This window comes from Pristiophorus japonicus, chromosome 3 (genome assembly GCF_044704955.1).
Source record: "Pristiophorus japonicus isolate sPriJap1 chromosome 3, sPriJap1.hap1, whole genome shotgun sequence".
Lineage (NCBI taxonomy): Eukaryota > Metazoa > Chordata > Chondrichthyes > Pristiophoridae > Pristiophorus > Pristiophorus japonicus.
The window spans coordinates 156,469,277-156,541,365 of NC_091979.1; the positions used below are offsets into that span (position 1 = coordinate 156,469,277).

At 45.2% G+C, this 72,089-nt stretch overlaps 1 protein-coding gene across 3 annotated transcripts; it reads left to right on the forward strand.

The window, feature by feature from the left end:
* Positions 1-8,545: 8,545 nt before the first annotated feature.
* Positions 8,546-50,097, forward strand: maip1 (matrix AAA peptidase interacting protein 1). Of its 3 annotated transcripts, XM_070875942.1 has the most exons (6): positions 8,547-8,921; positions 21,864-21,935; positions 22,665-22,791; positions 28,375-28,525; positions 46,965-47,062; positions 48,473-50,097. In XM_070875942.1, exons 1-5 carry the CDS (start codon positions 8,568-8,570, stop codon positions 47,041-47,043), a joined length of 783 nt encoding a protein of 260 aa, XP_070732043.1. In that variant the 5' UTR covers positions 8,547-8,567; the 3' UTR covers positions 47,044-47,062; positions 48,473-50,097. The 3 variants fall into 3 exon arrangements, with proteins under 3 accessions (XP_070732045.1, XP_070732043.1, XP_070732046.1); XM_070875944.1 differs by lacking the exons at positions 46,965-47,062; positions 48,473-50,097 and adding an exon at positions 38,846-39,450 and having other exon boundaries at positions 8,546-8,921; XM_070875945.1 differs by lacking the exon at positions 28,375-28,525.
* Positions 50,098-72,089: the final 21,992 nt, after the last annotated feature.

Sequence of the window (72,089 nt, forward strand, 5' to 3'; positions counted from 1 at the left end):
GGGAGAGGAAGGGGGGGGAGGGGAAGGGGGGGAGGGGAGGGGGAAGGGGGGGAGGGGAAGGGGAAGGGGGGGGGGAAGGGGGGGGAGGGGGAGGGGAAGGGGGGGAGAGGGGGAAGGGGGGAAAGAGGGAGAGGGGAAGGGGGGGAGAGGGGGAGGGAAAGGGAAAGGGGGAGGGGAAGGGGGGAGAGGGGGAGGGGAAGGGGGGAGAGGGGGAGGGGGAAGGGGGGAGAGGGGGAGGGGAAGGGGGGGAGAGGGGAAGGGGGGGAGGGGGGGGGGGAGAGGGGGAGGGGAAGGGGGGAGAGGGGGAAGGGGGGGGAGAGGGGGAGGGGGGGAGAGGGGGAGGGGAAGGGGGGAGAGGGGGAGGGGAAGGGGGGGGAGGGGGGGGGAAGGGGGGAGAGGGGGAGGGGAAGGGGGAGAGGGGGAGGGGGGAAAGGGGGAGAGGGGAAAGGGAAGGGGGGAGAGGGGAAGGGGGGGAGAGGGGAAAGGGGGAGAGGGGAAGGGGAAAGGAGAAGGGGGGAGAGGGGAAGGGGAAAGAAGAAGTGGGGGAAAGGAGAGGGGGGAAGGCGGGGGAAAGGAGAGGGTGGAGAGGGGAAGTGGAAGGAGAAGGGGGGGCGGGGGGGGGAAGGAGAAGGGGAGTGGGCTGAACGGGCTAGGCCGCGTGGGCAGGGCCCGTCCCCAGCACCAGATTTACAGGTTGGTGGCGTTGGGTCGGGTAGGGTCGGGTCCGGGGTCGGGAGCGCAGGTCGGGGTCGGGAGCGCGGGTCGGGTCGGGGGGTTGAAGATGGAGGTCGGGTTGGTTCAGGTGGGGGAGGGAGGGAGCGCGGGTCGGTTCGTGTCGGGGGCGGGGGGAGGGAGGTTGGGTCGGGTCCGGTCGGCGGGGGGGGGGGGGTTGGGGGGGTGGTGGGAGGGAGGTCAGTTTGGTTCGAGTCGGGGGAGGGAGAGGGAGGTCAGGTCGGGGGGGGGTAGCACGGGTCGGGTCCAGTCCGGGGGGTCGGGTCAGGTCGGGTCCGGGGGTGGGGGGAAGCAGGAGTCGGGTCGGTGTCGGGGTCGGGTCCGGTCTGGAGGCAGGGGGGGAAGCGGAGGAAGCAGGAGCCGGGCATGGGAGGAGCCTTATGCACGCAGCCCCAGTGAGGCCATTCGGCCAGGGCTAGGGGCTGCGTGCTTCAGGCCCCTCCCACACAGTTTTGGGCGCCTGGAGCTACTGCACATGCGCGCCCACTGTTGCGCGCATGTGCAGAGATCCCAGCACTGTTTTCAGCGCAGGGACCTGGCTCCGCCACCTACAGCTCGTACTGCGCCGTGCCCGACTCAAGAGGACCAGCAGGGAGCCGGAGAATCTGGAAGTTTTTTTTAGGCGCACATTGTGGCACGAAAAACAGTCGTCCAGGTCGGGGCTGCACCGTTCTAGGCGCAGCCCGAAACTTGGGCCCATTAGGAGAGACTGGATCAACTGGGCCTTTATACACTGGAGTTCAGAAGGATGAGAGGGGACCTCATAGAAACTTTTAAGATTCTGACGGAACTGGACAGGTTAGATGCGGGAAGAATGTTCCCGATGATGGGGAAGTCCAGAACCAGGGGATACAGTCTTAGGATAAGGGGTAGGCCATTTAGGACTGAGATGAGAAGAAACTTCTTCACTCAGAGTTGTTAACCTGTGGAATTCCCTACCTGTGGAACTCAGAGAGTTGTTGATGCTAGTTCATTGGATATATTCAAGAGGGAGTTAGATATGACCCTTACGGCTAAAGGGATCAAGGGGTATGGAGAGAAAGCAGGAAAGGGGTACTGAGGGAATGATCGGCCATGATCATCTTGAATGGTGGTGCAGGCTCGAGGGGCCGAATGGCCTACTCCTGCACCTATTTTCTATGTTTCTATGAGAGACAGACAAGTTCCTGGGAGAGGCACAAAAACAGATCCTGGGAGAGAGACACACAGACAGATCCTGGGAGAGAGAGAGACAGGCGGATCCTGGGAGAGAGACAGGCGGATCCTGGGAGAAACAGAGACCGATCCCGCGTGGGACAGACAAGTTCCTGGGAGAGAGACACACAGCCAAGTTCCTGGGGGAGAGACGCAGACAGATCCTGGGAGAGAGACATAGGCGGTTCCTGGGAGAGACATAGACGGATCCTGGGAGAGAAACAGACGGATTCTGGGAAAAACAGAGACCGATCCCGCGAGGGACAGACAAGTTCCTGGGGGAGGGACACAGACAGATCCTGGGGGAGAGACACAGACAGATCCTGGGGGAAAGACACACAGCCATTATCATATTTAATGGTTGTGCAGGCTCGAATGGCCTACTCCTGCACCTATTTTCTATGTTTCACACAGACAGAGCCTGGGAGTGACTGACAGACAGATCCTGGGAGAGAGACAAAAACAGATCCTGGGAGTAAGCCATCGAGACGCAGATCGCTCCTGGGAGAGAGACACAGGCAGATCCCAGTAGAGAGACACAGGCAGATCCGGGGATCAGACAGGTCCAGGGACAGACAGACACAGACAGACGCTGGGGGAGACAGACACAGACAGATCCCGGGAGAGAAACACAGACAAATCGTGGGAGAGAAACACAGACAAATCGCAGGAGAGAAACACAGGCACACAAACAGATGCTGGGAGAGAAACATAGACAAATCCTTGGAGACTGACACATTCAGGTCGCGCGCGCGCGAGAGAGAGAGAGAGAGAGAGAGAGAGAGAGCCAGGCCGACAGGTCGCGCGAGAGGCACAGACATATCCTGGGAGAGGCACACATACAGACAGAATGGGAGCTAAACCCTGGGAAATACAGAGACAGGGGGCTAAATCCTGGGAGATGCACAGACAGATCCTGAGAAAAATCCTGGGAGAAAGACACTATATAAACACTTAAAGCTCAGAGAGCGAGAAAGATACAGACAAGATTAAAATCCAGAGAGTTACACAGATAGAACTAAAACCATGGAGAAATGGGCCAAAATCCAGAGAGAAAGGGACAAAGCTAAAAGCGAGAAAGAGCAACATACGCAGGGTAACCCAGGGTAAAGTAGAGACAGGCTGCCACTAAAATAGTCTCATTTGTAAGAATGGAAAGAATAATCCAATGTGATTCTGTGACGACCAGGAGACAGTTCCAGTAACATAGTGCAGTATAGCTGAAAGATTTTATTGACTTAAAATGTCACTAAGCACATTTAAATCTCCAGAATCATTTCAAACAAACTAATAGACCTAGCGAAATACACACACATTTTAACTTTAGCATCAGCTAAAGTACTTAAAACAGCATGTTAAGATAAATACTCAAAGAAAAGAAAAACATGAAAAGTAATGGAAGAGTTTAATGTATTTGCACACCATCTACAGTACAGATATACAGAAATTGAAAAGAATTCCTGACAAATACTTTGTTACAGTATGTCACATTCACAATCAATGTTGAATATAGAAGCCCTCCAAAGCAAATTTTCTACTCTTAATGTGTTTATTTACACAATAATTCAAAAACCTATAATAATTCATTATCAACGCGTTATCATTAGCACTATTAAACATTATGATGCATTTTACTTTTACTCCGAGTAACCAGACAGTTGATTGGAGGACCCAGGAGCGAGGTCAGGGCCCAGCCGCGAGGACGAGACTGTTTCGATGAGAGCGACCAGGAGATCCAAGAGCGAATAGCTGCAAGCGCAAGGCATTCTTGAACTGGAAACAGCAACACATCGAGAGCAAGAAAGCAGCTCTAGACATCTGAAGGCCGAGGTCCAACTCGCGACCCAATGAACAGATGGTGGGTGGAGAAAGTGCAGGAGATCCAGCAACTACCCGACAACCATGACGTGCATGGATTCTTTAGCGCAGACAAGACTACCTACGGCCCAAGCAACCAAGGTCCTACTCCACTACGGACCAAGAACGGAGAGATATTCATCAAGGACAGAGAGGCAATCAATGCCTGCCGGAAGATGCACTTCGAAGATTTCCTTAAACGAGACTGTCGTAATGAGTGTCCTCAACTCCATCCCACAGCATGCTACCCGCCACCACCTTGGCACAACCCCAGCCCAGCATGAGATTGAAAAGGCCATCCGACAACTGAAGGAAAAACAAGGCCTCAGGAGCAGATGGAATCCCCGCCGAAGCACTAAAGCATGGTGGAGAAGCACTACAGTCACGAATCCATGAACACATTTCTCTTATTTGGAAGGAGGAGCGCAAGCCAGGGGATCTCAGAGACGCCGTAATCATGACCATCTTCAAGAAAGGTGACAAGTCCGGTTGCGGTAATTACAGAGGAGTTTCCCTGCTGTCTGCCACAGGGAAAGTCATTGCAGGAATGCTCCTCAATCAACTTCTCCAAATGGCTGAAGAGCTCCTCCCAGAGTCGCAATGTGGATTCCATCCACTAAGGGGAACAACGGACATGATCTTCACCGCGTGTCAAATTCAAGAGAAATGCAGGGAACAGCACCAACTTCTGTACATGGCCTTCTTTGACCTCACAAAGGCCTTCGACACTGTCAACCGTGAGGGATTATGGAGTGTCTTCCTCAAATTTGGCTGCCCTCAAGGGAGAACCAATGGATGTGGTGTATTTGGACTTTCAAAAGGCTTTTGACAAGGTCCCACACAAGAGATTGGTGTGCAAAATTAAAGCACATGGAATTGGGGGTAATGTACTGACGTGGATAGAGAACTGGTTGGCAGACAGGAAGCAGAAAGTCGGGATAAACGGGTCCTTTTCAGAATGGCAGGCAGTGACTCAGTGCTGGGACCCCAGCTATTTACAGTATACATTAATGATTTAGATGAAGGAATTGAGTGTAATATCTCCAAGTTTGCAGATGACACTAAGCTGGATGGCAGTGTGAGCTGTGAGGAGGATGCTAAGAGGCTGCAGGGTGACTTGGACAGGCTGGGTGAGTGAGCAAATGCATGGCAGATGCAGTATAATGTGGATAAATGTAAGGTTATCCACTTTGGTGGTAAAAACATGAAGGCAGAATATTATCTGAATGGCGGCAGATTAGGAAAAGGGGAGGTGCAATGAGACCTGGGTATCATGGTACATCAGTCATTGAAAGTTGGCATGCAGATACAGCAGGCGGTGAAGGCAGCAAATGGTATGTTGGCCTTCATAGCTCGGGGATTTGAGTATAGGAGCAGGGAGGTCTTATTGCAGTTGTACAGTGCCTTGGTGAAGCCTCACCTGGAATATTGTGTTCAGTTTTGGTCTCCTAATCTGAGGAAGGACATTCTTGCTGTTGAAGGAGTGCAGCGAAGGTTCACCAGACTGATTCCTAGGATGGCAGGACTGACATATGAGGAGAGGCTGGATCGACTGGAGTTTAGAAGGATGAGAGGGGATCTCATAGAAACATATAAAAATCTGACGGGACTGGACAGGTTAGATGCATGTTCCCGATGTTGGGGAAGTCTAGAACCAAGGGACACAGTCTAAGGATAAGGGGTAAGCCATTTAAGACTGAGATGAAGAGAAACTTCTTCACTCAGAGAGTTGTTAACCTGTGGAATTCCCTACTGCAGAGTTATTGATGCCAGTTCATTGGATATATTCAAGAGGGAGTTAGATCTGGCCCTTACGGCTAAAGGGATCAAGGGGTATGGAGAGAAAGCAGGAAAGGGGTATTGAGGTGAATGATCAGACATGATCTTACTGAATGGTGGTGCAGGCCCGAAGGGACGAATGGCCTACTCCTGCACTTATTTTCTATGTTTCTATGTCACCATCCTCCGCCTGCTTCACGATGACATGCAAGCCGTGATCCTGACCAACGGATCCACCGCAAACCCAATTCATGTACGGACCAGGGTCAAGGAAGACTGTGTCATCGCACTAACGCTCTTCTCGATCTTCCTTGCTTTAATGCTCTATCTCACCCTCAGTAAGCTCCCCGCTGAAATGAAGCTAATCTACAGAACAAAAAGGAAATTGTTCAACCTCCATCGCCTCCAGTCCAGATCCAAGGTTGTCCCATCCTCTGTCATTGAATGCTTGTGTCTGCACAAACTCAGAGGTCGAACTCCAAACCATCGTCAACACCTTCATCGAAACATACGGGAGCATGGGACTTACACTAAACATCCGTAAGACAAAGGTCCTCTACCAACCTGCCCTTGCCACACAGTGCTGCCCCCCGATTATCAAAATCCACAACGAGACCTTAGACAATGTGGACCATTTTCCATACCTCGGGAGCCAACTGTCAACAAGGGCAGATGTCGATGACCAAGTCCAACACCGCCTTCATTGTGCCAGTGCAGCCTTCGGTCGCCTGAGGAAGAGAGTGTTTGAAGACCAGGACCTCAAACCTGGCACCAAGCTCAGGGTCTACAGAGCAGTAGTGATACCCGCCCTCCTATAAGCTTCAGAGACATGGACTATGTACAACAGGCACCTCAAAGCACTGGAGAAGTACCACCAACGCTGACTCCGCAAGATCCTGAAAATCCATTGGCAGGATAGGCACACCAACGTCAGTGTTCTCGCTCAGGCCAATATTCAAGCATCGAAGCATTGACCACGCTCGATTAGCTCTGATGAATGGGCAACATTGTCCGCATGCCCGATACTGGACTCCCAAAACAAGCGCTCTATTCGGAGCTCCGACACAGCAATCGAGTCCCAGGTGGGCAGAGGAAACGCTTCAAGGACACCCTCAAAGCCTCCTTGAAAAAGTGCAACATCCCCACCGACACCTGGGAATCCCTGGCCTAAGACCATCAAAGTGGAGGAGAAGCATCCGGAAAGGTACCGAACACCGAGTCTTTTCGCCGGGAGCAAGCGGAAGCCAAGCGCAAAACAGCGGAAGGAGCGCACGACAACCCAAACACCCCATCCACCCGTCCCTTCAATCACCGTCTGCCCCTCATGTGACAGAGACTGTAGGTCCCGCATTGGATTCATCAGTCACCTGAGAACTGATATTAGTGTGGAAGCAAGTCATCCTCGGCTCCGAGGGACTGTCTAAGAAGTGACGATTAGAAGAGCAATAATAATATTTTATAATGAGTTCCAGGTTAAAGCAAAAACAAAAAATGCTGGAAATACTCCACAGGTCAGGTAGCATCTGTGGAGAGAGACAGATCATCAACCTGAAACTTCAACTCTGTTTCTCTCGCCACATATTCTGCATGACCTGCTGAGTGTTTGCAGCATTTTCTGTCTTTATTTCAAATTTCCAGCATCCACAGTATTTTGCTTTTGTATCCAGGTTAAAACAACAATTTAGACATTTTTCAACACATCATGTGCATCTGATAGTGAATCAAAATGGCAGTTCCCCCACCCCAACTCCTCTGTGAGCACGTTACTAATAATGGTTCTCACAAATGTTTTGCTCGTCTTGTGCGCAAGGCTCGGCCGCTCCCCGGTGTAATCCTATCGACAAACGTTCACTATAAGCCCACTGTCTTCCTGGACTGTATTTCCTCCCACCCCGCTTCCTGTAAGGACTCTGTTCTATTCTCCCAGTTTCTCCGTCACATCTGCTATGACGATGCCATCTTCCATACTAGTGCTTCCGATATGTCTTCCTTTTTCCTCAACCAAGGTGCTCTACTGTGGTTGACATGGCCCTCGACCATGTCTGTTCTATATCCCGCACTTCTGCTCTTATCACTTTCCCTCCCTCCCAGAACCACGATAGGGTTCTCCTTGTCCTCACGTTTCACCCCACCAGCCTCCACATTCAACGGATCATCCACCACCATTTCTGCCACCTCCAGCGTGATCCCACCACCAAACACATCTTCCCCTTCCCTCCCCTTTCAGCATTCCGAAGGGACCGTTCCCTCCACGACGCCCTGGTCCACTCCTCAATTACCCCTAACACCCCCTCCCCTTCCCACGGCACCTTCCCCTGCAAGTGCAGGAGATGTAACACCTGCCCTTTTACCTCCTCCCTTCCCACTGTCCAGGGTCCTAAACATTCCTTACAGGTGAAACAGCGATTTACTTGTACTTCTTGCAATTCAGTATACTGTATTCTGGTCTCCTCTACATTGGTGAGACGAATTGCAGATTAGGTGACCGCTTTGCGTAACACCTCTGTTCGCGTGATCCTGAGCTTCCGGTCGCCTGTCACTTTAATTCTCTGCTCAACTCCCACTGACCTCTCTGTCCTCAGCCTCTTACACTGTCCCAATGAAGCTCGAGGAACAGCACCTAATCTTTCATTTAGGCACTTTACAGCCTTCTAGACCCAACATCGAGTTCAACAATTTCAAACCATAACCTCTGCCTCCATGGCAGCAGTTGATGATTCTGCTATACCCATTTACACCTCATCTAGGCTCATCTTTGTTTCTTAACTTGTCCCATTACCATCCCTTTTGCGTTGCATCATTTTGTCTCTTAATCTCTTCTGCCTTCCATTCTATCACAGACCTTTCCTTTTGTTCTTTCCAGTTCTAACGAAGGGTCATCGACCTAAAAGGCTCTCTTACTCACTCCATCTATCTCTCCACAGGTGCTGCCTAACCTTCTGAGCGTTTCCAGCACTTTCTGTCTTTACTCCGGAGTGATTATTACGTAGGAACAGACGCCTCCAATGGGGCGGGGCGGTGACGTGCGCGGGCGAGTGAAGATGGCGCTGTACGCCGGGCGCTGGAGCCTTGCTCGGCTTGCACTCGTCACCCTGCCCTCGGCTCACAGGAACGCCGCCACCGTTTGCACGGGGCAGCGCAGCCTGAGGCCTTCCTCTCAGCTGCGCGCCGTCACGCCGCTTCTCTGGGCCAGACGCTACAGTACCGAGCGCGACCCTCAGCAATCGAGCAAGAAGGTGGTGGTGGTCGGCATCCCCAACCCCTTCACCTGGGCCCGAACCAAGATGTATTTCTTCCTGATAAGAGCTTATTTTGATCAGGACTTCACCTTCGATGAGTTTGCTGCTGGTGCCAAACAAGTGAGTACAGAAGTACAAAAAGGAACATTGAATTCTCACCAGTCAAAGGCACTGATTTTTTGTAAAATAGCAGATTATAGGTTGCAATCTGAAAAACACCAGGGAAAATCTCAGGATTTTGTAGTAAAAACATAGAACCTGGTCGGTCTAAATGTAGGGAGTAGTAACCCATATAGGCAAGGTACCTCATGGAAAAAGAAACTATGATTCCTAAAATGCAAGTAAAATTCTTGGGACTTATATATCCTAAAATAGAATTTGAATTAGTCAGTGAACAAGTGGCCCAGATAAAGAAAATATCCAAAGAAAGGTGCTGCTTGTGTTACGTTATGGTTCAAAGATCAGAGGGAAGTTTTAACATCTGACACATTTTCACTTGGGACAGCTTGAACTGTAAGCTGCCTTTTCATTGTGTTTGTGTTTTTGCTGGTTTGAGAGCCCATTGAATTCCATATAAACAGTGTTCACTCCTTTTTGTCCAAAGTTGATTTTTATATGGTAAACCTGACATGATAATCAGGGGTATTTGACAATTCGGAAGGACAGACAGAAAGAAAAAGGTGGTGGGGTAGCACTGTCAGTAAAGGATGGGATCATTGTGTTAGTGAGCAACTATATTGGCTCAGAGGATCAAAATGTTGTATCAGTTTGGGTGGAAATAAGGAATAATAAAGGGAAAAAGTCACTGGTGGGCATAGTCTATAGACCCCCTAACAGTAGCTTGGATGGAGTATAAATCAAAAAATAATGAAGGCTTGCAAAAAAGGAATGGCAATAATCATGGGTGATTTTAACCTTCCTATTGATTGGACAAAGCAAATTGGCTAGGGTAGCCTAGAGAAGGAGCTCAGAGTATATCCGGGCTAGTTTGCTTGAACAGTACGTTGCGGAACCAACCAGGGAGCAGGCTATCTTAAATCTAGTACTATGTAATGAGGCAGGATTAATAAATGATCTCTCAGTAAAAGGTCCTCCAGGAATGAGTGACCATAATATGGTTGAATTGCAAATTCAGTTGGAGGGAGAGAAAGTTCGATCTCAAACCAGTGTCCTAAGTTTAAATAAAGGGGACTACAAAGGTATGAGGGCAGAGTTGTCTAAAGTAGACTGGGAAAATAGACTAAAGTATGGAACAGTTGATGAGCAGTGACAGGCATTTAAGGAGATATTTCATAACTCACAACAAAAATATAGCCCAATGAGAAGGGATAACCATCCATGGCTAACTAAGGATATAAGGGAGCGTGTCAAATTGAAAACAAAGGCATCCAATGTGGCTAAGACTAGTGGGAAGCCAGAGGATTGGGAATTTTTTTAAAAGCCAGCAAAGTATGACTAAAAATTTGATTTTTAAAAGAGGGAAGATAGATTATGAAAGTAAACTAGCACAAAATATAAAAACAGATAGTAACAGTTTCTACAGGTATATAAAAAGGAAAAGACTGGCTAAATTAAATGTTGGTCCCCTGGAGAATGAATAATGGAGAACAGGGAAATGGCAGAGACATTGAACAAATATTTTGTATCGGTCTTCATGATAGAAGACACTAAAAACATCCCAGTAGTGGATAATCAAGGGGCTATAGGGAGGGAGGAACTTAATACTATCACTATCACTATCACTAATGAAGTAATACTAGGTAAAATAATGGGACTAAAGGTAGACAAGTCCCCTGGATCTGATGGCATACATCCTAGGATCTTAAGAGAAGTGGCAACACAGATAGTGGATGCATTGGTTGTAATCTACCAAAATTCCCTGCATTCTGGGGTGGTCCCAGCGGATTGGAAAACCGCAACTGTAACGCCCCTATTTTAAAAAAGGAAGCTGACAAAAAGCAGGAAATTATACACCAGTTAGAATAACATCTGTCGTTGGGAAATTGCTGGAGTCCATTTTAAGGAAGCAGTCGTGGGACATTGAATCATGCTTTTTCAAATCAAGCAGAGTCAGCATGGTTTTATGAAAGGGAAATCATATTTGACAAATTTGCTGGAGCTCTTTGCGGATGTAACGAGCAGGGTGGATAAGGGGGAACCAGTGGATGTGGTGTATTTGGATTTCCAGAAGGCATTCGATAAGGTGCCACATAAAAGGTTACTGCACAAGATAAAAGCCCACGGGGTTGGGGGTAATATATTATGGATAGAGGATTGGCTAACGAACAGAAAACAGAGAGTTGGGATAAATGGGTCATGGCAAACAGTGACTAGTGGGGTGCTGCAGGGATTGGTGCTGGGGTCCTCAACTATTTACAGTTTATATTGATAACTTGGATGAAGGGACCGAGTGTAATGTAGCCAAGTTTGCTGATGATACAAAGATGGGTGGGAAAGCAAATTGTGAGTAGGACACACACAATCTACAAAGGGATATAGACAGGTTAAGTGAGTGTGCAAAAATTTAGCAGATGGAGTATAATGTGGGAAAATGTGAGGTTATCCACTTTGGGAGAAATAATAGAAAAGTAAATTATAATTTCAATGGAGAAAAATTGCAAAGTGCTACAGTACAGAAACACCTGGGGGTCCTTGTGCATGAAACACAAAAAGCTAATGTGTAGGTACAGCAAGTAATCAGGAAGGCAAATGGAATGTTGGCCTTTATTGCAAGGGGGATAGAGTATAAAAGCAGAGAAGTCATGCTATAACTGGACTGGATATTAGTGAAGCCACACCTGGACTACTGCGTACAGTTTTTATGTATGTAACCCTAGGCAACCTGTATCATACCGCCACCAGAGGGCCTACCTGTTGGAGTCCCAAGGGATCCCAGCATCCTTTGGGAGCACTGTATATAAACAGGCCTCCCATGTTGTACCCACACTCTGGAGTTTAAATAAAGGGGCTAAGATCACACTTACTCACTGTCCACAGTACTCAGTTGCATTACTTTATTATGAACATAACAATTGGCGATGAGATAACGAACAACCACGCGAAAATGCAAAGAACTGTTGGTATCCTGGAGAAATTCTCAGAAGGGGACAATTGGGAGGCGTTCGTGGAGCGACTCGACCAATACTTCGTGGCCAACGAGCTGGAAGGGGACGAGAACGCTGCCAAACGAAGGGTGATCCTCCTTGCTGTCTGTGGGGCAACAACCTATGGCCTCATGAAGAATCTTCTAGCTCCGGTGAAACCAACAACCAAATCCTATGAAGAACTATGCACATAGAAACATAGAAATTAGGTGCAGGAGCAGGCCATTCGGCCCTTTGAGCTAGCACCACCATCCAAAAAGATCATGGCTGATCATCACCTCGGTAGCCCTTTCCTGCTTTCTCTCCATACCCCTTGATCCCTTTAGCCGTAAGGGCCATATCGAACTCCCTCTTGAATATATCCAATGAACTGGCATCAACAACTCTCTGCAGTAAAGAATTCCACAGGTTAACAACTCTGAGTGAAGAAGTTTCTCCTCATCTCGGTCCTAAATGGCTTACCCCTTATCCTTAGACTGTGTCCCCTGATTCTGGACTTCCCCAACATTGAGAACATTCTTCCTGCATCTAATTTGTCCAGTCGAGTCAGTATTTTATGTTTTTCTATGAGATCCCCTCTCATTCTTCTAAACTCCAGTGAATACAGGCCCGGTCGATCCAGTCTCTCCTCATATGTCAGTCCTGTCATCCCAGGAATCAGTCTGGTGAACCTTCGCTGCACTCCCTCAATAGCAAGAACGTCCTTCCTCAGATTAGGAGACCAAAACTGAACCCACTATTCCAGGTGAGGCCTCGCCAAGGCCCTGTACAACTGCAATAAGACCTTCCTGCTCCTATACTCAGATCCCCTAGCTATGAAGGCCAACATGCCATTTGTCTTCTTCACCGCCTGCTGTATCTGCATGCCGACTTTCAGTCACTGATGTACCATGACACCCAGGTCTCGTTGCAACTCCCCTTTTACTAATCTGCCACCATTCAGATAATATTCTGCCCTCGTGTTTTTGCCACCAAAGTGGATAACCTCACATTTATCCACATTATACTGCATCTGCCATGCATTTGCCTGTCACCTAACCTGTCTAAGTCACCCTGCAGCCTCTTCACATCCTCCTTGCTGCTCACACCGCCACCCAACTTAGTGTCATCTGCAAACTTGGAGATATTACACTCAATTTCTTCATCTAAATCATTGATATATTGTAAATAGCTGGGGTCCCAGCACTGAGCCCTGTGGCACCCCACTAGTCACTGCCTGCCATTCTGAAAAGGACCTGTTTATCCCAACTCTCTGCTTCCTGTCTGCCAACCAGTTCTCTCCACATCAATACATTACCCCCAAAACCATGTGCTTTAATTTTGCACACCAATTTCTTGTGTGGGACCTTGTCAAAAGCTTTTTGAAAGTCCAAATGCACCACATCCACTGGTTTTCCCCTTTCCACTCTACTCGTTACATCCTCAAAAAAAATTCCAGAAGATTTGTCAAGCATGATTTCCCTTTCATGAATTCATGCTGACTTAGACCGATCCTGTCACTGCTTTCCAAATGCACTGCTATTTCATCTTTAATAACTGATTCCAACATTTTCCCCACAACTGACTTAGACCGATCCTGTCACTGCTTTCCAAATGCACTGCTATTTCATCTTTAATAACTGATTCCAACATTTTCCCCACAACTGATGTCAGGCTAACCAGTCTATAATTCCCAGTTTTCTCTCTCCCTCCTTTCTTAAAAAGTGGTGTTACGTTAGCTACCCTCCAGTCCATAGGAACTGATCCAGAGTCGATAGACTGCTGGAAAATGATCACCAATGCATCCACTATTTCGAGGGCCACTTCCTTAAGTACTCTGGGATGCAGACTATCAGGCCCTGGGGATTTATCAGCCTTCAATCCCACCTGCTAGTCAGAGTCGGAATTGCAGGATAGCCAAGATGAATACGTGGCTTGAGGAATGGTGCAAGAGGGAGGGATTCAAATTCCTGGGACATTGGAGCTGATTCTGGGGGAGGTGGGACCAGTACAAACTGGACAGTTTGCACCTGGGCAGGACTGGAACCAATGTCCTAGGGGTAAGTGTTTGCTAGTGCTGTTGGGGAGGGGTTAAACTAATACGGCAGGGATATGGGAACCTATGCAGGGAGACAGAGGGAAGTAGAATGGGGGGCAGAAGCAAAAGATAGAAAGAAGAAAAGTAAAAGTGATGGGCAGAGAAACCCAAGGCAAAAATCAAAAAGGGCCACATTGCAGCAAAATTCTAAAGGGGCATAGTGGGTTAAGACAAGCCTGAAGGCTCTGTGCCTCAGTGCAAGGAGTATTTGTAATAAGGTGGACGAATTAACTACGCAGGCAGCTATTAACAAGTATGATATAATTGGCATTACGGAGACATGGCTCCAGGGTGACCAAGGCTGGGAATTCAACATTCAGGAAGGATAGACAGAAAGGAAAAGGAGATGAGGTAGCGTTGCTGGTTAAAGAGGAAAGTAACACAATAGTAAGGAAGGACATTAGCTTGGATGATGTGGAATCTGTATAGGTAGAGCTGCGGAATACCAAAGGACAGAAAACGCTAGTGGGAGTTGTGTACAGACCACCAAACAGTAATAGTGAGGGACAGCATCAAACAAGAAATTAGGGATGCATGCAATAAGGGTACAGCAGTTATCATGGGCGACATTCATCTACATATAGATTGGACTAACCAAACTGGTAACAATACAGTGGAGGAGGATTTCCTGGAGTGTATCAGGGATGGTTATCCATACCACAATGTCGAGAAACCAACTAGAGGGCTGGCCATCCTAGACTGGGTAATGTGCAATGAGAAAAGACTAATTAGCAATCTTGTTGTACGAGGCCCCTTGGGAAAGAGTGACCATAATATGGTAGAATTCTTTACTAAGATGGAGAGTGACACAGTTAATTTAGAGACTAGGGTCCTGAACTTAGGGAAAGGTAAATTCAATGGTATGAGACGTGAACTGGCTAGAATAGACTAACGAATGATACATAAAGGGTTGACGGTGGATATGCAATGGCAAACATTTGAAGATCACATGGATGAACTTCAACAATTGTACATCCTGGTCTGGAGTAAAAATAAAACTGGGAAGGTGGCTCAAAATTGATGCCAGTTCATTGGATATATTCAAGAGGGAGTTAGATATGGCCCTTATGGCTAAGGGGATCAAGGGGTATGGAGAGAAAGCAGGAAAGGGATACTGAGGGAATGATCAGCCATGATCTTCTTGAATGGCGGTGCAGGCTCGCTGGGCCAAATGGCCTACTCTTGCACCTATTTTCTATGTTAACCGTGGCTAACAAGGGAAATTGGGGATAGTGTTAAATCCAAGGAAGAGGCATATGAATTGACCAGAAAAAGCAGCAAACCTGAAGACTGGGAGAAATTTAGAATTCAGCAGAGGAGGACAAAGGGTTTAATTAGGAGGGGGAAAATAGAGTATGAGAGGAAGCTTGCTGGGAACATAAAAACTGACTGCAAAAGCTTCTATAGATATGTGAAGAGAAAAAGATTAGTGAAGACAAACGTAGGACCCTTGCAGTCAGAATCAGGTGAATTTATAATGGGGAACAAAGAAATGGCAGACCAATTGAACAAATACTTTGGTTCTGTCTTCACGAAGGAAGACATAAATAACCTTCCAGAAATACTAGGGGACAGAGGGTCTAGTGAGAAGGAGGAACTGAAGGAAATCCTTATTAGTCAGGAAATTGTGTTCCGGGAGCTCCTACATCCGAAGGAAAGCGTTTGATGGTAAGGTGTCGATTCTGCACGTGTCAACGGTCTGAAGGCCAGGAAGTGGCGAGCTACAACGCCAAACTGAGGCGCCTTGCAGGACATTGCGAATTCAATGAATTCCTGGAGCAAATGTTGAGACTTTTTTGTGCTTGGCATTGGCCATGAGGTTATCCTTTGCAAACTATTAACTGTTGAAACACCGAATCTGAGCAAAGCCATAACGATAGCCCAAGCATTTATGTCCAACAGCAATAACACCAAACAAATTTTGCAGCATAAAGAGGCTTCGTCTAGTACTGTACACACACAACATTTTCAGGCAGGAATGCATATGGCAGAACGTACACTCCGGCAGCTGCACGACCTCAGATGACCGACTCTGCCATCAATCGTTAATGCGAGGCAGAAGTGTACGGGGTACATACCTTCACCACAAAATGTCCACCGATCATACTAAAAGTTGAACTGAACGGAATTTCAGTAGCCATGGATGCGAGTCAGTCTATCATGAGCAAAAAGGCCTTCGACAGGCTGTGGTGCAACAAGGCACATAGGCCCAAGCTTAGCCCCATTCATACCAAGCTAAGAACTTACACCAAAGAGCTGATTCCTGTTATTGGCAGTGCAGAAGTAAAAGTCTCCTATGATGGAGCAGTGCACGAACTCCCACTATGGATTGTACCAGGAGATGGCCCCATACTGTTTGGCAGAAACTGGCTTGGAAAAATCCGCTGGAACTGGGACGACATCCGAGCGCTCTCGTCCATCGACGACGCCTCGTGCCCAGGTTCTGAGCAGGTTCCCGTCGTTGTTTGAGCCAAGCATTGGAAGTTTCTCGGGGCAAAGGTGCAGATCCACTTGGTTCCTGGTACACGACCCATCCACCACAAGGCACGGGCGGTGCCATACCTGATGCGAGGGAAAGTGGAAATTGAGCTGGACAGGCTGTCGCGAGAAGGCGGAGTTCAACGAGTGGGCCAGTCCAATTGTTCCGGTTCTCAAAGGCAACGGCACGGTCAGAATTTGTGGGGTCTATAAAGTCACGAGTAACCGCTTTTCACTATAGGACCAGTACCCGCTACCCAAGGCAGATGACCTATTTGCGACCCTGGCTGAAGGAAAGACGTTCACCAAATTGGACCTGACCTCGGCCTACATGATGCAGGAACTGGAGGAATCGTCAAAAGGTCTCACTTGCATCAACAAGCACAAAGGTCTGTTCATCTACAATGAATCCCAAACGGGCATCTAATCGGCCGAGGCAGTTTTCCAAAGGAACATGGCGAGCCTGCTAGAGTCAGTAACGCGCACCGTGGTTTTCCAGGATGACATACTGGTTACAGGTCGGGACACCATCGAACACTTGCAGAACCGGGAAGACGTTCTAAGTCGGCTAGATCGTGTGGGACTCTGGTTGAAACGCTTGAAGTGTGTTTTCCTGGTGCCAGAGGTAGAATTCTTAGGGAGAAGAATCGCGGCAGACGGCATCAGACCCACCGACGCCAAAACGGAGGCCACCAAGAACACGCCAAAACTACAGAACGTGACACAGCTGCAGTCGTTCCTGGGACTCCTCAACTATTTTGGTAATTTCCTACCCGGATTAAGCATCTTACTAAAACCCCTACAGGTCCAACTACGCAAGGGAGATGATTGGGTATGGAGGAAATCACGAGGCTGCTTTTGAGAGAGCCAGAAATCTGTTCTGTTCCAAGAAACTGCTTGTTCTGTATAACCCATGTTAATGATTAGTGCTTGCTTGCGATACGTCTTCATACGGGTCGGGTGTGTGTTACAACAAGCTCACGAATCGGGAACATTGAAACCGGTCGTCTATGCTGGAGTTGGTCCAAGGCCGAAAGGGCTTCCAGCATGATTGAAAAAGAAGCTCTGGCATGCGTTTACAGGGTGAAAAAAATGCACCAGTATCTGTTTGGTCTCAAGTTTGAACTAGAAACTGACCATAAGCCGCTCATATTGCTATTCTCGGAGAAAACGAAAAGTCACCCGTTACAGCCCGCGAGATCAGGATCTGGACCAGCCAGGATTCTTTACTGTCCCTGGTAAACAAAAACTGTGTCCTACATGGGAGCTGGTCCAGCGTCCTAGCGGAGATGCATGAAGGGATCAAGCCGTTCCAGCGGCGCAAAGACGAAATGTCCATAGAGGTAGACTGTCTTTTGTGGGGTAATCGCATGGTTTTACCCAAGAAAGGCAGGGAAACGTTCATATGCGACCTACGCAGTACCCACCCAGGCATAGTAATGATGAAAGTTATAGCCAGATCCCATGTGTGGTGGCCCGGCATCAACTCAGACTTGGAGTCATGCATGCACCAATGCAACACTTGCTCTCAACTGAGCAATGTACCCAGGGAGGCACCGCTAAGTTTGTGGTCATGGCCCTCCAAACCATGGTCTAGGATCCACGTTGACTTTGTGGGCCCATTTCTAGGCAAAATGTTTTTGGTTGTTGTGGATGCTTATTTAAAATCGATTGAGTGTGTAACAATGTCTGTAAGCACGTCCACTGCCACCATCGAAAGCCTACAAGCCATGTTTGCTACGCACGGTCTGCCTGATGTCCTTGTCAGCGACAATGGGCCGTGCTTCACCAATGCTGAATTCAAGGAATTCATGACCCACAATGGGATCAAGCACGTCACATCTGCCCCGTTCAAGGCCGCATCCAATGGCCAGGCAGAACTGGCAGTTCAAACCATCAAGCAAAGCTTGAAACGTGTGTCAAAATGCTCCCTGCAGATCCGCCTGTCCAGAGTCCTGCTCAGCTACCGCACCAGACCCCACTCGCTCACCGGGGTTCCCCCAGCCGAGCTGCTCATGAAAAGGGCGCTCAAAACAAGGCGCTGTCTTGTCCACCCTGATCTCCATGATCACGTCGTGGGCAGGCGGCATCAACAAAGTATATGTACCATGATCGCGCAAAGTTGTCACGCGATATCGCAGTCAATGACTCTGTATTTGTACTCCACTATGGACATGGTCCCAAATGGCTGACTGGCACTGTCATAGCCAAAGAAGGGAGTAGGGTGTTTCAGGTCAAACTTGCCAATGGACTAACGTGCAGAAAGCATTTGGACCAAACCAAACTGCGATTCACAAACAGCCATGAGCAACCCGAAGAGGACACCACCAACTTCGACCCTTCAACGCACACACAAGTGACAACCAACATCACGGTTGACACGAAGCTGAATTCACCATCCCCAGCAGCCCGGCAAGGCCAGCAGCCCAGCGAAGAACCAACCAACTCACCCACACCTGCATTTGTACCAAGACGATCGACAAGGGAGCGAAAAACCCCAGATCGCCTCATCCTGTAAAGTGTACTATTGACTTTGGGAGGGAGTGATGTTATGTATGTAACCCGAGGCAACCTGTATCATACCGTCACCAGAGGGCCTACCTGTTGGAGTCCCAAGGGATCCCAGCATCCCTTGGGTGCACGATATATAAGCAGGCCACCCACGAGGTACCAGCACTCTGGAGTTTAAATAAGGGAGCTAAGTGATGTGGAGTATGATGATGACACTCAACACAGGTTTGTTGTGGAGAAAAGAATTGTTTAATTGCTTGATCAAGGGAGACACGGCCTACACCAGTTCCTTAACTGGATGCCTTCCTAACTATTCTCGTCTAATACTTCAGGAGCTGCTTCTTTTATACAGAATTCTTTGCAAAGTCATCATTTACATTATCATTGGTCAGTCTTTCTACCGCGTGACAATTTTTTTTGCTTTGTTACAGATTGTTCAATTTTAACTTTGCTAATTGTTTCACATCCTCCTTGGGTATGAACATATGTATCCTGCCTCCTGCCAATAACAGGAATCTATTTCTTAGCTCAGAATAACAACAGAAATCTATTTCTGAATTCTGAATAACAGGAAGCCACTTTGTAATCCTACGACATTAGCTCTGAATAACAGGAATTGCACCATTATCCTACAGTTGCACCTGCCACTTTCGCCACATCAGCAAATTGTGTTTTTGCCTTCCTAATCTAAAACGTGTTTAACTCTTTAATTCCCGCTTCACTAAGGTCACACTTACTCACTGTCTACATTACTCGGTTGCATTACTTTATTATGAGCATAACCGTTTTGGTCTCCGTATTTAAAGAAAAATATACTTGCATTTAAGGCTGTTCAGAGAAGGTTCGCTCAGTTGATTCGGAGATGAGGGGGTTGATTTATGAGGAAAGATTGGGTCTATACACATTGGAGGTCAGAGGAATGAGAGTTGATCTTATTGAAACTTCTAAGATAATGAGGGGGCTCGACAAGGTGGATGCAGAGAGGATATTTCCACAGATAGGGGAAACTAAAACTATGGGACATAGTCTTAAAATAAGGGCCGCCCATTTAAAACTGAGATGAGGAGAAATTTCTTCTGAGGGTTGTAAATCTGGAACTCTCTGACCCAGAGAGCTATGGAGGCTGGGTCATTGAATATATTTAAGGTGGAGATAGACAGATTTTTGAATGATAAGGGAGTTATGGGGAGCGGGCAGGGAAGTGGAGCTGAGTCCATGACCAGATCAGCCATGATCTTATTGCATGGCGGAGCAGGCTCAAGGGGCCAAATGCTCCTATTTCTTGCGTTCGTATTCACAAGTAAAACAATTGTTAACTGATTATTTCCTTAAAATTACTAGGTTGTGAAAACTAATATACAACCAGCAAAAACCAATGAGTAACTTGCATTTATATCATGTGTTTAACATAAGTCTCCCAAAGCAATTCACTAATAAGTCTTATGAAAACACAGATAGTGACTCAGGAAGGAAGAGAGACCGAGAAAACGAGATTGCAGAGTTTTTCAGGAGGCTTTTGTCGGTGGAGAGGTACAAGAGGCAGAGAGATTTAGGCAAGATGTTCAAAAGGCTAGGAGCATGGCTGAAGACTGCCATTTGAATGGAATATGTTGGAAGACAGGGAGTGATGGGCAATCATGACATCATGTAGCACAGAATACTAATTTACTCTCATTTTTCTATCTTGATTTGTTGAATTAGGACATTTCCTTAATAACAAAACAAATGCATTAAAAAACCAGTTCAACATTAAACTTACCTATCCCATTCACTCACTCCAATAACTGTCCCATAAGCAGCCCTGAGTTTGAATCCAGCTCCCAGCCCAACACCAATTCAGTAAAGTACTTTTGAATTCTAGTCACTGTCATAATTTAGTCAATGTGGCAGCAAATTTACACACAAGGTCCCAATTACAACAATGAGATAAACAGCCTGATAATCTCTTTCATAGGAGTTGAGACATGAATGTTGGGCAGAACACCCATTAGTTTTTACACTTTTCCTTCCCTTAGCTTATTTTCCCCTTCACCAATTACTGAACCCAGTTCTGCTCTTTCAAGTGCTAGTTAGGATGACGTGTGCCATCAATCAGAAATCAAACTAACCAGGGGCACAAACAATAAATTCCAAATTATAGATGAAACAAAAGCAAGCGAATCAAATCAAAATGACATTGCCTGTGTCATCTATGCACTACAGTCCCTCTGGTGCCCAATGATTGCCGAAGGCCTAAAGTATACTGGTGGACACTGTTCTCCCTCTCCAGGAACATCCAGGCATGAACATAGCTGGGGAAAAGAGGTGGGCAGCCGGACCGAACAACCCCCTTAACGACGCGCTGCCTGGACCTGTTAATAGCCACCTTGGGTAGGCCTAGGAGCAGACCCACGAGGAGGTCTTCCGACTTGCCTGCTCTGCTCCGCACCAGTTGGCCAAAGATCAGGACTGAAGTGCAGCCAGAAATTGAGGAGCAGGTCTTTCAAATCATGGAAGAGGGCTACAATTTCTCTCGCTCAACATATGCATGAAACAGACTCATCCAGGCCCCAAATTTATAGGCAGCCTGGGAGTCTGCAAAGTAGGTTAAAAATCTGATTGATGTGACTGATCTATGCAATACCCTTCACCCCAGATCTCCAATGGAACAAGGGAGGACTCCTGCATAGAGCCCTGAACCCAGGTACTACATTTATAGTAGCTAATTGATGCAACTTGTTCCCTGACAGTCACTCTTAATTGATTGAAAGGCTTATTGCTTGTAATGCAATGCAACACAACTAAATGGTTCTCTCTAATTTTCTCTTTGCCACCAGCTGTGTTGTAAATATAGTTTGGTGTGTGTGCCAGATAAGTAAAATCTCTCATAATGCTCATTGACTTCTTCCATAGGCCTTTGCACAAGTGTCAAAGATGCTTTCAAAGTCCAACTTTGATGAATTGAAGAATCTTGTATCAAAAGAGGTAACATACAATTTATATGAATTAGATTTCTGGATGTTTTCTGTTAAACTGAAGATGTTTGCAATACTTAACACTTGCATCTTAGAAATTATACATGTTTTAAGGAGGAATGATAAGTTCTTGTCCTAGATTAATCCCAACTCGTACTTTGTATATAAAACGAGCCAAAGGTGGACAGAGGAAACGTTACAAGAACACCCTCAAAGCCTCCCTGATAAAGTGCAACATCCCCACCAACACCTGGGAGTCCCTGGCCAAAGACTGCCCTAAGAAGAGGAAGTGCACCCTGGAGGGCGCTGAGCACCTCGAGTCTCACCGCCAAGTGCATGCAAAGAAACAAGCGCAGGCAGCAGAAAGAACGTGCGGCAAACCTGTCCCACCCTCCCTTACCCTCAACAACCTGTGGCAGGGACTGTAGCTCTCATATTGGACTGTTCAGCCAGCTAAGGACTCATTTTAAGAGTGGAAGCAAGTCTTCCTCGATTCCGAGGGACTGCCTATGATGATGATGATGATGATGATTGAGTCTCAACTTTCACTTTCTCTTTTAAATCAAAGATTGGATTAGAGACATGCTTTGTACATTATTGGCTGTTAATCTTTTTGGAGGTGATGTTTTGCTGTCTTTCATTCATTTCATGGAAAAACTATTCTTTATCTAAATTATGATCTGTATTTATCAGTAGGTATGTTTCTTTTGTTATTCAAATACAAGTGTTTTCTGTACAGATATTGGAGGAACTGGAAGAAAAATGCTCCGCATTGCCAGTTAACCGCAGGGAGGCCTTAGCTGCTGACCTGGATGAAATTATGTATAGCACACCAGGCGATGTTGGAATTTATTATGATAACCAAGGTTTGTTTTATTTATTAAACTGGACAGCTGAAAATAGTGTTGGTATTGCATAGAACTGTATAATCAGCACTTTCTTATAATGCAATTTTTGAAATGTGTATTTCCTGAAAATCTACTGTGAGGGCATTTGGGGAGGTGGAGGAAGAGGGAATCCTAGTACCGGCATTAACTAATGCACATCATGTACTTTGTTACCGCATGTTCGCTCTATATCGCCCTGTTAGTCTTATTTGCATAGCAGCAAACATTCTATCATCATTCTAGAGTCCTTTGACATTCTAGCCCTTATTGAAACTTTGCTCACACTTCCTGCTTATTGAGGCTGCTCTTCTGGCTACAATTTTAACGATATTCCTTGCTCTAATCAGTGTTGACAGTCTGCCTTTCATTGTCGGGTCCTGCCTTGACTTGCCCTGTTACGGCTCTGGCATCTTTCCTCCTTCGAGCACCTCATCCTGTACCACCCATTCCCCTTTTTTCAAAATCCTCACTTATGTCCCCATGTAATTTCTTAGTTAAAATCTTCTCTTTTCTTATTTGACTTCTCATTGAGCAGCTCCTCATTGGCGATTCCTCTTACCCTAATTCTGTCTTCTCTGATTTCTCTGCATTCCTGTTCAGTGACTCTCACTCTCCATGTTAAACATCCCCCTCTCTCCTGACCACCTAGTCACCTGAGGTTTCCACTTTTGACACAATTTCTGATTACTTCCTCATTTTGCTGAACATCATCCACATACTTCAAACCCTTCTGTAATTATCCTCAATCCCAGAAGAAAGCAACTATTCCCCAACCCCCCTTGTTGTGTCTGACTAACTTGATTGACTGACTATTTTGAGGAGGCTCGATGAGGGTAGCACATTTGATGTCATATACATGGATTTTAGCAAGGCTTTTGACAACGTTCAACGTGGCAGCCTGGTCAAAAAAGTAAAAGCCCTTGGGATCCAAGGGAAAGTGGCAAGTTCGATCCAGAATTAGCTCCAGGAAGCAAAGGGTAATGGTCGATTGTTGTTTTTGTGACTGGATGGCTGTTTCCAGTGGGGTTCCGCAGAGCTTAGTACTACATCCCTTGCTTTTTCTGGTATATATATCAATGATTTAGACTTTAAATGTAGGTGTATGATTCAGAAGTTTGCAGATGATACAAAAATTGGCTGTTTGGTTGATAGTGAGGAAGAAAGCTGTAGATTGCAGGAAGGTAACAATGGACTGGTCAGGTGGACAGAAAAGTGGCAAATTGAATTCAATCGGGAGAATTGTGAGGTAATGTATTTGGGGCGGGCTAACAACACAAGGGAATACATAATAAATGGCAGGATACTGAGAAGTGTAGAGGAACAGAAGGACCTTGGAGTACATCCCCACAAATCCCTGAAGAAACATAGAAAATGGATGCAGGAGTAGGCCATTTGGCCCTTCGAGCGCGCACCACCATTCAATATGATCATGGCTGATCATGCACTTCAGTACCCCATTCCTGCTTTCTCTCCATACCCCTTGATCCCTTTAGCCGTAAGGGCCACATTTAACTTCCTTTTGAATATATCTAACTAACTGGCCTCAACAACTTTCTGTGGTAGAGAATTCCACATGCTCACAACTCACTGAGTGAAGAAGTTTCTCCTCATCTCCGTCCTAAATGGCTTACCTCTTTATCCTTAGACTGTGACCCCTGGTTCTGGACATCGGGAACATTCTTCCTGCATCTAACCTGTCCAATCCTGTCAGAATTTTATATGTTTCTATGAAATCGCCTCTCATTCATCTAAATTCCAGTGAATATAAGCCTAGTCAGTTCTGCCATCCCGGAATCAGTCTGGTGAACCTTCGCTGCACTCCCTCAATAGCAAGAATGTCCTTCCTCAGATTAGGAGATCAAAACTATACACCATATTCAAAGTGTGGCCTCACGACTGTAGTAAGACCTCCCTGCTCCTATACTCCAATCCTCTCTCTCTGAAGGCCAACATGCCATTTGCTGCCTTCACCACCTGCTGTACCTGTGTGCCAACTTTCAATTACTGATGTACCATGACACACAGGTCTTGTTGCACCTCCCCTTTTACTAATCTGTCACCATTCAGATAATCCGCCTTCCTGTTTCTACCACCACAGTGGATAACCTCACATTTATCTACATTATACTGCATCTGCCATGTTTTTGCCCACTCACCTAACCTGTCCAAGTCACCCTGCAGCCTCTTAGCATCCTCCTCACAGCTCACACTGCCACCCAGTTTAGTGTCATCTGCAAACTTGGAGATATTGCATTCAATTCCTTCGTCTAAATCATTAATGTATATTGTAAATAGCTGGGGTCCCAGCACTGAACCTTGCGGTACCCCACTAGTCACTGCCTGCCATTTTCTGAAAAGGATCCGTTTATTCCTACTCTTGGCTTCCTGTCTGCCAACCAGTTCTGTATCCATGTCAGTACGTTACCCCCAATATCATGTGCTTTAATTTTGCATGCTATTCTCTTGTGTGGGACCTTGTCAAAAGCCTTTTGAAAGTTTAAATACACCACATCCACTGGCTCCCCTTGGCCACTCTACTAGTTACATCCTCAAAAAATTCTAGAAGATTTGTCAAGAGAGCAGGACAGGTAGATAAGGTGGTTAAGAAGGCATAGGGGATATTTTCCTTTTTTAGCTGAAGCATAGAATGTAAGAGCAGTGAAGTTCTGCTAGAACTGTATAAAACACTAGTTAAGCCACAGCTAGAGTACTGCGTACAGCTCTGGTCATCCCATTGTAGGAAGAATGTGACTGCACTAGAGAGGGTACAGAGGTGTATAATATTATGATGGGCTTAGAGTGGATAGAAAGGACCTATTCCCCTTAGCAGAGAGGTCAATAACCAGGGGGCATAGATTTAAAGTAATTGGTAGAAGGCTAAGAGGGGAGTTGAGAAATGATCTCACCCAGAGGGTTGTGGGGATCTGTAACGCACTGCCTGAAAGGGTGGCAGAGGCAGAAACACTCACCGCATTTAGAAAGTACTTGGATATGTACTTGAAGTGTAACCTGCGGACCAAGAGCTGGAAAGTGGGATTAGGTTGGCTAGCTCTTTTTCGGCTGGCACGATGGGGCGAATGGCCTCCTTCTGTTCCGTAAATTTTTAGGATTCTTCTGCCTATCCATCTGCTTTAACACGGCTGCTGTACTGGACTCACTGAACAACTGCTTTGCTTCTGCCTTTGATGTACTCATCCTCTCCAACTACCTTTTGCTGTCTCCCACCACTCTTACCTTCCCAAGGAACAGGTACCACTTTGTACCCTTAATTTCTAAGGGTTGGCATTTGGAATACACCTGGCAATTTATTGGCTTTTTTTGTCCATTGCCAGATCTGGCTCGATTATCTAAAGTATTATTATGCCTCCCTTTCCTTGTCCTTGAGGTTGTAAACTGAACTTCAACCCCACCCCCCACCCCTCCACCCTGCCCACCATCAATACCATGCAGCTGTTGAAATCCATAACCACATTTTCACCACCTTCGGACTCATACTCCATTGCTATGCTCAGCTTTCTGGCCACATGAATTCTGCCATTCACAAATTGCAACTTGTCCAACCGTCCACCACATGAATACTATCCTGCACTAAGTCATCTTTACCCACACCCCCTGCTCTCTCCAACCTTCACTGGCTCCCCATCTCTCAGCACATCAGTTCAAAGACACTTCAAGACCATCACTCTTCCCACTTTTGCAATCCTTCAGCTCTATGTCCCATGCTCTGATCTCTGGCTTCCTTTACATTGCAACCACCATTCTGTGACAGAGCTTTTCCTGCTGCCAGCTCAGCCCGACAGTCTGGATAGTTTTCCTTAAACTGCTCCACCTTGCTGGCTCTCTCCCCTCCTTTAAAAAGCCACTTTAAAATTTGCCTTTCGTCACTGCCCGTAGTCTTCCTCCCACCGCTGCAACTATACAGTCATTTTTTTTTCTCACCAACTCAAGTGCTTTTGGGACGTTTTATTAAGTTAAAGAAAGGAAAGAGAACCTGAATTTTATATAGCACCTTTCGCAGCTTAAGGCTGTCCTAAAGTGCTTTTCAACCAATTAAGTTCTCTGGAAATGTTGTCACTGCTTTTATGTAGGCAAAGGTCGCACAAAGGGCAATTAGATAAATAAGCAGATGATCTGTACAGTAAGGTTGGGGAGGGATAAATGTTGACGAGGACATTGGAAGAACTCCCCTGCTGTCTTCAAATGGTGGCATAGCATCTTTCATGTCCACCTGAGTGGACAGATGAGGCTCGGTTTAATGTATCATCTGACAGACGGCATCTCTGGTACAGTACTTCCTCAGCACTGCACCCACAACCTTCTGACTTGGACGCGAGTACTTCCACCATGCCATGCTGACACCTAAGGTGCTATATACGTGCAACGTTGTGGTTTTCCATTGTAACCAGTCTGTATGCCAGAATCGGGCCAAAGGCAGAGTGGCCTTGATTGTGGGGTCACTTGCTGATGAAGTTGAGACTTGCACTGCCTAATGATGTGAAGATTTCTGTTCTCTTAACTTTAGTTATCAAAAGAGCCAACATAAGGAAACAATTGCAAACAAAAAAATATTCAGTCTGTGTAAAGAATAGTAAACATCTGGCAGTGCTTTAATCATTTGGTTCTATTGACGTGGAAATTTTCTTGAGCTTTACTCCCAAAGGTTGTGATCTAATCAGAACTGAGACCGAATTGCTACTGGATATTTCATGTCCCATATGCAGAGAATTCCTTTCAGAATAGATGCAAGGGTGATGAAAGTACTGTTACCTTAAGCATCAGATTTAGTAATTTAACATAATGACCAGTTCAGCTGTACAGGTATTTGCTTAATGTTTGGTGCAGTTTTAGTGTTAAATGATGTAGCATTTAATTATATACTAGATTTGGACATTCATTCAGCGTCACTTATTAGGTTGTTAACTGAAGACCTATTGGCTCCATGTTCAATTAAACTTGAAAAAAATGTTTTTTTAATTTGGCTCAAGCAGTAAGTTTAGATTTGAGAAATAGTATTAATATAATTTTTCTCTTGGCAAGCAGAAACTGATTTACTACTGAATGTACTGGAGAAAATATTATGCAGTTCAATTTTTTTTTTTGCAACTTAAAAAACCCCCCACAAAAATCAGATGAAAAAGTCATCTTTGAAGGCTGATACCCATATAAAGTAGGTTGTGTAGAGGCCTCAGAAAGTTGGACAGAGCCTCTGTTGAACCATTGTAGCAGAAATTAAACCTGCTTGCCTTAACCTTGCACACTAGTACCACAGTTGTGTAAAGGGGAAAATCATCTGGCAGTTTACTAAGTGGCAATTGTTATTGGTTATGCTGATGCTAGTGAGTGGAAAAATTGGAAGCCAAGTGGTGGTACCTCCAGATGAAATATGAGGTGTGTTGGAGTAAAACTGTTTCCAGGGTCTTGCTCAGGATCTGTTACTGTGCTTTATTTTTGTTAATAGATTTTCTAGTTCTAATTTCTCTTAATTAGGGATTTTGTTTTACTGCAGAAAAGTTTTTTGATGCATTAGAAGGTGCTGTCCATTAAATGTTGTCATCTCAACAGGTAGAAAATTTGTCAGTATCATAATGCGTTACTGGTACCTGACTGATGTTGATCTTCCTGATGAGACCCCTGAAGGAACTAAAGTATTTCAGGTAGTCTTTGGTGATGAAAGCAGCAAAGACAGCAAACGCCTTCTCACAGCAAGTTATGAGTAAGTTTTGTAACTGACTTTCTGTTTGTACTGCAATGTCCTATTGCTTAGTTGGGAGTTGTATTAAGGGCATATGCCACTTATTGTTCCTTGTGGTAAGTAACGGTACAGAGAAACACTACAATTAACTAACTCTGCCCACATTTAATCAGAACAGCAGGTTTGGCTGGTGGTGGTGTTCTGCAGCCAATTGGCTTTGCCACCTCACTGCACCAGGGACTGGGTGGAACATGGATTTGGCCTCATTATTTCTCAATGTAACACATTTCTGATCTCATCTCTTGGCTGTTAAGTGGAAATTTTGAATCACGGAGGGCAAGTTTTAGAGCAAGTCAACTTCTCTTAAACGCCTGGAGAGTTGCAGCAAGATTTCTGACAGCACTCTGACAGAACTGGCCTATCGATGACCTACAAAGGGCAGAACAAATCTTTGAAGGTGGCAGGACAGGTTAACAAAGCAATTAATAAAGCATATGGGATCTTGGGCTTTAGAAATAGAGGCATGGAATAAAAAAAGCTAGGAATATGGGGAAAGAGTGGGACTAACTGGATTGCTCTTCGAAAGAGCCGGCACAGACTTGATGGGCCGAATGGCCTCCTGTTCTGTACTCCTATGAATTGAAACCACTCTAAAGGGTGTCTTAGAAGTGAATAAGACCAGATACATAAATCAGTGCTATCACAGTACTTTTGATGTCTAATTTAATTTGTCTTAAATGTGTTGACAGTTTGATTTGATATGAGTTCACATCTCAAATACTGAAATATTAAAGCCTAATGATTGAGAAGCACAGCTGTTGTGCATTTGACTCTCAACCGAAGGCTATAGATATTCAGTTGCCAGAGCTGCATGATGTATAATCAATTTGGGTGGAGCTAAGAAATAACGAGGGGTAGAAAACATTGGTGGGAGTAGTTTATAGCCTGTCCCCCTAAAAGTAGTTGTGTTAGGCAGAGTATAAATCAGGCAATTATAGGTGCATGTAACCAGGCTAATATAGTAATCATGGGGGACTTTAATCTTCAGCTAGACTGGGCAAACCAAATTTGCAATAATATTGTGGAGGACGAGTTTATGGAATGCATTCAAATAGTTTTCTAGATTAGTATGTCGAGGAACCAACAAGGGAACAGGCTATTTTAGGTCTAGTATTGATTGTACAATGAGACAGAATTAATTAATAACCTTATAGTAAAGGAGCGTCTAAGGAAGAGTGATCATCATTTGATGGAATTTTATATTGAGTTTGAGTGTGATTTAGTTAAATCTGAAACTAAGGTCTTAAATCTGAGCAAAGCAAACTGAGGGGTGAGTTGGCTAAGGTAGATTGGGTAACTAGATTAAAAAATATGACAGTAGAAAAGCAATGGCAAACATTTAAAGAAAGAATTCATAATTTGCAACAAATATACATTCCCTTAAGAAATACGAACCCCACGGGAAAAATGGTCCTACCGTAGCTAACAAGAGAAGTTAAAGATAATATTAGCTTAAAGGAAGAGGCTTATAATGTGGCCAAAAAGCGTAGTAAGCCTGAGGATTTTAGAATTCAGCAAAGGATGATCAGGAAATTGGGAGGGAGACAATAGAATGAGAGTAAACTAGCAAGAGACATTAAAACAGATTGTAAAAACTTCTATAAATATGTAAAAAGGAAGAGATTAGTGACCGTAAACATGTGCCCCTTAGAGTCTGAGACAGGAGAAATTATAATGGGATATAAGGAAATAGCAGAGACATTAAACAAATACTTGGTATCTGTTTCACCGTAGACGAAACGCAAAACATTCTGGAAATAGTGGGGAACCAAGACTCTAGTGAGAATGAGCAACTTAAAGAAATTAGTACAGTAAACAAAAGATACTGTGGAAATTAATGGTACTAAAAGTCAACAATTCGTCTGGACCTGATGGCCTACATACTAGGGTTTTAAAAAGAGATGTATGCATAGGTTTTCACCTTCTATACTTCTCTAGATTTCAGAATGGTCCCTACGGATTGGAAGGTTGCAAATATAACCCCTTGCTATTCAAGAAAGGAGGGGGAGAGAAAACTGAACTATAGGTCAGTTAGCCTAACATCAGTAGTCGGGAAAAGCTAGAATCTATTATTACGGATATGGTATCAAGGAAATCCGTGTTGACTCTGCCAATCATATTATGAAAGTGAAATCATGTTTGACAAATCTTTGAGGTTATAACTATCAGGGTAGATCGGGGAGAACCAGAGGATGTAATGTATTTGGATTTTCATAAAGCATTCGATAAATTGCCGCACAGAGACGATATTACACAAAATTAGGGCTCATGGGATTGGGGGTAATATATTAGCATAGATTGAGGATTAGTTAATGGACAGAAAACAGGCATTTTCAGGTTGACCGGCCGTAACTAGTGGGATATAGCAAGGCAGCTGCAGCCAAGTTCATGGCACCATGGGTGGCTCTGCTGCACAGGAGGGCAGGAAGAAGAGTGGGAGAGCTATAGGGTAGGGGATTCTATTGTAAGGGGAATAGATAAGCGTTTCTGTGGCCGCAATCAAGACTCCAGGATGGTATGTTGCCTCCCTGGTGCAAGGGTCAAGGATGTCTCGGAGCGGCTGCAGGACATTTTGGAGGGAGAGGGTGAACATCCAGTTGTCGTGGTGCATATAGGTACTAACAATATAGGTAAAAAATGGGATGAGGTCCTACAAGCTGAATTTAGGGAGCTAGGAGTTAAATTAAAAAGCAGGACCTCAAAGGTAGTAATCTCAGGATTGCTACCAGTGCCACGTGCTAGTCAGAGTGGGAATTGCAGGATAGCTAAGATGAATACGTGGCTTGAGGAGTGGTGCAGTAGGGAGGGATTCAAATTCCTGGGACATTGAAACCGGTTCTGGGGGAGGTGGGACCAGTACAAACCGGACGGAACCAATGTCCGAGGGGGGAGTGTTTGCTAGTGCTGTTGGGGAGGGGTTAAACTAATTTGGCAGGGGGATGGGAACCTATGTAGAGAGACGGAGGGAAGTAAAATGGGGGCAGAAGCAAAAGATAGAAAGAATAAAAGTGGAGGGCAGAGAAATGCAAGGCAAAAATCAAAACGGGCCACATGACAGCAAAAGTCTAAAGGGACAAAGTGTGTTAAAAAGACAAGCCTGAAGGCTCTGTGCCTCAATGCGAGCAGTATTCATAATAAGGTGGACGAATTAACTGCACAGGCAGCAATTAATGAATATGATATAATTGGCATCACGGAGACATGGCTCCAGGATGACCAAGGCTGGGAACTCAACATCCAGGGATATTCAACATTTAGGAAGGATAGACAGAAAGGAAAATGAGGTGGGGTATCGTTGCTGGTTAAAGAAGATAGTAAGGAAGGACATTAGCTTGGATGATGTGGAATCTGTATGGGTAGAGCTGCGGAATACCAAAGGGCAGAAAACGCTAGTGGGAATTGTGGACAGACCACCAAACAGTGAGATTGGGGACAGCATCAAAGAAGAAATGAGGGATGCGTGCAATAAAGGTACAGCAGTTATCGTGGGCGACTTTAATCTACATATAGATTGAGCTAACCAAGCTCGTAGCATTATGATGGAGGAGGATTTCCTGGAGTGTATTAGAGATGGTTTTCTAGACCAATATGTTGAAGAACCAACTAGAGGGCTGGCCATCCTCGACTGGATGATGTGTAATGAGAAAGGACTAATTAGCAGTCTTGTTGTACGAGGCCCCTTGGGGAAGAGTGACCATAATATGGTAGAATTCTTTATTAAGATGGAGAGTGACACAGTTAATTCCGAGACTAGGGTCCTGAACTTAAGGAAAGGTAACTTTGATGGTATGAGATGTGAATTGGCTAGAATAGACTGGCGAAAGATACTTAAAGGGTTGACGGTGGATCGGCAATGGCAAACATTTAAAAATCACATGGATGAACTTCTAACAATTGTACATCCCTGTCTGGAGTAAAAATAAAACGGGAAAGGTGGCTCAACTATGGCTAACAAGGGAAATTAGGGATAGTGTTAAATCCAAGGAAGAGGCATATAAATTGGCCAGAAAAAGCAGCAAACCTGAGGGCTGGGAGAAATTTAGAATTCAGCAGAGGAGGACAAAGGGTTTAATTAGGAGGGGGAATATAGAGTATGAGAGGAAGCTTGCTGGGAACATAAATACTGACTGCAAAAGCTTCTATAGATACGTGAAGAGGAGAAGATTAGTGAAGACAAACGTAGATCCCTTGCAGTCAGAATCAGCTGAATTTATAATGGGGAACAAAGAAATGGCATACGAATTGAAGAAATACTTTGGTTCTGTCTTCACGAGGGAAGACACAAATAACCTTCCGAATGTACTCGGGGACAGTGGATCTAGTGAGAAGGAGGAACTGAAGGATATCCTTATTAGGTGGGAAATTGTGTTAGGGAAATTGATGGGATTGAAGGCCGATAAATTCCCAGGACCAGAGTACTTAAGGAAGTGGCCCTAGAAATAGTGGATGCATTAGTGATCATTTTCCAACAGTCTATCGACTCTGGATCAGTTCCTATGGACTGGAGGGTAGCTAATGTAACACCACTTTTTAAAAAAGGAGTGAGAGAGAAAACGGGGAAATTATAGACCGGTTAGCCTGACATCAGTAGTGGGGAAAATGTTGAAATCAATTATTAAAGATGAAATAGCAGCGCATTTGGAAAGCAGTGACAGGATCGGTCCAAGTTAGCATGGATTTATGAAAGGGAAATCATGCTCGACAAATCTTCGAGAATTTTTTGAGGATGTAACTAGCAGAGTGGACACGGGAGAACCAGTGGATGTGGTTTTTTTGGACTTTCAAAAGGCTTTTGATAAGGTCCCGCACAAGAGATTGGGGTGCAAAATTAAAGCACATGGTATTGGGGGTAATGTATTGACGTGGATAGAGAACTGGTTGGCAGACAGGAAGCAGAGAGTCGGGATAAATGGGTCCTTTTCAGAATGGCAGGCAGTGGCTAGTGGGGTGCCGCAGGGCTCAGTACTGGGACCCCAGATATTTACAATATTCATCAATGATTTAGATGAAGGAACTGAGAGTAATATCTCCAAGTTTGCAGATGACACTAAGCTGGGTGGCGGTGTGAGCTGTGAGGAGGATGCTAAGAGGCTGCAGGGTGACTTGGATAGGTTCGGTGAGTGGGAAAATGCAGTATAATGTGGATAAATGTGAGGTTATCTACTTTGGTGGCAAAAACATGAAGGCAGAATATTATCTGGCTGCAGATTAGGAAAAGGGGAGGTGTGACGAGACCTGGGTGTCATGGTACATCAGTCATTGAAGGTTGGCATGCAGGTACAGCAGGCAGTGAAGGCGGCAAATGGCATGTTGGCCTTCATAGCAAGGGGATTTGACTATAGGAGCAGAGAGGTCTTGCTGCAGCTGTACAGGGCCTTAGTGAGGCCTCACCTGGAATATTGTGTTCAGTTTTGGTCTCCTAATCTGAGGAAGAACGTTCTTGCTATTGAGGGAGTGCAGCAAAAGTTCACCAGACTGATGCCCGGGATGGCAGGACTGATATATGAGGAGAGACTGGATCGACTGGGCCTGTATTCACTGGAGTTTAGAAGAATGAGAGGGGATCTCATAGAAACATATAAAATTATGACAGGACTGGACAGATTAGATGCAGGAAGAATGTTCCCGATGTTGGGGGTGTCCAGAACCAGGGGTCACAGTCTAAGGATAAGGGATAAGCCATTTAGGACCGAGATGAGGAGAAACTTCTTCACTCAGTTATTAATCTGTGGAATTCTCTTCCGCAGAGAGTTGTTGATGCCAGTTCATTAGATATTTTCAAGAGAGAGTTGGATATGGCCCTTATGGCTAAAGGGATCAAGGGGTATAGGGAGAAGGCAGGAAAGGGGTACTGAGGTGAATGATCAGCCATGATATTGAATGGTGATGCAGGCTCGAAGGGCCGAATGGCCTACTCCACCTATTTTCTCTGTATCTATGGCCATTATTACAAAAGGATTGGAGTATAAGAGTAAAGAAGTCTTGCATGCAATTATATAGGGCCTTGGTGAGATCACACCTGAAGTACTGTGTAAAGTTTTGGGCCAAGAAATTCGGTACCATCCCGTTTGGAGGCAGTAACACTGGCGAGGCGCGAGACTTTGTGCCAGGCGCAGAAGTCTTGCGCCTCGTGATAAATTGGGGTTACCACCCCGGAAAGAAAGTGGAGCACTAGATCAAGCGCTCCACTTCCTTTCTGGGGTGGGAGCGGGGCACACGGCTCAGCAGCACCCTGTAGTGCTGCCGCGTACGGGGTGCTCTTCCCTGAGCAGTCACCAAGCTCCCCGCTGGAGTAGAACTAAACTACAGAACCAGTGGGAACCAGTTCAACGTTCGTCATCTCCAGGCCTGGTCCAAGATCATCCCAACCTCTGTCATCGAGCTACAGTACATGGATGACACCTGCGTCTGCGTATATAGAGGCTGAACTCCAGGGCGTAGTTGGCGTATTAACTGAGGCGTACAAAAGCATGGACCTTACGCTAAACATCAGTAAGACAAAGGTCCTCCACCAGCTTGTCCTCGCCGCACAGCACTGCTCTCTTTTCCCCCCCCCCCCCCCCCACTACCCCAAGTCATCAAGATCTATGGCGTGGCCCTGAACAAAGTGGACCATTTCCCATAACTCGGGAGCCTCATCAACAAGAGCAGATATTGATGACGAGATTCAACACCACCTCCAGTACAGCCTTCGGCCACCTGAGGAAAAGAGTGTTTGAAGACCAGGCCCTCAACTGCCACCAAGCTCATGGTCTACAGGGCTGTAGTAATACCTGCCCTCCTGTATGGTTGAGACATGGACCATGTACAGTAGACACCTCAAGTCGCTGAAGAAATACCACCAACGATGTCTTTGCAAGGTCCTACAAATCCCCTGGGAGGACAGACGCACCAACATTAGCGTCCTCGACCAGGCCAACATCCCCAGCATTGAAGCACTGACCACACTTGATCAGCTCCACTGGGCAGGCCACATTGTCCTCATGCCAGACATGCGACTCCCAAAGCAAGTGCTCTACTCTGAACTCCTTCACTGCATACGAGCCAAAGATGGGCAGAGGAAACGTTACAAGGACATCCTCAAAGCCTCCTGATAAAGTGCAACATCCCCACTGACACCTGGGAATCCCTGGCCAAAGACTGCCCTAAGTGGAGGAAGTGCATCCGGGAAGGTGCTGAGCACCTCGAGTCTCATCGCTGAGAGCATGCAGAAATCAAGCGCAGGCAGCGGAAAGAGTGTGCGGCAAACCTGTGTCACCCACCCTTTCCCACAACGACTATCTGTCCCACCTGTGACAGGGACTGTGGTTCTCGTATTGGGCTGTTCAGCCACCGAAGGACTCATTTTAAGAGTGCAAGCAAGTCTTCGTCGATTCTGAGGGACTGCCTATGATGATGATACTCTTCCCTGATCTTAAGGGTAGGGCCGAAGCTACATACTCTGCATATTGGTACTGCACCTACCTGGACCACCGGGAAGCAGGAGTGCCACGCGAACAGCCCGGCACTCGTGGCACCGACCCCACGAACAAATATTTTGTATCGGTCTTCACGGTAGAAGACACGAAAAACATCCCAATAGTGGATAATCAAGGGGCTATAGGTAGGGAGGAACTTAATACAATCACTATCGCTAATGAAGTAGTACTAGGTACAAAAGGCACAAAACTCCCCTGGACCTGATGGCTTACGTTGTAGGGTCTTGAAAGAAGTGGCTGCAGTGGATGCGTTGGTTGTAATCTACCAAAATGCCCTGCATTCTGGGGCGGTCCCAGCAGATTGGAAAACCGCAAATGTAACGCCCCTATTTAAAAAAAGGAGGCAGACAAAAAGCAGGAAACTATAGACTAGTTAGCCTAACGTCTGTCGTTGGGAAAATGCTAGAGTCCATTATTAAGGAAGCAGTAGAGGGACATTTGGAAAAGCATGATTTCAATCAAGGAGAGTCAGCATGGTTTTATGAAGGGGAAATCATGTGTGACAAATTTGCTGGAGTTCTTTGAGGATGTAACGAGCAGGGTGGATAAGGGGGAACCAGTGGATGTGGTATATTTGGATTTCCAGAAGGCATTCGATAAGGTGCCACAACAGGTTACTGCACAAGATAAAAGCTCACTGGGTTGGGGGTAATATATTAGCATGGATAGAGGATTGGTTAACTAACAGAAAACAGAGAGTCTGGATAAATGGGTCATTTTCCGGTTGGCAAACAGTGACTAGTGGGCTGCCGCTGGGATCAGTGCTGGGTCCTCAACTATTTACAATCTATATTAATGACTGGGATGAAGGGACCAAGTGTAATGTAGCCAAGTTTGTTGCTGATACAAAGATGGGTGGGAAAGCAAATTGTGAGGAGGACAGAAAAAATCTACAAAAAGACATATACAGGTTAAGTGTGGTTTGGAAAAGTTTGGAAGATGGAGTATAATATGGGAAAATGTGAGGTTATCCACTTTAGCAGAAATAATAGAAAAGCAAATTATAATTTAAATGGAGAAAAATTGCAAAGTGTTGCAGTACAGAGAGACCTGGGGTTCCTTGTGCATGGAATACAAAATTAGTATATCGGTACAGCAAGTAAGTAGGAAGCCAAATGGAATGTTGCCTTTATTGCAAGGGGGATAGAGTATAAAAGCAGAGAAGTCCTCCTACAATTGTACAGGGAATTTACAGAAGGATATACTTGCATTGGAAGCTGTTCAGAGAAGGTTCACTAGGTTGATTCCAGAGATGAGGGGGTTGACTTATGAGGAAAGATTGGGTCTATACACATTGGAGTTCAGAGGAATGAGAGTTGATCTTATTAAAACGTATAAGATAATGTGGGGGCTCGACATGCAGAGAGGATATTTCCACTCATAGGGGAAACTAAAACTAGGGGACATTGTCGTGAAATAAGCGGCCACCTATTTAAAACTGAGATGAGGAGAAATTTCTTTTGAGGGTTGTAAATCCATGGAATTCTCTGCCCCAGAGAGCTGTGGAGGCTGGGTCATTGAATATATTTAAAGCGGAGATGGACAGATTTTTGACCGATTAAGGGAGTAAAGGGTTATGGGGAGCGGGCAAGGAAGTGGAGCTGAGTCCATGGTGAGATCAGCCATGATCTTATTGAATGGCGGAGCAGGTTCAAGGAGCCAAATGGCCGACTCCTGCTCCTGTTTGTTATGTTCTTATAACACCGTAGAGCCACCACTAAACTCCCACCGAATTTAACGGGAGTCGTTAGCGCCGCCGCGCCCGTCGCAATGTCATTTGTGTCACGATAGCGCCCCCGGAGTGCTAACGAGAGGCGCAAATGACCACAATTTCTCCCCCAGAGACTCGTTACCTAATGAAGGATATAGTTGTCTTGGAGGGAGTACAACGAAGGTTCACTAGACGGATTCTTGGGATGAGAGGATTGTCCTATGAGGAGCAATTGAGTAGACTAGGGCTATATTCCCTAGAGTTTAGAAGAATGAGAGGAGAAACATATAACATTTTTAAGGGGCTTGACGGGGTTAATGCTGGGAGGATGTTTCCCCTGGCTGGGGAATCTAGAACTAGAGGTTACAGACTCTGAATAATGGTCGGCCATTTAAGACTGATGAGAAATTTCTTCACGCAAAGTGTTATGAATTTTTGGAATTCTCTACCCCAGAGTGCTGTGAATGCTCAGTTGTTTAGTATATTCAAGACAGAAATTGATAGTTTTGGATACTAAGGGAATCAAGGGATATGGGGATAGGGTGGGAAAGTGGAGTTGAGTTATCAGATAAGTCATGATTTTATTGAATGGCGGAGCAGGCTCAAAGGCACAACTGTTCTACTATTTCTTATGCTCTTACCTGTCAAACAGACTTGACTTGGGCGAGTGTATTCTGGTCTTGAGCCACTTACTATGATGCCCTTCAGTTGCAGACAGTGGAAGAGCATAGAAAAGTTCACAAGAACAACTCGAAAGCAAGAAAGAACGTGGTGCCCTTCAATTGGGCTCAAATCCAGCTCAAACTGATGGGTTGGAAGTCTCATTTGCCTGCTGCTTGTAATGATCCTATAAGTTTGGGCAATCTAAATCTAGTTCCCAATTTGTATGGGCCCACCGCACAAATCTGCCAGTAATTAGCAGCCTCAGCAAGAGTCTGGTCATAAATGTATATTATGGGAATTGGTAACGGATGCCTTTCTGGGGTTGGGGCACAGTAGAGAGAGTTTTGCTCTATATCAAGCTGTGCTATACTTGCAAATAGTTGATGCTGACAATTGGTGCTTGAAATAAAAAAATGTTACCTTCCCTAGAATGAACATCCTTCACCTTGATGAGCAGAAGGGAAAACGGCATTGAAGCATTAAGCAATTCTGCTGGAAGAAATAAATATTACTATGTACCTTCTGGATTCTTTTACCTCAATCTGGTTCAGCAAAATTACTGAAACGAATACCGTTTGTGCTTTAAACAAAGCAAGCTTTTATTTAAAAAACAAATCCCGATTGGGGACCTTATCAGACAGAAGGAATGCAAGTCTGTTCGAACTTCCTACGGACAAAGTGACGTTGCATTGTAAAGGCACGATGGCTATACATTTTCGGCAAAAGATAACAAGATAGGGCTAGAGTGACATCCTAGTTCAGCCTATATCTTTTGATCCCTCTTTCCCTTTGTCCACTCATAAGCCGACCTAAGTATGGTCTGATTTTAAACAAAGACCTTCTGTTAATGTTTCAGGTTAATAACATGATTTAATAAGACCTTGAGGTTTTTCTGCAAGCTGTGGGTTTTGTTTCAATACGTGTTTATGTTGTAACATTTCGCAGTCTCGAGTCTGAGATGTCATGTCTATTCCTCCATGAATTCTTTGTTAGCTTATACTGTCCCTATACAATTCCCACGTTCTCAACTTCAATGTCTCTCTACATTTTTAAACATTCACATTCCCCCCCTTTTATCATTCCATGATAACACTTAGGATCATTCTAGGAGTATCGCATTCATCCGTTCACACTCTTATTTCCTGAATCATATTGTTGTTAGTGTCGAGTAGTTCTTTAGTTCGTTGGATCATAACTCAGGAGCCCTTGACCATAAGAGGGTTTGCTAACCTTGCCATCATTACTTTACAACAAAGGTTAAGGCAACCAACAATTAGATAGGATCTCCAAGATCCATCTGATAGCCAATCAAACCAGCTCGATCCTTCTGCTGGTGTGGATAACTTCTTCACCTCCCTTCTTATGTGATCAGCGAGATTGGTTATTTTCTGAACTGTCAGGAATGTAAGTGCAACATTCAGATCCTATCAGGGCACACGTTCCCCCTTTCTCAGCTAACAGGTAATTGAGGGCCATTCGGTTTTGTAATGCTACGGTCCTTATTGCTACCATTTCAGCTGTGATGCCCTCCAGAGCTTCAGCAGTATTGTATTGGCCCCCCTCCTCTCATGATAGTTTGGCTCTGAATCCATCTGACAGTCTCAGTTAGGGTTAGTGGAACGGGGCGCAAAGGAATTCCCCCTTTTGGAATGTATAGGGAATGTGAACACACCCAACATCAAGAAAAGTTCCCATTTTGCGCATAAACATAAGACATGTACAAAAAGGTGTTTACATGGAGCTCTCGTCTCTGTCTCCCCTCCCATGCGCCGAAACTGTCATATATCAACACTATTATACAGACTGTGGCATACAGACAGTTTCATCTTATGGCTCAGCATTCAGATAAATAGTCCAATTATTTTGCTGATTAAAAGAGTTCGGTTCTCCCGTCTCTCTTCTTAGATCACCGTCGGTGTAGCTGGCTGTCTATCACTAAGGGTAAAAGTTCAAACTGGTCCACGTTCCAATTAGGATGCCAACGGCCTTGTTCAGCTATGGAGAAGAGGAAGTCTGGAACAGAAACAGGAATTAGAATAACCAGTAAAATAGGTTCGTTAGAGGGTGGTGAGCTTGCAGTGGTGCAGGTGAACCCAGGCACCCTTCCCCTCAACCTTGGCTGCAGTGGGGGTAGTGAGTAACACCTGAAAAGGCCCCTCCCATTGTGGCTCTAATCCCTTCCGAATCCATACTTCCCTGGTGCCACGAGGGACAATTCGGGTAAAACTGGGAGGTCGAGGTGAGCATCTTGAACCTGGTTGTGAGCTAGTTGCAGAGCCTGAGTCAGAGAAAGAACATAGGTGGTCATCAGTCGAGCTGAGATCTAGGAACAATTTCCCTCTAACACCTTAACAACAGTTTGAGCCTTATTGTCCAGGTTAGGGTAGGCTTCAATCCATCTGCTAAACACATCTACTATTACTAACACATATTTGTAACACTGAACTTTTTGCAACTCAATGTAGTCTAACTGAAATGTCTCAAAAGGACCTTCAGGTAGGGGCGTTTTACCCCAATCACAGGGGACTCCCTTCCCTGGATTATGTTGCTGGCAAACCAGGCCACGACTACTGATGTTCTGGGCGAGCGCCTGGAGTCTAGGGTGCCACCAAGTAGCCAAAAGTGTATCACTCGTGGTTCTTGCTCCACAATGAGTAGCAAAATGCATACAATCAACCCATAGAGCCAACTCGTCAGACATGCAAGTCTGTTCCGCGGGAGTGGTCCAGAGTTTAGAAACATTGTCATAAGTACATGCATAATATTTCCACAACAGTTTATCTTTTTCAGGAGAGTCCTCCTGTGCTTTTATAACATCTTGGATGGTTGGCATTGGTTTTTCCGAGGCTAACTTATCCTTCGCAGGATTTTTAGTCTGACTCATCATTTTGGGCACTACCATCTGTTGGTCACAAGAGGCCTGTTTAGCCTCTTTGTCAGCACAGTGGTTCCCTATATCAACCGGGGATTTTCCGGTGGTGTGGGCGGTACATTTAACAACGGCAATGTGCTTGGGGAGCATGAGGGCTTGCAACAAATCAGATACTAGTTGCTTATGGGATATCTCATTCCCCTGTGAGGTTAGGAATCCCCTATTTTTCCATAATTGTCCGAAATCATGGGCCACCCCAAAGGCATACCTAGAGTCGGTATAGATATTGACTTTGAGATCTTTGGCCAAGATACAGGCTCGAGTGAGGGCGAATAGTTCAGCTTGTTGGGCAGAATAGGCGGTTTCAAAAGCGGCAGATTCCAAGACCTGATTCTCCTGTTTTACTATGGCGTATCCTGAGATTCGTGTACCTTCTGGATTAATAGAAGAACTTCCATCAACATACATAATACAGTCTGGATCTTCCATTGGTACATCAACTAAATCTTCCCTGACTGATGTGGCCTCTTAAATTAAAGATAAACAATCATGACTGGGTTCTTCCTCATCTTGGGGTGGCTCAGTAAGAAAACAGGCCGGATTAATTGCAGTACAATGCCGAAAGGTCAGTTTAAGATTGCCTGTGATTTCAGTGGGTTCTGTCGGATAGAGGGCCAGTCCACATTGCCCTGCACTGGGATCTCAATCGGATCAATGGGAGTATAACCCACTTGGGAGGGGTCCTCTGCCCACACACGAGGATCCACATAGTCAGGTATGCCAGAGCCAGTATGATGCTGCAGAGTCGTTAAGACCTTCTCGGGGTCCCCGTGGAATTGGACTGTTCGGCCATGTTTTACAATTTGTACATCCCGGCTGGTAGGGTCAGCCTCGTCTATAGCCTGGCGCACCATAACTTCCAAATCTTTAGCGTGGTGGGGCTCTTTTTTCAACCACGCTGCCCCTCGCAGCAGGAACACCATCTTGCCTCTGTCCTCGCGGTCAACTGCCTTGATCCTTCTCTCCCGCGATTCTGCCACAACCACTGGAAGGGTACTATGAAATTGATCATCTTCCCCAGGAGTCCTGCCACTGGAGCTGGGAAGGTATTTTTAGATCGTTCCAGTCGGATCATTGCCACGCAGTCGTGATGGATGGTCTGTGCCTCAGGTGCAGCACTGATCTGTTCTCTGGTGCCTGGCCCAAGCAAAGGTGAGGTTTTGCTCTGCCTCTGAGCATGGGGGACATCGATTGCTGGAGTGAAGAGGTCTTCCCATTTCCACTGGGATCGTATGCTAGGGTCACGTGATAGGGTGCCTGCGGCAGGTCCAGAGACCACCACTGAGGGGTTCTAGTGGTATACTGCCGCTTAAGGGTTCCCTGTTTTACAATAATCCCATCATCTCCACACTCCAAATGCAACTGGAATTTGCAGAGGAGGTCTCTAGCCATCAAGTTACAGTCCAGATTGGTTGTGATAACAAATCGATGTTCCCCGATTCTTCCTGGTAACCTATTTTAACCGGTTCTGACACCGGGAATGTAGAGACTTGTCCCAGGAATCCTGACAGTCCGTGTTTCAGTGAAGGCGGGTAGTTTAAGCTTTGATTGTACAGAAGACATGAAGGCTCCCGTATCTATCAAGAAGGGTTGCCACTCATTCCAAATTTTTAACAATATCATCGATTCGTCATCCGGGGAGGGTCCCTGCGTAGTCAATACGAATCTGGGGACGGTTGGCCAAAGAGGTTGTTCTGGGAGAAGTTAGTGTAAGATCCCCGTCCTCTCCCCCCTTGCCCCCCTCCTCTTCCTCCTCTTCCTTTTTCGTGCTGACGGGAGGGACAATTTCTATTCCAATGTCCTTCTTGCCCACAAATAAAGCATCCATCTCGTCTTTCCCAGCCCCGACCTCTTCCCATACCAGGCCGGGGACAGTAGGGCGGTCCGTAATTAGCAGGGCCCGGGCCATTTGGGTGTTTGATATAACCGTATCCCTGTTTATCCACCCAACCCTGCACGCAATACTGCGGTTCCATCTGGTATCCCCTTGGGTCGGGTTTTGGTCCTTCCACCCGAGGCGGCTCTTCCTTTCTAGTCACGTATTCAGTCTTGACCCGGGTTGGGTGCGCACCTCCCCCCTCTCTCTTTTCCTGCCAATAATATTTAACCGCCCTTTCCATCTGGGCTTTACTATTATCTGCCCAATTATTTGTCCGGATAGCGTGAGCAACCGAATAGGGCAGGCACTGAAGTAGGATAGAGCAGAATTGAGGAGAATCCTCTCCTGCCCTGAAGGCATTATCTCCTGATTGACTTCCGTATATTTCAATAAATCTTTCCATGAATTCATCGGCAGTTTCTTCTCGTTTGGGTTTAGTTTCTAATACTGCGGCCATACTGATGGGCTTCTGAAGGGTCGTGGTGAGAGCATTAAAGATAGCGTTTAGGTGATCCTGGACATCGTTAGGGTGAGCAACCAACAATGCATCATGAGTAGCACGTCCTAGGTGAGTTAGAAATCGGGCATGCTCAGTTGGGCTCAGGGTTTGCTTTACCAGGGCCCACAGGTCCCTTGATTCTGCATTATATCCATGCATGTCGAGGTCACTCCGTGAAATCGGAGGTCAGGGTTAAGTTGGGTTTGTGGATCCCTTTCAGCTTATTTATCTTAGCCTTTTAACTCTTCAATTTGTTTTGTTTGAGTATCTATTTCTTTATTGTATCAGGCAAGTATTATTACATAAGCTAGTTCTGTTTTTATTTTTATTCTGACTATTGCACCATTCCTCTGTTAGGTGAGTCTTTTTTCTATTAAGAAATCCAAAATTCAGTATGAAATGGCTTTCAATGGAAAGGGTTAACTCCTTTACAGGTTTGTAAGAAGACCTGATGTCATTACGTGACTTCACGTAACCATCTGAAAAAAAAATCTTTTCATCAGGAAAGGCAGCATTTTTTAACTTCTTATTCAAGTACTTGCCAAAGATATTTTTTTAATTGATTTAAAACGAGACCACACATTTGTTTACTGAAATTCAATTTCGTCATCAGCCTCGGTCAATGCAAAACCAGCCATTTTAACTAGTAGTCTATCGATACCTTTCTCAGAGGTCCCAGTGGAACTCTGAGTACGTTTCTTGTGCGTGCATTCTTTCTTTAAGACGTCTACGGTTTTTAATATGTCCTCCTCCTGTCAATGAAAGCCCTAATTTAATGGAGTTTTTCTGCCAACTGGACAGGAGTGATTTTTTTAGACTGCAGTGGAATTTTTCTCATAATTTAAAATCTCAGAACATTTTTTTTTCTTTCAGCACCTATTTAGTACGTTACTTTTTTTTGTCTTTTCCATAACTAGAGAGAAGTCTGGCATGTAGGCTGTGGACTGCTTTTTGTTTTCTCAATTGTTCCAGCCTCAAGGTCGTGTTATTTAATATAATATTTTTTGAATCCTTTTGAATCCATCTCAGTTGTTTTGCTGTGCCTTCTCTGAATGTTTTCTTTTGACAAGTAAGTGAGCATGTTAAATCCTTTTTTTTAAACCACCGGGACCATGTAATTTTTTCTTTTTTTTTTAACTCAACAGACTTATCCTTTGTGCATTTCCTGGCTCCGTAACTTATCATCCGAATATTCAATAAGGTTCACACTCTTAAACTTCCCACATACAGGACAACACTACGAAGGGTTAAAAAAAACTTTCATTCTGTTTGAAAAAGTAGGTGGAGATAAAACAAACCACAACTCCCCGGCTTTTTTTTTTACAGTAAAAATCACAGAAGCATTTCTCATTTAAACAGACGTTCACAAGAGTCTCTTTTCTTTCCTATTAATTTTTGGATCCATGATTGATCATCTATCCCTATCTAGCTCTAACTATCCCTACTTTCCGTGTCGCCGCACGGATCTACTCTTTCCAAGTCGCCGCTTGGTTTGCGTCACCGCGCAATTCTAACCTATCTTTCCAAGTCGCCGCTTGGTTTGCGTCACCGCGCAATTTCCCTATTCTAAGTTTGAAAGGTATTCACCAGATTGTCCTGGATCTCGTTCAGACACTACCTGAGAACCAGCGAGTGGCTAAACTTTCCTCAGACTTTTGAAACCGGGGGAAACTGGAGCAGTATTGAAATCATACTCACTCCAGTGGCCACTTTCCCCTCGTCTAATTCGCAAGTTTTCGGCAGTCGTCCGTTGAGATCCCACTTCTGACACCAAATGTTGATTTCTAGATTCTTTTACCTCAATCTGGTTCAGCAAAATTACTGAAACGAATACCGTTTGTGCTTTAAACAAAGCAAGCTTTTATTTAAAAAGCAAATCCCGATCGGGGACTTTATCAGACAGAAGGAATGCAAGTCTGTTCGAACGCACCCACTTCCTACGGACAAAGTGACGTTACATTGTAAAGGGACGATGGTTATACATTTTCGGCAAAAGATAACGAGATAGGGCTAGAGTGGCATCCTAGTTCAGCCTATCTCTTTTGATCCCTCTTTCCCTTTGTCCACTCATAAGCCGACCTAAGTATGGTCTGATTTTAAACAAAGACCTTCTGTTAATGTTTCAGGTTAATAACATGATTTAATAAGACCTTGAGGTTTTTCTGCAAGCTGTGGGTTTTGTTTCAATACGTGTTAGTGTTGTAACATTTCGCAGTCTCGAGTCTGAGATGTCATGTCTATTCCTCCATGAATTCTTTGTTAGCTTATACTGTCCCTATACAATTCTCACGTTCTCAACTTCAATGTCTCTATACATTTTTAAACATTCACACCTCCAGTGTAGGATCTATCAGTCATACCATACTTTGTTTAGGATTTTGATAAAGGCAGAACAATTTTGGCACAAACATTGTTTGCCAGAGTATCTATATAATCTAGCAAAGAATAAATCAATTTCCAAATCTTTGTATCGCTGCCATTTTGGCATCTAATTAATCGTAGATTTCTAAATGTATGTTGTCTCAGTGAAATTTGATAATGGGCACACTTGAACGAGCTGAGCAATCCAAATCGTTAATATGAAATTTTTGTGGAATATTGTGTGTTGGATTAGGAATTTCTATAATGGAGTAAATAGAAAATGGCCAGGAATGGCTTGATTACTCAATGTATTGCCAAGTGTGGGTAATCTGTCTTGGACATCAAAGTCCCAGATCTGAGTGAGTTGATCTAAACTGGGAAGTGGTGAGGGCACTAGCACCCCTGAGCTAAGACATGGAAAACTCATTTAGGTTTTCCACTTACCACATTTCAGTAACTCCTGCTAGAATACGTGCATGTACAGGGGGTAAGGGCAAGAGCATACTTGGCTGATACCCCATGAATTTGAATAGCCTAATGTTATTCACTGTCGAGGATCATACACGACAGTGAACATTTGGGTGAGTTACAAGAGTGTCTGGAGCTAATGGAACCATAATCCAGTTAAAGTTGGTGGGAGAACAGTAGAACATTTGGTGGAAGGTAGGGTAAAATAATCTGGGCTCATTCTGTGCTTGTTTATTACTGGTATGTAGACCTTGTGTCTCACCTTGATGCAACTTGTGACTGAAACTTTGTTCCACAATTGAGATTTATAGTATTTTTCAAGTTATTCTTAAAGCTATCTGGGAATGAGAACATGTTCTTGTAATGCCCTTTTAAATTTACCAATGTTTCATTCTTCACTGAACTCTAGATTTCGGCGAGAATTTACACAAGGTGTGGAACCTGACTGGACCATTACACGCATACAGCATTTTAAATTATTGGAGTAATTCTGCTGAAAATCTTACTGTAAGGATGTTACTGTGTTTCATAGCCAATAAGAAAGACCTACAAGATAGATTCCCTTTTGATTTAGAAGTTTTATTTTTTAATGGAGTTACTCTTGTAAAATTCAAGCACCATATTGGATGCTGATCTTGCATGAATGGAACCTTCTATGCTGTGTAACTGTTGTGAATGATAGATCGAGACTGTAATTGAGGATTTTGTCTCTCTGGAATTGCAAAACCTTTGATTTTTTTTTATCATGTGTATGGTGGCCCTCTGAAATTTCTTCAAATAATTTTTATTCAGTGTTCTCAACAGACAGATGCAATATTTTGTAGTGCGTAAGTGGATTTGGATAATGGCTGTCTGCTGCAACTTGTAGAAATGAGTGTCACTAGCTACTACAAAATTGCAGCAGACAAGCACTGTTTATAACAAAATGACATGACTGAAAGGTGTGCCATCGGGTGGCGGGAGTGAGGAGAGGGGGGTAGTACTTTTTATTATAGGATCCATGTAAAATATGCAGTAGAATAGGGGTTAATGAGTTAAAATTATATTCCAGTAACCCAAATACAGTATTTAAAAAAAATTTCTAGCAAAATTACAAGCTAATTACAGATCTAGGAAGCTAATTGACCCATCTTAGTTTTGTTCAACTCATTATTTTCTAATTAGGCCCTTTCTTGTGTGTGTATGTGAAGAACCTGCTGATCGTGCTTCTAAACTTGCCTCGGAGTCTAGTCAAACCATTTAATTTTCCGGAGTTAACTTTTTCCATACTTCTGTAAAGTAATCTCTTGGACATCTCCTATTGAGACTGAAAAAACACAATTTCACTAGTCTTTCCTGTAACTCAGATCTCTGACACTAGAAATCAGCCTTGTGAGTCCTCTCTGCACTGCCTCCAGTTCTTGAATGTCTCCCTTGTGTCTTCGTGACCAGAGCTGGATGCAGTAGTCATCTGACCAGACCACTATACAGTCTGAGAAATGACTTCCCCTCAATTTTATTCCCCTGTTTTGGCTATTTAGTTCAACATTTTATTGTCCTCTTTAGTTGATGTTCTGCATAGGTTGGTCACTTTTAGCATTCGGTCCACTAAGACTCCTCGGTTTCTTCCAATTTAATCTGTAGCTATTTCAACACCTTTTAAGGAGTATATTTGTTGCCTATTTTTTCCTTCCTCTGTGCAGTACCTTACAGTTGTCTGTGTTAAATTTCATCTGCCATTTTCCTGTGCACTCTCACGCTTTGTTCAACTCATTATTTTCTAATTAGGTCCTTTCTTGTCTGAGAATAGCCAGTGTCCACACACAATTTGCAGTTCACGATGAATTGTGAATTAATATTCTCAATATTACATATTCTTGCATACTTTTTATTATTCTCTCCTGAAGTTGCTGACTTCTTCATGTTTTGGTTCCACAGGCAATAACTGCCCTTCAGCACCTCAGAGGTGTTCATGTGTAAGCTGTTCGATCCGGTTTTCCGCTGATGCAGTTTTCCAGCAGGGACCACTGGATAGTGATCTGATGGGGGCCACGCATGGTTTTTTTTCTTTCTAGCACATGGAAAACCAGTTATTGCATCCTACTATCATCCAGCTGAATGCAACGTCCATACAGTCTGGGGCCTTCTGGTCTGCAATGCTGTTTTTAACAGTAGACTGTGTACTTAACAGCTGAACAGTCGGAGAACTTGTTTTCTTAATATTTTTAATCGATGGAAGATATTCTGGCAGTCTAACAGTGTCAGACTGCCAACTGGTTATAGTTGAAACGCAACACAAAAAAGTATCTGTAATATGTGATATAAACATGGTAAAATATGTGGTCTATGTTGTTATTGATACAAATTCAGTTAGTTTTGGTACACAATGTACAGGCCATAAATGTGCTGGAACATTTTGAAGAAGTAATTAGTATTACTTTTGGCACTGATCGGGTTGGATTTATCCTGAGAGGTTTAGATGAAGTAGGCTGTTGGTCTATTTTGATCTCGTCCTTCCAGAATACCAGCTCTTGTCATTTTCCCGCTTGCAGCATCTAGTTGCTTCTTAAATGAGTTCAGTGTCTTGCTCTTGGCCACTTTTCCTGGCAACTTGTTCCAGCTGTTGATTATCCTCTGCAAAGAAATATTTTCTCAATGTTCTCTTTACAATAAGCCCCTTATTGGGCAGCACTTGTGAAACCAATCACCATCACTGACTTGTTTTAGGCAAGATCTGCCACCATCTAACATATTAAACAGTCACCAGTTCGTGTTTTACTACTCAAATGTCCAGTTCTTGTTCAGTGTGGAATGTAAAGGAGGCAGTAAACAGGTGCTGAGTGATTTTCCTACAAGGAATCAAGAGAAGATTGGAGGGAAAATTAACTTCTCCCTCATCTTCACGTTCTTCTGCCCCTTTTTAAGGAAGAAAATAAATGACTAAGCGAGTCATTCTGTGCTGCTGTCTCCTAAGTGAGAGTTTGAATTAAAAGTGTACCTGCTTGGGTTCTCTAAAATATAGAATAGGAGGCCTCTTGGGTCAGATTTATTCACCACTTTGTTAACTAAACAGTAATAATACACTTATTGGCTGAAAATGGTTTGATATATTTTTCACCTAATCAAGAATTGTACATGTAGTGCCCCTTTTATAATATATTATTTATATGGTTGCAGATTCAAATTGACCCCTTTCCATTCACTAATACTGCATTTGTATTTCTCCCAATGGGAGTGTTATAGTGAGGGATTACTGTACTTGAAATGCAGTGACTAGTTTACAGCAGATCCCTTGATGCTCTAATCCCCTCTTCCCTTGGAATGCAGTACTTCTAGTAAATACTGGTTTGGTTTCATAGAAACATAGAAAATAGGTGCAGGAGTAGGCCATTCGGCCCTTCTAGCCTGCACCGCCATTCACTGAGTTCATGGCTGAACATGCAACTTCAGTACCCCATTCCTGCTTTCTCATGGGGTTTATTTTTGTACATAGTTTAAGGTAAATGCTCAACACTTGTCTACTTTGCAAAAGATATTAAAGATAATTGAAGTTTGAAAAATAAGTGTTTTGAGTGGGATCAAATGTTAAGTTTTCATCTTGAACTCTCCCTCAATGTAACTGCTGTTGCACCCTGGGATGTATTTCTCCACTGCCCCCATTTGCACCACATCCCCCTCGATTCTGCCTATGATGAGTCGCTATTCTTGACTGAATTATATGGAAGCTACTTCTACAGTAAGAGAAAAGCAAGCTGACCCTGCACTGTCCTTGAGCACTTCCTGGTGGCTGGTAGAAATGCAGCATAGGAGGGTTGAGGATCAGATAAAGCTGCTCTTTCAGAAAGGGTTGGGAAATTTAAACAGCTGAATTTAAAAGGAGAAGGTGGAAGCTCAACTGCCCATAACTTGCAATTTTGCTGAAAGGTAACCTATTAGTATCCAGTGTTGAAATAAGCTGTCTTTTAGGAATTGAAACAAATATTTTTGGGGGGTTTTGTAACAATGAATTCTGACAGCTTTCTGATGGTGCTAGCTTCACTGTGATTGTATTAATACAAAGAGTATAGAAGCACATGTGATGGAGTCCGCTATTCTGTTTTTTCCACATTCAGAAATAGCAGAATAGACCTCCGAAAACACAACCACAAAATACTGATTCAATTTTTTTTGACAATGTTTTCTAAAATTTCAAAAGATGTGTTTTTTAAAGAAAATCATTAATGAGAATAAACATGTGCTTTTAATTAGTAAACTTATCAGAAAAGAAGCCACTATCTTTTTGAGTTCTTGCAAAAAGAGAGACTGAATTAGCAAGACATCATAAAGCCTGCTTGGTATACTGATTTTTGTAAAATGAGATGGATGTGGCCTTTGAAAATGTAAATTAAACTTATTTAGTAAATTTAATGCTCATTTATAAAAGACTGGTGCAATTCTGCATACATTGCCTGCATAACTTGAATTATATATAAAAGCAAAATGCTGAAAATCTGAAATAAAAACACAAAATGCTGGAAATGCACAGCAGGTCAGGTAGCATCTGGAGTGAGCAACAGAGTTTCAGGTTGATGACCATTCGTCAGAACTGGAAAGTTTTATAGATGTAACAGATTTTAAGCAAGTGCAGGGAAAGGGGGCAATGGAGGAAAGATCAAAAGGGAAGGCTCTGATAAGGTGGATGGCAGGAGAGATTAAATGACAAAAGGCATGATAGTACAAAGCAAAAGGGAGATGGTAATGGAACAAAAAGAAATAAAAGATGAGTCCAGAAAAGGTGTAAATGGGAATGGCAGAATCAACAGCTGCCATGTGGGGGGAAAAAAGGGACAGGGGTTATGGTGTGAAATTGTTGAGCTCTATGTTGAGTCCAGAAGGCTGTAAAGTGTCTAATCAAAAGATGAGGCGCTGTTATATAAATACAAGTTGTTCTTCGGGCTTCCGTTGAGCTTTGTTGGAACAGTGCAAGATGCTGAGGACTTGATCATTTATAACTCACTCATATTTTAATCCTGCAGGACATATTGGTAAGGTCTTCATCTGTTCAGAATGTGGCTGTTTTATCCCCCTGCTCCATTACTCATATTGTAATGGTATTCTCCACCCACATCTGCCTTCCCCCCTCCAAATCCTACTTCCTTCTGTGCCTACCCCTGGAAAGAACTCTCCCAATTCACTTACAACTGCACTTTCAAAATCCCGACTTTGGTCCTTTATTCACCACAATGTTTCTGCAGCTACCGATCTGTTCAATTACATCCTCACCGCCACCTTTGATGCTCTAGCCCCCACTCTCTCACTATAGTTGTTCACCCTGGTATGGACTTCATCTCTGCTCCCTTAAGGTCTAAAGGATGCAGACTTGAATGGATACGGCAGACAGCTGGTTTAGCCATTCATCACCAGATCTGGCTGGGCCATATAAAGCACTATTGGGCTATGTTCCCTTTTAATATTTCCTGGACGTCCCATTTAGCTGGCTCGTGGCTTTGCAATGAGAAAAGTCGTGCATGTGTTGTATTTTGAATGGGTTGTGCAGCCAAAAAAAAATGACTGGGTCCTGCTCTCCTCTCCCAAAACTACTTACTCTTCCAGTATCATCCTGGAATGCAAAGATAATCCCTGGCTTCTTTTCTCTACTGCACACCACCTTAAACTCCTCCCCTGTATCCTCCATCCTCCCCTCCAACAACAGGTGCAAGGAGCTCATGGACGACTTTGCCACCAAAATTAAGACCATCCATTCAGTTGCCTCTGCCGCCTCCCTCCCTTTTCCTAGTCCACCGGGCCATACTTCCTCTAAGGTTCCCCCTGCCTGAGCCCTGAATTTGAATCTTTCTCCAATTTCCCTTCTATCTCCCCTCATGACAAGCGTTTCGGTGGCCACAGACGTGATTCCAGGATAGTATGTTGCCTCCCTGGTGCTCGGGTCAAAGATGCCACTGAGCGGCTGCAGAACATTCTGAGGGGAAAGGGTGAACAGACAGAGTTCATGGTCCATATTGGTATCAACGACATAGGTAGAAAGTGGGATGAGGTCCTGTAGGCAGATTTTAGGGAGCTAGGAAAGATATTAAAAAGCAGGACCTCAAAGGTAGTAATCTCTGGATTACTCCTGGTGCCACAAGCTAATGAGCATAAAAATAGGAGGATAGAGCAGATGAATGCGTGGCTGGAGAGATGGTGCAAGAGGGAGGGCTTTAGATTCCTGGGACATTGGGACCGGTTCTAGGGGAGATGGAACCTGGACAGGTTGCACCTCAACAGAGCTGGGAGCAATGTCCTTGCCGAGTGGGGGGAGGGGAGTTTCCTAGTGCTGTTATGGAGGGTTTAAACTAATTTGGCAGGGGGATGGGCACCAGGATGTATTTGAAGAAACAAGGTGCACAAAGAATGGTGAAGGGCAAATAGCTCGAGAATAAGAAAGTATGGTATTAAGTGGGGTCAGATTAAGAGATACAAGAAAATCTAAGATGGGTTTATAGTGTGTGTGTGTGTGTGAATAGACGGAAGTGTGGTAAATAAGGTTGGTGAGCTGCAGGCGCAAATAGACACATGGCAATATGATGTCATGGCGATAACGGAGACCTGGCTCAAAAAAGGGCAGCATTGGGTCTAAATATTGCTTTAAAGAGACTAATACAGTGCTGGCGAGAGGATATCCTGGAGGCGTCAAGGACAAAATCTATTTGGTTAGAGTTGAGAAATAATAAAGGCACCATTACACAATTAGGTGTATTTTATATGCCGCCAATTAGTGGGAAGGATATAGAGGAGCAAATTTGCAGGAAAATTACAGAGAGCTGAAAGAACTATAGACAATGGGGGACTTCAACTACCCTAGTATGGAATTATAATGGTGTAAAAGGCAGAGGAGGAAGAATTTCTGAAGTGTGTTCAGGAGATCTTGATCAGTAGGTTTCCAGCTAATGAGGAAAGAGGTATTGCTGGTTCTGGGGAATGAGAGGTGTCAAGTAGAACAAGTATCAATAGAGGAACATTTAGGGAACAGTAATCATATTATCACCAAGGTTTAAATTAGCTATGGAGAAGGACCGGGAGCAATCTAGAGTAAAAATACTTAATTGAAGGAAGGCTAATTTCAGTGGGTTGAGGATGGATTTGGCCCAGGTAAATTGGAATCAAGATTGGCAGGCAAAACTGTAATCGAACAATGGGCTGCCTTTAAAGAGGAGATGGTACGGGTACAGTCGATGTACATTTCCACGAGTGTGAAAGGTAGGGCAACCAAAGCCAGAGCTCCCTAGATGACGAAAGAGATAGAGAGTAAGATGAAGCAGAAAAGGGGGGGTGTATGACCAATGTCAGGTTGCGAATACAAGTGAGAACCAGGCTGAATATAAAAAGTTCACAGGAAATAAGAGGAGCTAAGAGTATGAAAATAGATTGGCAGCTAATATAAAAGGGAATCCAAAAGTCTTCTACAGGCATATAAATAGTAAATGGGTAGTAAGAGGAAGGGTGTGGCCAATTAGGGACCAAAATAGAGATCTACGCATGGAGGCAGAGGACAAAGTTGAGGTACTAAATGTGTACTTTGGCAGCATCTTCTTCCTTGGTAAAGACAGATGCAAAGTCACAGTGAAAGAGGGGGTAGCTGAGATACTGGATGAGATAAAAATTGATCGAGGAGGTACTAGAAAGGTTGGCTGTACTTAAAGTAGATAAGTCACTTGGACTGGATGGGATGCATCCTAGGATGCTGAGGGAAGTAATGGTGGAAATTGCAGAAGTACTGGGCATAATCTTTCAATCCTCCTTGAATATTGGGATGGTGTCAGAGGACTGAAAAATTGCAAATGTTACACCCTTGTTCAAAAAAGGGTGCAAGGATAAACCCAGCAATTACGGACCAGTCAGTTTAACCTCGATAGTGGGGAAGCTTTTAGAAACCATAATCCGGGACAAAATTAACAGTCACTTGTACAAGTGTGGATTAATTAAGGAAAGCCAGCACGGATTTGTTAAAGGCAAATTGAGTTTAAGTAACTTGATTGAGTTTTTTGATGAGGTAACAGATGAGGGCAATGCGCTTGATATGGTGTACATGGGCTTCCAAAAGACCCGCAAAGTTGAAGCCCATGAACTAAAAGGACAGTAGCGGCATAGATACAAAATTGGCTAAGTGACAGGAAACAAAGAGTAGTGGTGAAAGGTTGTTTTTCGGACTGGAGGAAGTTATACAGTGGTGTTCCTCGGGTTGGTACTAGGAACACTACTTTTCTTGATATATATTAATGACTTAGACTTGTGTACAGGATGTAATTTTAAAATATGCAGATGACACAAAATTTGGAACAGTGAGAAGGATAGTGATAGACTTCAAGAGGACATAGACAGGCTGGTGGAATGGGCGGACATGTGGCAGATGATATTTAACGCAGAAAAGTGCAAAGTGATACATTTTGGTAGGAAGAATGAGGAGAGGAAATATAAACTACAGGGTACAATCTTAAAGGGGATGTGTGAAAGGAGAGACCTGGGGATATATGTACATATATCATTCAAGGTTGCAGGGCAGGTTGAGAAAGCGGTTAAAAAAGTATATGGGATCCTGGTCTTCATAAATAGAGGCATAGAGTACAAAAGCAAGAAAGTTATGAAGAACCTTTATAAAACACTGGTTCGGCCTCAACTGAAGTATTGTATCCAATTCTGGGTACCGTACTTTAGAAAGGATGTGAAGGCCCTAGATAGGGTGCAGAAAAGATTTACAAAAATGGTTCCAGGGTTGAGGAAATTCGGTTATGTGGATAGACTGGAGAAGGTGGGGTTATTTTCCTTCAAGCAAAGAAGGTTGAGAGGAGGTTTGGTAGAGATATTCAAAATCATGAGGGGTCTAGACAGAGTAGATAGAGAGAAACTGTTCCCATTGGTGGAAGGGTTGAGAACCAGAGGAAACATTGGCAGAAGAACCAAAAGTGACATCAAGAAAAACTTTTATGCAGCGAGTGGTTAGGATCTGGAATGCACTGGGTAGTGGAGGCAGATTCAATCATGGCTTTCAAAAGGGAATTGGATAAGTACCTGAAGGGAAAAAAAATTGCAGAGCTATGGGGAAAGGGCAGCGGAGTGGGACTAGCTGAAGTGCTCTTGCAGAGAGCCAGCACGGGCTCGACAGGCAGAATGGCCCCCTTTGCTGTAACCATTCTATGATTCTATTCTATGCCCTCTCTTGCCTCACCTTGTCCGTGAAACCCACTTACTGCTCCCTCTAACTATCCCATTAAACTGCTGACCACCCAACTTCCCTTCTTGACTCACGTTAGCTGATATTGTTAACGGTTCTCTCTCCTCCTCTTCAAATCTGCTGTCATCACCCCTCTCTTCGAAAAACCAATCCTTGACCCTCTGTTCTTGTAAACTACTGCCCTATCTCCAACTTCCCTTTGCTCTCAAAATCCTTGAACGTGCTGTTGCCTCCCAAATTCATGCGCATCTTTCCTGGAACCCCATGTTTGAATTCCTCCAATCAGGTTTGTGCTACTACCACAATACTAGAACTGCTCTTATCAAAGTCACAAGTGACATCCTACATGACTGTGACTGGTAAACTATTCCTCCTCACCCTTCTCGACCTGTCTGCAGCCTTGGACACGGTTGATCACATTACCACAAGAATCTATCCTTGCCGCCCCCCCCCTCCTATTTGTCATCTACATGCTGCCCCTCGGTGACATCATCCGAAAACACAGCATCAGGTTCCACATGTACACTGACGACACCCAGTTCTACCTCACCAACACCTCTCTCAACCCTTCCACTGTCTCTAAATTGTCTTCAGTCCCTGCCACAAATTCTGTTCCCTAACCATCAACTTCATCCCTCTCCCTGGCAACTGTCTGAGGCTGCACCAGTCTGTTTGTAACCTTGGTGTCGTATTTGACCCCAAGGTGAGCTTCCAACCACATATCCGTGCTGCAAGAATAAAAGTGTTTATTAATTGATTCTGTGTATGTATAAATGTTAAAAGTGTAGATTAATGGAAAGGCCTGTTTGTGTTGAGATAAAATGGAAGCCCACAGATTGCCAGCATAGGTTAAGTTTTGTAAGAAACAAAATGAAAGCCCCCACAGGTTGCCGCATGGGTTTTGTGTATTGAAAAGGCATTTAATCTGATCAAGAGATGGCTGAACCAGGCCAGACAGCCACATGTGTGAGGAGAGCCAATGGGGAACTGCCCTAGAGCCAGGGTCCAATCGTGGGGCTTTTCTGAGGACAATGGCCTTGAGGAATGTAAAAAATGCAAGCCCGGAACTTTTCCCCCTCCTCTCTCCCTGCTGGACACATGGCAAAAGACCTCCTGTTGAAGACTAGCCAAATCAGCATGCCATGTGTTCAAACCAGCCAGTAAAAGGGGTGTAATGTATATCACTTTTTATTATAACCTCATTGTATCTCTGTTGTAATTAAGGTAGATCTATAGGATACTGACGACTGCTGTTAAATGCATATGTGTGTTTTGAATGAACTGTGCGAATTGTTCTGAAAGAATCATCTCACTGTCAAATATAAGCCCAGAGAGATTCAGAAATCCTACAGCGCCATCACTAAGACCGCTTATTTCCACTTCTATATCTCCTGATTCCACCCCTGCCTCAGCTCATCTGCTAAAACCCTCATCCATGCCTTTGTTACCTCGAGACTTGCCTATTCCAATGCACTCCTAGCCGGCCTACTAGCTTCCACCCTCCATAAACTTAAGGTCATCCAATACTCTGTTGCCCATATCCTAACTTGTACCAAGTCCCGTTCAGCCATTACCCTTGTGCTTGCTGACCTACATTGGGTCCCAGTTAAGCAACACTTACATTTTTTAATTCTCATCCTTGCTTTCAAATCCCTCCATGGCCTCACTCTTCCTTATCTTTGTAACGTGCTCCAGCCCTACAACCCTCCGAGATATCTGAGCTTCTCCAATTCTGGCCTCTTGTGCATCGTGATTTGAATCGCTCCACCATTGGCGGCCATACCTTCAGCTACTGGGACCCTACGCTCTTGAATTCCCTCCTTAAGCTTCTCCACTCTCTAATTCTCTTTCCTCCTTTAAGATGCTTCTTAATACCAAGCTTTTGGTCATCTGCCCTAACACCTCCTTATGTGGTTCGGTGTCAAATTTTGTTTGACAATGCTCCTGCAAAGTGCCTTGGGATGCTTTATTAAGTTAAAGGTGCAAGTTGTGTGGAATGAACAGAATGCAAAATTTCCTGCCACCATTCATATCATAAACCACATATTCTTACTGCCATTTTGGATAGAAACTGCATTAATTGACACTAACCTTGGAAAGCAAGAGCCCTCTGTGCCTTTTGCTGTTCCAGACTTAAACCTGCTGACTGACTTGTGCAGAGAGAGAGATGGACTGACAAATCTGAGCTCTGATTGCCCCTTGGCCGTGGGTGTCAAGGATTGTCTTGGAAGGCAACTAATCAAACTCCCCTCCCCCCTTGTGTGGGAATTGTGGCAACTCTGTTCTATGTAGCTAAATCCCCTGCTAAGCATATTAAATGAAGAATAATCGAAGTTATCACCTTGATGGAGAAACCATCCTCCCTTGCTGTGGGAGTTATGGCAACTCCCTACGGGGCACAACGGACATGATTTTTTCAACTCGACAACTGCAGGAAAAATGCAGAGAACAGCACCAGCCCTTATACATGGCCGCCTTCAACCGTACAAAGGCCTTTGACACTGTCCACTGCAAGAGTCTATGGAGCATCCTTCGCCATTTCAGATGCCCCCAAAAGTTCGTCACCATCCCCCGCCTGCTCCACGACGACATGCAGGCCATGATCCATACCAATAGATCCATTACAGACCCAATCCACGTCTGGACTGGGGTCAAACAAGGCTGCATCATCGCCCCAACCCTCTTCTCAATCTTCCTCGCTGCCATGCTCCACCTCACATTCAACAAGCTCCCCGCTGAAGTGGAGCTAAACTACAGAACCAGTGGGGACCTGTTCAACCTTCGCCATCTCCAGGTCAGGTCCAAGACCACCCCAATCTCTGTCGTCGAGCTACAGTACGTGGATGACGCCTGCATCTGCGCACATACAGAGGCTGAACTCCAGGACATAGTCGAAGTATTTACTGAGGCATACGAAAGCATAGACCTTACGCTAAACATCCGTAAGACAACTGTTCTGCACTAGCCTATCCTCGCTGCACAACACTGCCCCCCCCCGTCATCAAGATCCACAGCGCGGCCCTGAACAATGTGGACCATTTCTCATACCTCTTATCAACAAGAGCAGACATTGACGACGAGATTCAACACTACCTCCAGTGTAGTCTTCGGCCGCCTGAGGAAAAGAGTGTTTGAAGACCACGCCCTCAAAATTGCCACCAAGCTCATGGTCTACAGGGCTGTAGTAATACCCGCCCTCCTGTATGGCTCAGAGACATGGACCATGTACAGTAGACACCTCAAGTCATAAGAAATAGGAACAGGAGTAGGCCATACGGCCCTTGGAGCCTGCTCCGCCATTCAATAAGATCATGGCTGACCTGATCGTGGACTCAGCTCCACTTCCCTGCCCGCTCCCCATAACCCTTTATCCCCTTATCGGTTAAGAAACTTTATTTCTGTCTTAAATTTATTCCATGTCCCAGCTTCCACAGCTCTCTGCGGCAGCGAATTCCACAGATTTACAACCCTCTGAGAGAAGAAATTTTTCCTCATCTCAGTTTTAAATGGGCGGCCCCTTATTCTAAGATCATGCCCTCTAGTTCTAGTCTCCCCCATCAGTGGAAACATCCTGTCTGTATCCACCTTGTCAAGCCCCCTCATAATCTTACACGTTTCGATAAGATCACCTCTCATTCTTCTGAATTCCAATTAGTAGAGGCCCAACCTACTCAACCTTTCCTCATAAGTCAACCTCCTTATCCCCGGAATCAACCTAGTCAACCTTCTCTGAACTGCCTACAAAGCAAGTATATCCTTCGTAAATATGGAAACTAAAACTGCATGCAGTATTCCAGGTGTGGCCTCACCAATATCCGTATAACTGTAGCAAGACTTCCCTTTTTTTTATATTCCATCCCCTTTGCAATAAAGGCCAAGATTCCATTGGCCTTCCTGATCACTTGCTGTACCTGCATACAATCCTTTTATGTTTCATGCACAAGTATCTCCAGGTCCTGCTGTACTGCAGCACTTTGCAATCTTTCTTCATTTAAATAATATGTTCTTTGATTTTTTTTCTGCCAAAGTGCATGACCTCACACTTTCCAACATTATACTCCATCTGCCAAATTTTTGCCCACTCACTTAGCCTGTCTATGTCTTTTTGCAGCTTTTTTGTGTCTCCTCACACATTCCTTTTCCTCCCATCTTTGTATCATCAGCAAACTTGGCTACATTACACTCAGTCCCTTCTTCCAAGTTGTTAATATAGATTGTAAATAGTTGGGGTCCCAGCACTGATTGCCAACCAGAGAATGAACCCATTTATCCCGACTCTCTGTTTTCTGTCGCTGAAGAAATACCACCAATGATGCCTCCGCAAGATCCTACAAATCCCCTAGGAGGGCAGATGCACCAACATTAGCGTCCTCGACCAGGCCAACATTCCCACCATTGAAGCACTGACCACACTTGATCAGCTCTGCTGGGCAGGCCACATCGTTTGCATGCCATACATGAGACTACCAAAACAAGCACTCTACTCGGAACTCCTTCACGGCAAACGAACCAAAGGTGGGCAGAGGAAATGTTACAGGGACACCCTCAAAGCCTCCCTGAAAAAGTGCAACATCCCCACTGACACCTGGGAGTCCCTGGCCAAAGACCGCCGTAAGTGGAGGAAGTGCATCGGGGAGAGTGCTGAGCACCTCGAGTCTCATCGCCGAGAGCATGCAGAAATCAAGCGCAGGCAGCGGAAAGAGCGTGCGGCAAACCTGTCTCACCCACCCCTCCCCTCAACGACTATCTGCCCCATCCGTGACCGAGACTGTGGTTCTCGTATTGGACTGTTCAGCCACCGAAGGACTCATTTTAAGAGTGGAAACAAGTCCTCCTCGATTCCGAGGGACTGCCTATGATGATGATGATGATAATTATTCGCTCGACTTGATGTACTGCTGGGAATACTAATAGAATATTCTAATAAATGTGCAAACAGCTCTCGAATATGTTCAATTGCATCTTGTCTTAAAACTGATGTGGTATATTAGAATGCACACCACTGAGATGGCTAATATGTCTGGTATTCCAACCAGTTTGTCCAACAAAATTCCTGGCTGGCTTGTGTGTCTCTGGGAGCACAAAGATTCTGCCTTTGAACAGAATCTAACTTAATATCAACATTCTAATATTAATGAAAACAAAAATTCCTTCAAAGCCAAATAGGTAAAAAAATCACAATGTTACACTATGCTGTGCAAATAATTGTCCATTGATGGGTAAACAATCTGCTTCAGACCTCCAGCAATATTGCTGTGGAATCTGGTCCAGGGAGGTGGCCAAGAGTTATGCTCTTGTTTGTTTTTTCCATTTTGTGGGCAATGATGGGAATGAATCTATGGTACATCATCTTGGTACTCTAAATCCATGTGCTTGAGGATTTACTTTGCTTCTGAGCCTAATTCTGATTTTACTGCTAATCATTCTTGTCTAATGTAAAGGGTTGAATTTCTCGGTACAATTTCATTTACTGTGTTCTTCCCTCCCCTTCACAAACCTGTGGGACATTGATCTCCTGAATGTATGCCTGTCCAGAGAAAATGGTTAAACTTTCTGATAACTGAATCTTTCTAATATCTTAACACTTTATTACATTTTGTAAATCCTTTCCTGTCCCGAGATGCTGGTTTCCACTCAGATTGAGAAAGTTACAAATGGTGTGAGTCCTACCTTAATCACTCCCATTACCTAAAAAAAAAAATCAAAATTTTACATTTGAAAAATAGATATATATCTAGAGCTGCACAATTTTTGTTAAACTCCCTAAAGGAGAACTCGGCATTGAAGTGATTTTGGCACTTCGCATATTAGAATGAATTGCATCAAATCCTATGCGTTAAACAAAAGGTGGAAATTCATAATCTAAACCTTCCATAAACAGATAGTTTCATGTCTGTTTGTACCTCATTAGTAGTTTTCCTCACTTTTAATGTGTACAGTTCCTACCTAGTGAGTTCTGGAGAGATACTGCCACAAGAGGGAGTGTGTGACTGAAGCAAAGCATTAATGTTTCAGTGTAATTATTTGTACTGCACTTTTTTTGACAGACATGCGTCATTCCCTCCACGGGATGCCGAGAAGCAGGACCCGAGGCCCCGACTTTCTTCGGCCGCTCCGGCCCGGCTCTCTTTCCCCCCTCCCACCGACTCTCTTTCCCCCCCCTCCCCGCCGACTCTCTTCCACCCCCGCCCCGCTCCCGACTCTCTCTTCTCCCACCAACTCTCCCCTCCCCGACTCTCTCTTCCCTCCTGCCGACTCTCTCTTTCCCCCCCGACTCTCTCTCTTCCCCCCCCCCCACCAGACTCTCTCCCCCAATCGGACTCTCTCCCCCCGTGACTCTCTCTTCGCCCCCCCACCCGCCCCCCCCCGACGCTCTCTCTCCCCCACTCCAACCCCGACCCCTCTCGGGAGGCCGAGAGGGCCGGCGTGCAGCCGAGAGCGGTGGCGGAGGGCCGAGAGCGCCGGCCATGGGGCCAAGATGGCCGGTGTGCAGCCGAGAGGAGCCGTGGGCAGCCAAGAACTGCAGCGGCGAGCAAAGAAGCGGCGGGGGGCTGAGAGGGAGGGAGGGAGAGGGAGAGAAACTGGAGGGAGGGAGAGAGAGAGGCTGGGGGGAGAGTGAGAGACTGGGGGAGAGAGAGAGAGACCAGGGGAGAGAGAGAGGGAGGCTGGGGAAAGAGTGAGAGAGTGGGAGAAAGAGACTGGGGAGAGAGAGAGAGAAAGAGAGACTGGGGAGAGAGAGAGGGAGGCTGGGGAAAGATTGAGAGAGTGGGAGAGAGAGACTGGGGGAAAAGAGAGAGAGAGACTGGGGAGATAGAGAGGGAGGCTGGGGGGGGGCGGGGAGTGGGGAGAGTGAGAGAGACTGGGAGAGAGAGGCTGGGGAACCTATGCAGGGAGACAGAGGGAAATAAAATAGGGGCAGAAGCAAAAGATAGAAAGGAGAATAGTAAAAGTGAAGGGCAGAGAAACCCAAGGCAATAATCAAAAAGGGCCACATTACAGCAAAATTCTAAAGGGACAAAGAATGTTAAAAAGACAAGCCTGAAGGCTCTGTGCCTCAATGCGAGGAGTATTTGCAATAAGGTGGATGAATTAACTGCGCAGGCAGCTATTAACGATTATGATATAATTGGGATTACGGAGACATGGCTCCAGGGTGACCAAGGCTGGGAACTCAACATCCAGGGGTATTCAACATTCCGGAAGGATAGTCAGAAAGGAAAAGGAGGTGGGGTAGCTTTGCTGGTTAAAGAGGAAATTAACGCAATAGTAAGAAAGGACATTAGCTTGGATGATGTGGAATACCAAAGGACAGAAAACGCTAGTGGGAGTTGTGTACACACCACCAAACAGTGATAGTGAGGTTGGGGACAGCATCAAACAAGAAATTAGGGATGCATGCAATAAAGGTACAGCAGTTATCATGTAGATTGGACTAACCAAGCTAGTAGCAATGTGGTGGAGGAGGATTTCCTGGAGTGTATTAGGGATGGCTTTCTGGACCAATATGTCGAGGAACCAACTAGAGAGTTGGCCATCCTAGACTGGGTGTTGTGTAATGAGAGAGGATTAATTAGCAATCTTGTTGTGCGAGGCCCCCTGTGAAAGAGTGACCATAATATGGTAGAATTCTTTATTAAGATGGAGAGTGACAGTGTTAATTCAGAGACTAGGGTCCTGAACTTAAGGAAAGGCAACTTCGCTGGTATGAGACGTGAATTGGCTAGGATAGACTGGCAAATGATACTTAAAAGGTTGACAGTGGATAGGCAATGGCAGACATTTATAGATTACATGGATGAACTTCAACAATTGGATATCCCTGTCTGGAGTAAAAATAAAATGGGGAAGGTAGCCCAACCGTGGCTAACAAGGGAAATTAAGGATAGTGTTAAATCCAAGGAAGAGGCATATAAATTGGCCAGAAAAAGCAGTAAACCTGAGGACTGGGAGAAATTTAGAATTCAGCAGAGGAGGACAAAGGGTCTAATTAGGAGGGGGAAAATAGAGTATGAGAGGAAGCTTGCAGGGAATATAAAAACTGACTGCAAAAGCTTCTATAGTTATTTGAAGAGAAAAAGATTAGTGAAGACCAATGTCGGCCCTTTGCAGTCGGATTCAGGTGAATTTATAATGGGGAACAAAGAAATGGCAGACCAATTGAACAAATACTTTGGATCTGTCTTCACTAAGGAAGACACAAATAACCTTCTGGAAATACTAAGGGTTCGAGGGTCTAGCGAAAAGGAGGAACTGAAGGAAATCCTTATTAGTCAGGAAATTGTGTTCGGGAAATTGATGGGATTGAAGACCGATAAATCCCCAGGGCCTGATAGGCTGCATCCCAGAATACTTATGGAAGTGGCCCTAGAAATAGTGGATGTATTGGTGATCATTTTCCAACATTCTATTGACTCTGGATCAGTTCCTATGGACTGGAGGGTCGATAATTAACACCACTTTTTCAAAAAGGAGGGAGAGAGAAAACAGGGAATTATAGACCGGTTAGCCTGACATCGGTGGTGGAGAAAATGTTGGAATCAATTATTAATGATGAAATCGCAGCGCATTTGGAAAGCAGTGACAAGATCGGCCCAAGTCAGCATGGATATATGAAAGGGAAATCATGCTTGACAAATCTTCTAGAATTTTTTGAGGATGTAACTAGTATATTGGACAAGGGAGAATTGGCAGATGTGGTGTATTTGGACTTTCAAAAGGCTTTTGACAAGGTCCCACACAAGAGATTAGTGTGCAAAATTAAAGCACATGGTATTGGGGGTAATGTATTGACGTGGATAGAGAACTGGTTGGCAGACAGGAAGCAGAGAGTCAGAATAAACGGGTCCTTTTCAGAATGGCAGGCAGTGACCATTGCGGTGCCGCAGGGTTCAGTGCTGGGACCCCAGCTATTTACAATATACATCAATGATTTAGATGAAGGAATTGAATGTAATATCTCCAAGTTTGTAGATGACACTAAGCTGGTTGGCGGTGTGAGCTGTGAGGAGGATGCTAAGAGGCTGCTGGGTGACTTGGACAGGTTAGGTGAATGGGCAAATGCATGGCAGATGCAGTATAATGTGAGGTTATCCACTTTGGTGGCAAAAACAGGAAGACAGAATATTATCTGAATGGTGACAGATTAGGAAAAGGGAAGGTGCAATGGGACCTGGGTGTCATGGTACACCAGTCATTGAAGTTTGGCATGCAGGTACAGCAGGTGGTGAAGAAGGCAAATGGTATGTTGGCCTTCATAGCCAGAGGATTTGAGTATAGGAGCAGGGAGATCTTACTGCAGTTGTACACAGCCTTGGTGAGGCCTCACCTGGAATATTGTGTTCAGTTTTGGTCTCCTAATCTGAGGAAGGACGTTCTTGCTATTGAGGGAGTACAGCAGTGGTTCACCAGATTGATTCCCAGGATGGCAGGACTGACATATGAGGAGAGATTGGATCAACTGGGCTTGTATCCACTGGAGTTTAGAAAAATGAGAGGGGATCTCATAGAAACATATAAAATTCTGACAAGTTTGGACAGGTTTGAGGCAGAAAGAATGTTCCCGTTGCTAGGGAGTTTCAGAACCAGGTGTCACAGTCTAAGACTAAGCCATTTAGGACTGAGATGAGGAGAAACTTCTTCACTAAGAGAGTGGCTAACCTGTGGAATTCTCTACTGCAGAAAGTTGTTGAGGCCAGTTCGTTAGATATATTCAAAAGGGAACTAGATATGGTCCTTACGGCCAAAGGGATCAAGGGGTATGGAGAGAAAACAAGAAAGGGGTACTGAGGTTGAATGATCAGCCATGATCTAATTGAATGACGGTGCAGGCTCGAGGGGCCAAATGGCCTGCTCCTGCACCTAATTTCTATGTTTCTATGTAAGAGAGGCTCAGTGGAGAGAGAGAGACCAGGAGAGAGAGAGAGGGAGGCTGGGGGGGAGAGAGAGAGAGAGACTGGGAGAGAGGGAGACTGGGTGGGGGGCAGGGGCGGGTGAAGAGACACAGGTGGGGGGGGGGAATCGGATGGGAAAGAGGGAACTTAGGGAAGACGGATCACGCTCTTCCAACCCCGTACAAGGCACATCGTTAGAGTGGATGATATCCAGAAGTCACAACACTATCACTATTTACTTCATACCCAATAAACCTGTTAAGAATCCGTACACAATGCCTGCCCCATCTATATTCGGGGAGCGGGGCCACGGGGGGGGGGGGGGGGGGCGGAGATGATGGATGCACTTGCGCTGGGGTAAGGCACTTCGGCTGGGGGAAGCATGCACTTGGACTGGGGTAAGGCATTTTGGCTGGCCCTTGCTGTCTACTGGGGAGCTCTGTCCTCTGTCACTTCAGGAAGTCGAAGTGGATCGAGTTACAATTTGTAAAGTCAGTGAGACCTTGAGATAGGCGGTTCCAGTTACACATTCCTGTGAAACTTCAAGGTGTGGCTTATCCTCCAAGGTGACCAATCATAGACAAAGGGTGGAGCATGGTAGCCATTTTTACAGTACAAATAAGTGCATCCTTAATGTTTAGCCATTATCCGTGTACCTTTTTGAGATGTGATAATTATATCGGTAGTGTTATAGGTACCTTGTTCTACAATAGCCATCTAAAAACATTTTTCTTCCTCCACGACTTCACAGGAAGAGTTTAGAATTATAACTTTATGTATATGTCAACATCGTGATACACAAATGACAGTGAAAGGCTAATCTTAAAAATTCTTAGTGCAGTCCTTTCAGCACCAGCACTGCTCAGCAAACAAACAGTTATCCAACTGTTACAGTTACTACTAGCCCATTATATTGGTGGAAAGCAAGTACTGTATCCCTTTGTTACCATGGTTTTCTTACTGAATTGATGCCTTTAGTAGTGTACATTTAACTTTGACATTGGATTACAGCGGCTGAATCTCGGGGTGCAATCACACAGCAAGCCTTGCATTGATGCAAAGAGATTTATGCTTTGCCCAGCATTAAATGTGTGTAATATAAATCCAGAGTTAAGGCTCCTCTCTGCTCTTGTCAGATGGGTTCCTGAATCCAACTTTACAGTGTGCACAACTTTGTAGTGACGCTAACTGTAAACACATCCTTGAAATAGTTTTCAATGAGACCGGCCCAAAGTGGGTACTTTCATAAGTGCAGTGATCATGTCAGCTTCAGTGTATGAGTTGCAGCATGTCATCACCTACCTAGTGGCACAATTCTGACCGTTTTTGTTGTGTATGTATATACCCTGTACACTCAATGTACAGTTACATAAGACCAATGAATGTATCTTTACACTGTATACAATATGCCTGTACTACCAGAGGGTGCAACAGGTGGAAATCTAGAGGTCACCTGTAAACTGCAGGTGACCAGGTATAAAAGGGAGCCCACCTGACTGTAACCTCATTCAAGATCTGCAATAAATGAACTAAGGTCACAACAGTTCAAGTGCAATACCTTACTTTGTGGAGTCATTACTAAAGTGCCCGCAAACACCACAATTGGCGATGAGAATACGAATTCCACACAAAAAATGGCCAATTTTAGCAACTTTCAACAATTCGCTGATGGAGAAGATTGGGATCCCTTTGTGGAAAGGCTAGAACACTACTTCGTCACGAACGACCTGGTTGGAAACAGTTGTGGGCCCCCTGTTCATGGCCTTGTCAGGGACTTGCTAGCCCCAGAGAAGATGACAACGAAAACATTCGCGGAGCTCGTAACCCTGATACAGGAACAGCTTAAGCCAAAAGAGAGCATCCTAACAGCCAGACACTGATTCTATACACACCGGCGGCCGAAGACCAAGAAATCGCAAAATACGCTGCAGAACTGAGACGATTGGCTGCACCGTGTGATTTTGCCGACCACCTCACCGATGCACTGAGGGACATCTTTGTTATCGGAATTGGCCATGAAGGCCTCTTCCACAGGCTGCTCTCTGCGGACACCACGGTCACCCTGCAGAAAGCAATTAGCGTGAGCCAAGCGTTCATGGCCTTGGCCTGCGATTCCAGAATGATAATGACTCAACCCCAGGACTCCAACATGGCAAGTAGAGTGAACCGATTGGCGCCTTTCAGAGGCAAGACTGTGACTCCGAGCCCCGCAACCCTGAGTCTGCCGCAGGGTGCCAACCGGCCAGCCCCATGCTGGCGCTGTGGAGGAAATCACAGAGTCCACCAATGCAGATACAGAGACTATACTTGCAAAGGCTGTAACACTAAAGGCCATCTACAGCGAATGTGTAAAAGAAATTTTACTCACCGAGTCGCTGAAGAGTTGGCCGATCACCCGGGCTCCAGCGTGGGTGAAGATGAAGAGAGAGTCCAGGAGGCAGCTCAACCCCAGGAAGAGGTGTACGGAGTGTTTACCTGCTCCACGGTGAGTCCCCCGTTGACGATAGAAGTCGAAATCAATAATGGGGGTTGACACAGGGGCGAGCCAATCGCTGATGAACCAGGCAGCCTTCGAGAAACTCTGGGACAACCCTATCAAACAACCTAAAATGCTACCAATCCAGGCGAAGCTGCTCACTTACACAAATGACCTCATCCCAGTCGTTGGCAGCGTGGATGTCCAGGTGTCCTACAGCGGCGCGATGCACAAGCTACCTTTGTGGATCATTGCTGGTGATGGTCCAATGCTGCTAGGAAGAAGTTGCATGAAGCAAATCCAAATCTGTTGGAGCTGGGAAAGCCTCCAGGCCCCGGCAATCGATGTCCTAGGCGGCCCCAAATTTGTATCCATCGCAGCACCTGAAGATCCTACCGTCCAGCTCGACTGCGCGGCGACAACACAGACCGCACTACCCAACGGTGAGATAGTCCAACCCGAACGGACAGAGCACACCTTCCGGGCAGTGGCAAGACTCAGAAGCGAGTAGATCAACCCAGAAGATATTTCCCCGCCTTCAGTGGCAAACCCTGGGGAGAGAAGGATCACCGCAGCCTACCTCAAGGAGAGCGAAAAGATGGCGCCCGCACCACAAGGCAAAGTGCCTGAAATCAAGATGGCCATGACCAGACCACAAGGGGCAGTATTGAGGGAGCAACACGTGATGCCGAGCAGCCGAATCGGATTGGGGTAAAGATTGCAAGGCCCTCTTAAAGGAAACCGGCAACCCAGAACAATTAAACGGACGGTTCCACTTTTTGTACAGAGATACCGGTGATACTAATGTGAGACATGTAATTAACGAATGCAAGTATTTAACTGTACCGTTGAACAGTGATGCCGGTAGGATACGCGGAAAAGGTGTAATTGATGAACACAAGTATCTAAATGTAACATTGTACAGCAATGCTGGTAATATACAGGGAAAATATGTAATTGAACGTTTAGAAGTAATTGACAAATGTGAACTCGTACCTGAAAGCGATCGGAGCCAATGTATCATGAATGTAAACGATGAAATAATGTGTGATGCCAGGTTCAAGATGCTCGCTGACAAAACCAAGGGCAATCTCCCGTTTGAAGCACCCGGGTCCAGCAGGCTACTCGATCATGTAGCCTGTGCATCCTGGACCAAGGTGATGCCCCAGGGAGTGTGGTTACTGCAGGGCCAGCAATCAGCGGACGGCACAGGCACCACTATTGGCACGCTGCCCCAGATCGGCCCTACCCCTCTGGCCACCAGGGCCAGCACAGGGAGCAACCTCCAGCCCTCCTGAGTGGACCTGGGATGACCAGGCTCCCACTACCGCTGATGGGCAGCAGGGAGACCTTGCAGCCCTCAAAGGAGGACAGGGCCACACACTCCTGTGGCTCTGCCCACCACTAGGCAATGGCAAAGGCCCTGAGACCCAGCCAAGGGAGCAAGTCGAGCTCACCCAGCTGGCAAGGGGCGCAGCGCCGCCATCAGACAACCTGGACACAATCCAGTGACTCTAGAACTAGCGTCCTCACCCACCTGCACCTACACCCAGGGGCAAGAATGTAACACCATGTATGTACCTTACCTGTAAAATGTACTTGTTCCACCACTGCTAAACCCAAAAAGTCATGTAACCAATCCTATCTTTTTTTTTGCACATGTATGTAAATGCAACTGTCAAGCCACACACATGGTCTATGTATGCGGGGGGTGGGGGGGGGAAATGGGGGTATGTAGCCATAGATACACATGGATCACATCCAGAACCCACACAAACCCCACTTCAACCTCCAACCGTCCACTGCTGACCATTTCCCAATGTCGTGGCAATAAGGACTTGGGGGTCCACAGGAAGAGAGCCATTCCCAAGCACGGATAAAGTGCAAGGGCTTTGGGCACTCAAGTCGAGGGCCAGAGCACCCAGTGCAAAGGCCAGTGGCACAAGACTTAGGGGGGAGTGATGTTGTGTATGTATATACCCTGTACACTCAATGTACAGTTACATAAGACCAATGAATGTATTGTTTCACTGTATACAATATGCCTGTACTACCAGAGTGTGCAACCGGTGGAGACCTAGAGGTCACCTGTACACTGCAGGTAACCAAGTATAAAAGGGAGCTCACCTTACTGTAACCTCATTCAGGAGCTGCAATAAATGGACTGAGGTCACAACAGTTCAAGTGCAATACCTCACCTTGTGGAGTCATTACTAAAGTGCCTGCAAACACCACAGTTTTAAAATCCCTTTCCAACAGTTCAGCATAATCTGTACAACCAAGTTATCGTGCCCTGTACAGTGGATGCTCCAGCTTCATCTGAAGATCAAAAATCTAAGTAGTCTCGAGCATGCATGTGTGGGACTGATGTAAGCACTTCGGGATGAGCTGTGTTGGTCAGTTTCTGAGAAATATGAAAGCCAGAAGGGAGAGCCTCAGTTGCATCAACCAGGGTAGTATAACATCATTCCTAGTTCACTGATTAGTGATTAATTGTGTCTTTTCAATTGGATAATATTAACTTTAAATAAAATTCTGGTCATTTGCAAAAGCGCTAAACACAGCCATATTTTATACCTTTATCACTGGAGCCCAGTGAAGGTGAATTTGGAGAATTGGAATGAGAGATATGTTTAATGTTTTGGCCCTAGTTTTAAATTCTATCAAAAATAGATCTCACACTAATGGTTCAAGTGAGATTGGACAGTTTCAAGATAGTGGAAAGGATATTGAATTGCCAAAATGTAACTTTAATTGGAGCTGATTCAGAGCCTGTGTGTAGGGATGCAGAGTAGGAAATGGAGGTTTGCATTGGGATAATATAGGAGAGCTCTAAAATCACATTTACACTTTGGGAGTGCTTAATTCTGAGGCTTGGCTGAAGGCAGGGTTGTGAGAGATATACCTCCTGTCTAAATTTAGCAGAAAAAAAATCAAACTACAAAAGCACAATTTCTAATTTTTCAATAAAAGTTATCAATGGGAAGCATTTCACTCTGTTGGTATCATTGTAATCTTTCTTCTGCCTGTGCGCAGTTAGAAAATCCAGATCGATGGTCTGTTCCCGAGTTCTGGAAACATTGAAGGGAGAGTCTCGGTATGTGGCAGCTCTGACAGTATCCAGGGATCAAATAGCACAGGGACTCCCAGGATCTGGCAGTGTTATGGGTGGGACACAGGACCTTGGCAGAGTGCTACAGGATACCCTGGGATCACGCAGCATTGGGGGTCCAAGAATCTGGAGGCACATGGAGGAGGCCACAGAGGTGGGCGACATTGGATAGAGGAGGGAGTAGTCTGTGGGCAGAGGAAGGAGTTTCACAGGGCTCAATTTTGGCCCACCCCTTTTTTCGGTGCACTTACCGGAAATGTGCCGCTTTTCTCTGTTGATAAGTGCGGCGAAAAAAATCGCTCCCCACTTTGGCCGCTGTCCAGCCTCTCCTCGGTCGTCGTACAGCGTGGCCAGTCGAGTCGGGGACGGAGCCAGCATCCTGCGCTGAAAACAGTGCCGGGACGTCTGCACATGCGCATTGGAGTCAGGTCGGATGTCCACGCATGCGCAGTAGTGCCGAAATTTGGCAAATGGCCATTTTTAAAAGGAATCGTAGCTGCTTGTGTTTTGCTGTCCGGTGAGTTTGCTTCCTGCAGCCTGTGTGTGCTCCGATGTCGGCAATTCCCGTCCCTATCCCTAGCCGAGTGGTCTCCCGGTCGTCCTGCACCTATCTCAGGCCAAGTGGCCTCCTGCACCGGCCAGCCCGCTGTTGAAGTAGCTGCTTGTGTTTTGCCCTGCTGCAGGCTGTTGCAGCCTGTCCGTGAGTTTGCTTCCTGCAGCCTGTGTGTGCCTTCCTAGGCCGAGTTTTCAGATGAAGGTAGGACTTCTATTTTTTATTTCTTCTTGAATGCTTGTTACTTTTTGTACTTTGTAAATCTTGGCGCAAGGTCCTCTCTGCTTCCCTTCCCACCCCATCCCAGGCCGAATGG

Excerpts from the sequence above, each read along its gene's own strand:
- maip1 (XM_070875942.1), top strand. The coding sequence starts at position 8,568 with ATGGGGCGGGGCGGTGACGTGCGCGGGCGAGTGAAGATGGCGCTGTAC. Across the intron at positions 8,922-21,863 it reads TTGCTGCTGGTGCCAAACAA|GCCTTTGCACAAGTGTCAAA; the intron begins GTGAGTACAGAA and ends CTTCTTCCATAG. Across the intron at positions 21,936-22,664 it reads AGAATCTTGTATCAAAAGAG|ATATTGGAGGAACTGGAAGA; the intron begins GTAACATACAAT and ends TTTTCTGTACAG.